At 47.0% G+C, this 72089-nt stretch overlaps 1 protein-coding gene across 1 annotated transcript; it reads right to left on the bottom strand.

The window, feature by feature from the left end:
- Nucleotides 1-41707: 41707 nt before the first annotated feature.
- LOC119975576 lies at nt 41708-69288 on the bottom strand. Its single transcript, XM_038815365.1, has 2 exons — nt 69154-69288; nt 41708-45489 (listed from the first exon to the last, which is right to left on the bottom strand). Exons 1-2 carry the CDS (start codon nt 69251-69253, stop codon nt 41708-41710), a joined length of 3882 nt encoding a protein of 1293 aa, XP_038671293.1. The 5' UTR covers nt 69254-69288.
- Between the last annotated feature and the right edge of the window lie 2801 nt (nt 69289-72089).

Below are 72089 nucleotides of genomic sequence, written 5' to 3'. Positions count from 1 at the left end.
TGACTGGTTTCAAGAAATGGTATCGTGCCTCAGAGAAGGGAGATTCCCATGGAGAACATAGATTCTGAAAATACATTGGCTTTGATTTTCACTGAGTCGTGTTGACTTGGCAGTGCTTTAGAAATGGTGGTCGGGTCCAATTCAGGCAATTCCGGTAATGAGACCACAATTGGCACTCCTGACCTCGTCAGAGCCACTGTGGCGATAGGCGTACCCTACTCCTCTGCACTTTTCATGGAACCTGTCCTGGTTCCTACAGAATTGTGGTTCACAGCCCATTAGAGTGTTCACTGGTTTAGGCAGTAGGTCTTTGGGCATGGAAGTGTCATAGTCTGGCATGATGTGGACATCCGGAGTCAAGTGGGTGGGGTGGAAGAGCAGAGTCTGGCATGGGGCAAAGGGGCCATGGAATGGATGAGGGGCGTTTGAGATAGCATAGATCAGGCACAGAAGGGTTTGAAGGATGAGGAGGGGTGAGGGCTGGAGGACCTTGTCTTTTTATTTCAACTGGGATAAAGCCCCAGATGTGCCTAGCAGTCCACCTCTGCAACTGGCAGCCCCTATGGCTGCCTCCTCACTTCCTCCTGGGTAAGGTGGCCCGCCTGCAGCCCACACCTGGTACCCCCACAATGAAGATCCCTATTTTATGGGCACTTTCTCTCACGTCAGGTGGACTGAGATGGGAATTTTTGCGACTCCAGCTACCCACCCAGCTACCAGGCCTTTGAATCTCTGGGAGCAGGGATGGAGTTGGGGGGTGGTGGGCAGGATGGGAGTGGTTGGCCAGGTGCAGGGGCAGCTGGATTGCAGAATTTTTCACAGGAGAATTTTAGCTGTTAAAGAATCTCTAAGGTCTCCGAGATGAGGTGAAACACCAGATTACATCACCATTAATGCAAATGCCACCCTTGTGAAAGTGTTTCAATACAGACAGGAATATAGAAATGTTTCAGTGGGCTTGGTTTTAGTGTCTGAAACCTGGCTGGCTCTAATTCTTGTTGTTCTGAAACAGACACCAGAAGCCCGCTTTCTCACTCATCCATCTGTCAGTCACACACTAACACCCAATGGGGAGTCGGTCCTCAGTGCGAGTCACTCGGTGTCAGGTAGAGAATGTTCTGTAAGGTTACAGCTTCCTCAAACCCTGTGTGATAGCCAGGCCACTGGCACCATCTGCAGGAGACAGATCCCTCTGCAGTTTAACCAGCCCCTCGGACAGAGCTCTGATTCTGGGTGTTGTCTCTGGTTGCTCTGCAGATGTGCTTCAGGATATGTCAGATTTCTTTGTTTCCTGGGACTTTCCGAAAGAAAATGAGCCGAAGGTTTCATCAGGATCACACACAGACACACTCACACACGGACACACTCACACACAGCTTTCCAAAGCAATGGGATTCTGCTTCTTTGTTTCACTTGGAGACAAAACTATCTCCCAAGTGTTATCTGAAAATCAAATGAAATGAAAATCGCTTAATGTCACAAGTAGGCTTCAAATGAAGTTACTGTGAAAAGCCCCTAGTCGCCACATTCCGGCACCTATTCGGGGAGGCTAATACAGGAATCTACAAATAATGACAGGATTAACATGACAATGGGCAAGATTTTCCCAGAAATCGGCAAAGTCGGATGGCAGGTGGAAACCGGCGTTTAGCCCACCAACAGCAATGGCGGCTTTACCTGTTATATTGTCCGGCACTGAGGGTCAGAATCTTTCTGCCATGGGTTCCACGCTGTATCGCCAGCCTATAAGGACACCAACCCGGTATGGGAGGAGGTGGCACTGCTGGTCAGAGCTAACACCCTGCAGAGGAGGCTACGCATCCAGTGCCAGAAAAGGATGAATGATTCTCTCTATTCTGCCATGGCAAGTCCCTCTTATCACTCTCAATTCATACTCTCACACTCATCACATATGCACAGGTATCCCACTCACTGCCAGCTCAAGGGACACCACTTAGTCTCCCACACACACACCTCACTGCTCCCACTCACCATCCACACACACCAGGCATCCTTACCATCTGCAATCCAAGGATTGCTGGAAACAAGGAATGCACTGAGGCCCAATCAGGTGACTTGCCTCTGGACCCAGTCATGCCTCGGTTGCTGGAGCTCCAAAGGCAAAGTCGGGTACATCAGGAAGGAATTACAGCTACACTCCTCATATAAAGAAACAGAATGTAGTCCTACTGCCTTCTGTCCGAGGTGATTGTGCCAGCACCACAACTCAATGAGGTCAACACAGCAAGGGTGGCACCACCATGGGTTACCTTGGTGCAAGACGTCTGTCCTGCTTTGCTACAGGACATGCACTCCATGGTGCAGGCACTTGTGGGAGGATCCAGGGGCATTCCAGCCAGGTGACTCCAGGAGTGTCCTGCACATCAAATCCTGTCTTCCTGCGACCACTTCTTCAGAGGCGGACTTTCAATGAAACACACAGCGCTGCAGGGCCGACCTCAGCCAGGGCCCCATACTGAGAGATAACTGCTGTGTGGGCACACCAATCAGAGCCTGGTGGCTCTCGATTTGCTGATAGACTGAGTCCATCAGCAGGCAATACAGAACAACATCAGGCTCTGATTAGCCGACTTCCTTTTCGAGTGGGAAAACAGTTTTCCAGACATTGAGAGGTGGTGGAAACTTAGAGCAGTTCAGACATGGGTCTCCTGAATGGGTGTGAATGTCAGAACTTTCATTGAGTAAAGGTGCAAAGGAGCAACCAGGTTTTTGGCATTCGGCCTGGTGGGCAGACTGAGGCAAAAGTTAGGTCGCCGGCCTGACATTGGGGTGCAATGCTTTCAATGAGGCGAGGAGGATGTGCTGGCCAATGGCTGAGGAGGGGAGAGTGGGCAATGTTCAACCTCCAAGCCAGGGCTGAGGAGGGCGGGAAGGCGAGTGAGCAACCAACCAAACAAACAAAGAACAGAGACCAGGCAGATAGCCAGCAGCAGTGGCCAGGCAGCCAGCCAGGAGCACACCTGGCTGGATGACCCCTGGCTCCTCCCACAAGTGCCTGCACCATGGAGTGCATTGCGGTCATTGAGACTCAAGGCCCGGCCACCAGAGTGAGTGGTTTCAGGGAGCAGTGGGCAACGGGAGCGGGGCAACTCGATGAGAACCAGAGGCCAGCCAGGGCTGAGAGTGAGAGGACTGAGATATCCTTGACCATCGACATCACAGCTTTCCAACTAGTATTGCAGTTACTCTGGTAGAATTTCAGTGAACACCGCCTCATCATCACATTCAATTCTCTTCAGAATTTCCGGAGACTTACCAACTCTCTCATGAGCTTTGTATAAGATTGTCATTGCTTGAGGGGCACGATGATGCAGTGGTTAGCACTGCTGCCTCATGACGCTGAGGACCCAGGTTTGATTCTGGCCCTGGGTCATTGCCTGTGTGGAGTTTGCATATTCTCCCCGTGTCTGCTTGGGTCTCACCCCCATAACCCAAAGATGTGCAGGGTTGGTGGATTGGCCATGCTAAATTGCCCCTTAATTGGAAAAAAAGGAATTGGGTAGATTAAATTTTTAAAAAAGATTGTCACTGCTGAGTAGCTTAGACAATCGGCGACTTTTGCTTAAGGAGGCTTCACTCAACAGAAGGTTCTGAAGACTTATTTGTGAATCATTGAAATCCAGACAGATCATCCCTGGTCAAGTAACACTATGAATCTAGCAGTCCAAAAATGCAGAAATTTGAAGGTGAGGCAAGAAGACAAAGTTGGGAAAAAAGACAGTTGGGCGCTTTACTTTAAAAGGTTCAAAGTGTTGAGCAGTTCCCAAGCTGCACAATCATCCTCACAACAACACCCATTAAAAGTTTTAGTGACTTGACTGATGACTTCGACCTGCTGATTTCCAGAGACAACACATTGCTTGAAAACCTTGAACAAGAAGAAATAGACTTTGAAACGGGAATGGACCTACTGCTCAAGCTCATTCTGCTGCTGCTGAAGTGAGGGAAGAAACCTACCCTGAAGACATTGCCTTATGTCCAAAATCAGTTTCACTGGGTATGATTGAATATTTCATAATAAATAGATCAGAGAACACAGGTAGCATGGAAAATTTGAGAAACAAGTTTAAGTTTGATGCCAAAAGCAGTTTAGAAGTCTTCATGAGTCCCATTTTTTGAGGGTGAAGAGAAATGGCACGATGAAAGAAGAAATTGGTTGAATTTGTGAATTATTCCCTGACCCTAGTAAAGGGAAGCAGTCATTGAACAATGGGTACTCTAACTGGAGAAAAGTTGGAAGAGATATTGCTGATCATGAAACTTACATAAGTCATATTAAGGCTACGTGTGCATTAATTCAAAGATGTAAATTATCTGGAAGAATTGATTCTGGGGTATTGATTCAGTTTGAAAAGGATTGTTCTTATTGGAGGAAAGTGCCAAAATGTGTTGTTGTCACAGTCAAACTGCTGTCTTCCTTGGGACTACCTCTCAGAGGGCATGGTGAGTCATCAGTGTCAAAGAGGTAATTTTTTAGCCAGACTTGAATATCTCAGTGAATTTGATGATCTTCTCAAAGAACCTTTGAAAAATTATCAATATGGCGGCTCAGGGAAGATCAACTTTTTAACACCCAGAACCTACGATGACTACATTAATGTAATGGAAAACTGGCACAGAAAATAATTCACTAATGAAGTAAAAGATGGCAAATACTATGCCATAATAGTCGATTCAACACCAGATGTGAGTAAGGTGAACCAATTGACACTAATTTTAAGATATGTGATCAGCAATCCTGAAATTGTCAAATGATTTCTATGTTTTTTTCCAGCTACAATCTACATTGGAGTGCCTTTCAAATTTAGGTTTGGACATCAAAAATTGTCCTGGACAGGACTTTCATAATGCCACAGATATGGCAGGAAAATATTTAGGTCTACAAGCAAGACTGAACAATTCAAGCTCCTGTGCATTGCTCATCCCATGTTCCAGTCACCCCTTGAATTTAATCTGCAATGCAGCAGCTGAATCATGTGAGGCAGCTGTACATTTTTCTGATTTTGTTCAAAACCTGTCTGCTTTCATTTTGGTTTCCACACATTGGTGGAATATACTGCAATCATGCTTGGAGCAGGCACATAGAAAACATTTGATAGACAAAAGGATGTGTGACACCAGATGGTCCGCTCGTGCAGATGCTGTTCAGGCTGTGTTGATATAACAGAATGCTTATCAGACACAGCCACATAAAATTCAGAAAAATTACATGTGGAAGTTGAAGTAAAATCCTTAACAGAGAAATTGAAAGTATGAAATTACAGTTTCACTGTTTTGTGAAACCATTTACTTCAGAGAAACAATGCTGTCAGAAAAATGCTGCAAAATGTTGATACAATTTCACCTAATGCTTCACAATTGCTAGCCTTAGACTTTTGTCATGGAAGTTCAAAATGACTATACCTCACTGGAAGCAGAGGTACTAACATTAACAAAGAATACAGGTCCCTCTGATAATAGGAAGCATACAATACACAGGAAGTACCGGCCTCCCCGAACAGGCACCGGAATGTGGCAACTGGGGGCTTTTCACAATAACTTAATTTGAAGCTTAATTTGTGACAATAAGCGATTTTCATTTCAAGTTATTTTTTGATGAACCTAGAGACAATGAGATAACTATAAAAGGGAAAGAGAAGATCATTGTTGAGAATGTTAATATTATTTATGACACAATAATGGTGTAATTGCAGAGTAGAAGTTAATCTCTGAAGAAGACCTTTGAATTATTTGCGTGCTTTTTGGCAGACTTTTGGATGAGAATACTAAGAGTTGCTGTAGTATTGAATTCTACCGGGAGGGCATAGTCACAAATCTTTTTGAAGATGAAGTGAAACAATTCATTCATTGAATCAAAAATGATGAGCTCAGAGCTTTGAAATCACCAGCTGATTTGTCCAAATTTGTAGTTGGTGGTTTTCAGTCAACCTTTCCAAATCTGGAAACCATTCTGAAGATCTTTTTAACAATACCTGTCACAAATGCTTCTGGTGGATGTTCTTTGCCTATTGAACTAAGTGACAAATTATCTGCAAAGCACAATCATAGAATTTACAGTGCAGAAGGAGGCCATTCGGCCCATCAAGTCTGCACCGGCTCTTGGAAAGAGCACCCGACCCAAGTTCAACACCTCCACCCTAACCCCACAACCCAGTAACCCCACCCAACACTAAGGGCAATTTTGGACACTAAGCGCAATTTAGCATGGCCAATCCACCTAACCTGCACATCTTTGGACTGTGGGAGGAAACCGGAGCACCTGGAGGAAACCCACGCACACACGGGGAGAACGTGCAGACTCCGCACAGACAGTGACCCGAGCCGGAATCGAACCTGGGACCCTGGAGCTGTGAAGCAATTGTGCTATCCACAATGCTACTGTGCTGCCCCTATGATCTAGAAAATTTGACAAGTTCAGCAATACTGATAATTGAAGATGCATCTTTATAAGATTTTACCTATGATGATTTCATGAAGAAAAAGTGCTGAAGAAAAGCTAAGTTGCCATGGATTGCAAATAACTGATGAAGTAAAAAAAATCTAAATAATCTGGCCCTCTACCATGTTCTCCAGTCTAAATTCTGTTCTTTAAGAGAGAACATATGCTGGCCTGATATAATGGCTGATGGTCACAATAAGTGGTGAGTAACTGCCATCCCCCATCGCTCTCAATACTGGCCTTCAGAAAGCCTCTTCTATTCTGCACAAAAACTGAATCCTGCTGACAGCTGCCAGCTGATATTGGACTGGACTGGACACTCCACTTCATGGGAGTATTTGCTCCTGCACTGGACATTTTCTGGATAATTCTGTACTGAACTGTCCTGTGCTGCAGTCATATCATTGGTTAATTTCTCCATCCTATTGTTCATCAGCCAGTTCATGTTTGCTCGTCCCAAGGCACACAGATTGCAAATATTGACCATCTCTACCAGGTCGGCTTGGATTTCAATTTATCAATTGCAGTGCAGGTTTGTTGTTGTCATAAGTTAAAGAGCACTACAGCAGTCAAGCAGTGATTTTGTGTTTCTGTGTCTTGCATTGTGTGAGCTGAGAGTGGGTGGGGTCAGAAGGGCATCGATGTAATTGGGGGTGGGGCTTGATATCAATGGGAGCAGAGCTTGATGTCATTGGGCAGGGCTCGATGGCATTCGGTGTGGGGTTGACGTCATTGGGAGCGGGCCACCACATCACCAGGGAGTGGGGTATGGTGTAAGGACACCAGGCTCTCTCTCTTTGCAAGGTCCCCGACCTCATGACCTTCCCCCTGGTGTTACTGTACCACAGATACAGTTCACTTCTGTAGATGAATTCTTATTGCTTGCACCCTTTCTATGGCTCCTCGTTCTGATGAGCTGTGTTGCTGTAGTCGCCGCCTGAAAACTGGATTCCTGCACCAGGAAAAGGCAGCGTGTTTATTCCAGGACTCCCTCCATGTACTTTGTGCAAGGTTGTAGGCACATTGGTGGCATCCTTACAAAGTGACTGAACACATCAATCATGCGTGTTTCTCGTAGGGAATAAGGATGTTTCCCACAATGTACGGTACTATCGGTATTCATTTCAGCCATTGTCTATGTGTGCTTGCTACACTTTTTGAGCTGTGGCTGCCCCTATACCCATTTATCTCAGCTTCCAGTGACATTGTACCTCAAGGGTAGAGGTCACCAATGATGCCCTTAGAACAGGAGAAGTGAAACATTCCCTGCTGTGGTGCTATGACATGACGCTAGTCATTGAGAGTAAGCAAGTTGCCATCAGCCAGGCAGGATTCAGACATTCACAGGAGCTCTTTAAGCATCTATGCACTTTCTCCACTGCAAGTCACCATCATCTTCCTGAAATGTAGGGACTATGGGCAACTACTTTTCCCATGACCCACCCTTATCACAGAGGCTGTGCGTTGCCTTCAGTCAGATAGGAGATTAATGCTCACAGAAGAATTATGAAGACGATGGGATGTCTTCACTGGATCTCTTCAACACTCTCCATGAATCTGGCGACATGAGCATGTTGTGAGCTTGTCTGCCTCACCTGACCATCGCTATCCAGGAACCTTCCCCAGGTATCCTGAGACTTTCCCCAGTATCCTGGAGCCATCCCCCAGGTATCCTGGAGCCTTCCTCCAGCTATCCTGGAGCCATCCCCCAGGTATCCTGGAGCCATCCCCCAGGTATCCTGGAGCCATCCCCCAGGTATCCTGGAGCCATCCCCCAGGTATCCTGGAGCCATCCCCCAGGTATCCTGGAGCCATCCCCCAGGTATCCTGGAGCCATCCCCCAGGTATCCTGGAACCTTCCCCCAGATATCCTGGAACCTTCCCCCAGGTATCCTGGAACCTTCCCCCAGGTATCCTGGAACCATCCCCCAGGTATCCTGGAGCCATCCCCCAGGTATCCTGGAGCCATCCCCCAGGTATCCTGGAACCTTCCCCCAAGTATCCTGGAACCTTCCCCAGGTATCCTGAAACTTTCCCCAGTATCCTGGAGCCATCCCCCAGGTATCCTGGAGCCTTCCCCCAGGTATCCTGGAGCCATCCCCCAGGTACCCTGGAGCCATCCCCCAGGTATCATAAGAACATAAGAACATAAGAACTAGGAGCAGAAGTAGGCCATCTGGCCCCTCGAGCCTGCTCCGCCATTCAATTAGATCATGGCTGATCTTTTGTGGACTCAGCTCCACTTTCCGGCCCGAACACCATAACCCTTAATCCCTTTATTCTTCAAAAAACTATCTATCTTTACCTTAAAAACATGTAATGAAGGAGCCTCAACTGCTTCACTGGGCAAGGAATTCCATAGATTCACAACCCTTTGGGTGAAGAAGTTCCTCCTAAACTCAGTCCTAAATCTACTTCCCCTTATTTTGAGGCTATGTCCCCTAGTTCTGCTGTCACCCGCCAGTGGAAACAACCTGCCCGCATCTATCCTATCTATTCCCTTCATAATTTTAAATGTTTCTATAAGATCCCCCCTCATCCTTCTAAATTCCAACGAGTACAGCCCCAGTCTACTCAACCTCTCCTCATAATCCAACCCCTTCAGCTCTGGGATTAACCTAGTGAATCTCCTCTGCACACCCTCCAGCGCCAGTACGTCCTTTCTCAAGTAAGGAGACCAAAACTGAACACAATACTCCAGGTGTGGCCGCACTAACACCTTATACAATTGCAACATAACCTCCCTAGTCTTAAACTCCATCCCTCTAGCAATGAAAGACAAAATTCCATTTGCCTTCTTAATCACCTGTTGCACTTGTAAACCAACCTTCTGTGACTCATGCACTAGCACACCCAAGTCTCTCTGAACAGCGTTTTTTTATCGTTTAAATAATAATCCCGTTTGCTGTTATTCCTACCAAAATGGATAACCTCACATTTGTCAACATTGTATTCCATCTGCCAGACCCTAGCCCATTCACTTAAACTATCCAAATCCCTCTGCAGACTTCCAGTATCCTCTGCCCTTTTCGCTTTACCACTCATCTTAGTGTCATCTGCAAACTTGGACACATTGCCCTTGGTCCCCAACTCCAAATCATCTATGTAAATTGTGAACAATTGTGGGCCCAACACGGATCCCTGAGGGACACCACTAGCTACTGATTGCCAACCAGAGAAACACCCATTTATCCCAACTCTTTGCTTTCTATTAATTAACCAATCCTCTATCCATGCTACTACTTTACCCTTAATGCCATGCATCTTTATCTTATGCAGCAACCTTTTGTGTGGCACCTTGTCAAAGGCTTTCTGGAAATCCAGATATACCACATATCCACTGCTTGCTGAAATCTAGGTCTGAGGCGTTCAAGTCAGGCGACCTTGACCTCCACAAGAAAGCCAGATATGATCTAAAATATCCATCAAAGATGCCAAAAGACAGTACCGGACCAAACTCGAGTCCCAGGCTAGCCACACGGATCCCCACCGTCTATGGCAAGGTCTGCAAGACATAACGGACTACAAGATAAAGGCATGTAAAATCGTCGGCCCCAACGCACCCCTCCCTGATGAGCTCAACGCATTCTATGCACACTTTGAGCAAGAGCGAACCCTCCACCCCAGAAGCCGTGGGTGAACTTGTATCTGAGATCACCACTGCAGATGTCAGAGCAGCCTTCTCGAAGGTCAACCCATGGAAAGCCACTGGCCCGGATGGGGTACCTGGACGAGCACTCAGGTCTTGCGCGGATCAGCTGACGGGGTTATTTGCAGACATCTTTTTACAACAATCTGAGGTCCCTATCTGCTTCAAGAAGACGACCATCATCCCTGTACCAAAAAAATGTCAAGCAGCGTGCCTTAATGACTATCGTCCAGTGGCTCTGACATCCATCATCATGAAGTGCTTCGAAAGGTTAGTCATTGCACGAATAAACTCCAGCTTCCCGGATTGCCTTGATCCACTACAGTTCGCCTACCGCTGCAACAGGTCCACAGCAGACGCCATCTCCATGGCCCTGCATGCTACCCTGGAACACCTAGATAACAAAGACACCTATGTCAGACTCCTATTTATCAACTACAGCTCAGCCTTCAACACCATCATTCCTATGAAACTCATCTCCAAACTCCATGGCCTTGGCCTCGGCTCCTCCCTCTGCGATTGGATCCTGAACTTTCTAACCCACAGGCCACAATCAGTGAAGATAGGCAACAACACCTCCTCCACGATCATCCTCAACACCGGTGCCCCACAAGGCTGTGTCCTCAGCCCCCTACTATACTCCTTATACACCTATGACTGTGTGGCCAAATTCCCCTCCAACACGATTTTCAAATTTGCTGATGACACCACCGTAATGGTATACCTCCTGTAGCTGGAAGCAGAGTGGCTGCAGCTCAGGCGAGCACACATATTTGTACGCTGCCGGCTGGGCGGAGCCAGCAGGCAGGGATTTACCAACGTACCTCTAATATATGGGCAGTGCCGTAATACAAATACACTAGTGGTGTGCACCACATTCACCCCTTGTTAAAAAAGGGTCCGGCGGGGGTGGTGGAAACATTACAAATTAAGTCTGTCAGGGGCCGTGGCCCTCCTCCGCGATTGCCTCAGTCCTGGTGGTGATGTGGGCATCGACGTGGTGACCTGAGACTCCGGGAGTGTGTTGTCCTCGTCTTCATCGCCCCTGAGTGGATCCAGTGGGGGACGGATCCTGCTGGGGTGGGGACTGCGGTGAGGTTCCCTGGAAGGAGAGTGAGTGGTGCAGGGGTGAATGCGGAACCGGGTGGGTGGGGTGGGGCGGTGTCAGGTCGGGGGTCGTGGGTGGGGATCCAACGAGTGCCAGGTCCCAGAGGGAGACTGTGTCTTGGCGCCTGTCAGGATGTGCCACGTAGGCGTACTGCAGGTTAGCATTTAAGAGGTGGACTTTTTCGACCAAGGGGTCCGACTTATGGGTCTGCACATGCTTCCGGAGGAGGACGGGTCCAGGAACTGTCAGTCATGTTGGGAGCGAGACCCCGGAGGTGGACTTCCTGGGGAAGGTAAACACATGTTTGTGAGGGGTCTCGTTAGTCGGGGTGCAGAGGAGCAACCGGATGGAGTGGAGTACGTTGGGGAGGACCTCCTGCCAGCGGGAGACCGGGAGATTTTTAGACCGCAGGGCCAGCAGGACGGCCTTCCAGACCTTCCCGTTCTCCCTCTCCACCTGCCCATTTCCCCGGGGGGTGTAGTTGGTCGTCCTGCTCAAGGCGATGCCCTTGCTGAGCAGGAACTGACGCAGCTCATCGCTCATGAAAGATGATCCCCAATTGCTGTGAATGTAGGTGGGGAAACCGAACAGCTTGAAGATGCTGTGCAGGGCTTTGATTACCGTGGCAGAAGTCATATCGGGGCATGGGATGGCAAAAGGGAACCGGGAGTACTCGTCAACCACATTCAGGAAGTACATGTTGTGGTCGGTGGAGGGGAGGGGCCCTTTGAAGTCCATGCTGAGGCGCTCAAAGGGGTGGGAGGTGCGCTCTAGCGAGCACACTCATTTATATGCCGCCTGCTGGGCAGAGCCAACAGGCAGGGATTTACCAACGTCCCTCTCATAAATGGGCAGTGCCGTAATACATATAATATACCACTAGTGGTTTTCACCACAATGCCCCTGTCTACATCAATGGGAACGAAGTAGAAAGGGTCGAGAGTGTCAAGTTTTTATGTGTCCAGATCACCAACAGCCTGTCCTGGTCCCCCCATGCCGACACTATAGTTAAGAAAGCCCACCAACGACTCTACTTTCTCAGAAGACAAAGGAAATTTGGCATGTCAGCTACAACACTCACCAACTTCTACAGATGCACCATAGAAAGCATTCTTTCTGGTTGTATCGCAGTTTGGTATGGAGCCTGCTCTGCCCATGACCATAGGAAACTACAAAAGGTTGTGAATGTAGCCCAGTCCATCACGCAAACCAGCCTCCCATCCATTGACTCTACAATTCCCGCTGCCTCAGAAAGACAGCCAGCAGAATTAAGGACCCCACGCACCCCGGACATACTCTCTTCCACCTTCTCCCATCAGGAAAAAGATACCAAAGTTTGAGGTCACGTACCAACCTACTCAAGAACAGCTTCTTCCCGACTGCCATCAGACTTTTGAATGGACCTACCTCGTATTAAGTTGATCTTTTCTCTTCACCTTGCTATAACTGTAACATTATATTCTGCAGTCTCTCCTTCCTTCCTTATGTACGGTATGCATTGTTTGTACAGTATGCAAGAAACAATACTTTTCACTGTATACTAATACATGTGACAATAATAAATCAAATCAAATCAAATTAAAAAAAATAGATTTCACCAAACCATTTCAATTGCAGTGGCAAGACGTACTTCAGAACCTTTGCCATATTAAGGCAACCCAGACAACACAGCCATCCAGTCAATCACAATTTATTATTATTTATATAAAAGCCCTTTTGGGCTTTTTTATATCAGCGAATTTAATCTCATACCTTCTTATATTTTTCGTTCTCTGCTATTCAACAACAGCTGGTATTCATATGAAGCCTTTAACAATATTAAAATATCGCAGGAGCATTTTACATAGATACATAGAAGATAGGAGAGGAGGAGGCCTTTTGGCCCTTCGAGCCTGCTCCGCCATTCATCACGATCATGGCTGATCACCTAACTCTATAGCCTAATCCTACTTTTTTCCCATAGCCTTTGATCCCATTCTCCCCACATTTATGGAATGTACACAGAGCTACATTTGGAGATCAAAAGAGAAAATGCTGGAAAATCTCAGCAGGTCTGGCAGCATCTGTAAGGAGAGAAAAGAGCAAACATTTCAAGTCCAGATGACCCTTTGTCAAAGTCATCTGGACTCGAAACGTTAGCTCTTTTCTCTCCTTACAGATGCTGCCAGACCTGCTGAGATTTTCCAGCATTTTCTCTTTTGGTTTCAGATTTCAGCATCCGCAGTAATTTGCTTTTTTTACATTTGGAGATATTCTATTCGGCTTGGTGTGGACAGTGGAGATGGACAAATACCCAGGGATCTCTTGTTTTCCATGTCAAGGTAATACATAATGGAAGTGAGGAAATTATAAATGATTACTCATGATTTTCCCGAACATACTTGATTCAGGACTTATCCTTTGGATCGGAAAATTTGGAATTATGCTCCGTTTTAAAAACGTTTTATTCTTTTCTCAGTAACAAAGCCAATGTGCAGAGTGAACGCCAACACCCTGAATCCATCTCCTTGCTTTCTCCAAAAACCAATTGAAATTCAAATTGAATCCAATTCATGGTCCCCACAAAAGATACATACCAGATCCCAGCTGACAAGAACAGAAATAGCACCTGACCTCACGCTTGATCCTACCCTTGATCTCAGCCAAAGAGCCGATTTTCCCCAGACATACTTGATTCAGGAATTATTCCTTAGATTGGGAAATTTGCAATGACACTCCATCATCTCTGAAAGGTGGCAGATATCAACTAGGAAATCATAGATTTGTTAATTTAATGTCAATTGTAGAGAAATTACTAGAAATTAGGGGCAGGCTGACTGAGTATTTGGATAAATATGAGTTAATCGAAGAGAGCCAGCATGACTTTCGGAAGTTTACATCATCCCTGAATAACCTAGTGACATTTGTGGAGCTGTTTATGGATATTATTTGTATCAGCTTCCAGAAGGCATTCAAAAACAGCAGAGGTTGCCAAGCTTAGATTGAATGGAATTGGAAGGAACCCGTTGGCTTGGATGTTTATTAGAAAAGAAACATAAAATTCTGTAGGAGGGCCATATAGACTCAATATATTAACTCTGTTTCGCTTGCCACAGATGCTGTCGGACCTGCAGACAAAGTGTTTTGTTTTCCTTTTACATTTACAACATTTGTCATATTTTCTGATTTAATTAAATGTTGGAACAGAATCAAATAGCTGGATGGTTTGCTCCTGTTCCTGTGTGGTGGACTGTTGTTTTTCCATTAATTCTCATCAAGAACACTGATGCCTCCACCATTTAAATACATCCACAATCAGATGATTAGCCAACAAAGACAATGATGCAACAGGATGCTATATGGTTCAATTTGAGTTCAAAGGTCAGTGATCTTTACAATGCCATTCGTTCAAAGGTGAGTGATTTCAATCGCAAACAGTGCTATTTAAATATGGACGATGATTTTAGGTGTCGGCAGTTGGCCTGTATCCCAATCATGGAGCAGTAACTCCAAGATTTGACTCCATTCATTATATATGTATGTGTGCTTGGACAGCTTTATACATGAAATTGTCACCATTCAGTTATTCAGTCAATGGCTCTGATATTGTAGTAACCTTATTATTATCAAACAGTGGTTCACGGTGAACAATGTTCCACTAGATTGGATAGTGAACATCTACTACCACTTTGAAAACAGCTGGATAGAGTTATTTAGTGAAGTAGAATTAGAGATTAGATGATCAACTGAGGTAAACATCTCATTTTCATTTTGAAAACTGTTGGTTGGAAATAGTTAAATCAGCAGAGTAGCATTAAGGATTAAATTATCAACTAAGTAAAATCTATCCTCCATATTGTATTTTTATGAATTATTTTTTATTTGTCCCTATATTTCAGGAAATAACATCATTGCTATGTCTAGCCTTGAGTGGAGCCAAACACAGAGACTGATACTAAAATTATGAAGCACTTTATTCAATTATCAAACAACAATAAGCAATAAACTCTAAAAGCTGTTCACAACGATGGAATATTGTTCAGAATGTGATTGACCCAATCATCTTGTTCTAAAGGAGAGAAGGTCTTTGACCATCTGCCTAAATGATCCACCTTGTCTTCATCTCCTGCTCCTCTTCATTGTTACTCCTTGTTTCCTGGTGTATTCCATTGGTTCTCCTGAGAATAATGAGTTCATTCTCCTTTGTACGCACTTGTGACATAACCTTCTTAAATTTGGTAATTTGGTGCAGTGAGGTAAATCAGGGAAGGTAAGTGGAAAATCTAATTCTGCCGTTTTTCAGGTAAAAGTGCAGTGTGTAGCTTAGTGTCTGATTGGTTGAAGCTGCCCCCACCCTAATTGCTGAGAGGCAGTTATCTGTCAATCACCTGAGGCCTGTTTAGGGGCACATTGTATTCTTCTCTTTGAAGTTAAGGTTTTTTTGAGTCATCGATTAGCTGAGGTCTGTATAAAAGACAGACAGAGAGCGCACTCAGTAAGCTAGCGCTTTTCCAGGAGACACATCCGGAGTGAGACTCATCCAGAGTGGGGATTGCAACGTGGTAATTTGGTGCAGTGAGGTAATTCGGTGCAGAGTGAGAGAAGGTGCTTTTTCAGAGGTGCTTTTTAACACTGGTAAGTGACTGGTAAGTAGTTTTTCTTTTCATTCTTTTCATTGTCTAATTTATTTATTTTTTACTTTGAAATTGTTGTTGTATAAGTTTACCTAAGGTTTAAGACATGGCAGGAGATCCCAGCCCCGTGTCATGCTCCTCATGTGCGATGTGGGAGCTCAGGGACACGTTCACTGTCCATGGCTCTTTCACGTGCAAGAAGTGTGTTCAGTTGCAGCTCTTGTTAGACTGCTTGACGGCTCTGGAGCTGCGGATGGACTCACTTTAGAGCATCCGCGATGCTGAGGAGGTCGTGGATAGCACGTTTAGCGAGTTGGTCACACCGCAGGTGAAAACTAACGAGGGAGATAGAAAATGGGTGACCAAAAGAAAGAGCAAGAGTTGGAAGGCAGTGCAGGTGTCCCCTGCGGTCATCTACCTACAAAACAGATATACCGCTTTGGATACTGTTGAGGGAGATGGCTCACCAGGGGAAGGCAGCAGAGGCCAGGTTCATGGCACCGTGGCTGGCTCTGCTGCACAGCAGGGCAGGAAGAAAAATGGCACGGCTATAGTGATAGGGGACTCGATCGTAAGGGGAATAGATAGGCGGTTCTGTGGACGCAATCGAGACTCCAGGATGGTATGTTGCCTCCCTGGTGCAAGGGTCAAGGATGTCTCGGAGTGGCTGCAGGACATTCTGGGGGGGGGGGGAGGGTGAACAGCCAGCTGTCGTGGTGCACATAGGCACCAACGATATAGGTAAAAAACGGGATGAGGTCCTACAAGCGGAATTCAGGGAGTTAGGAGTTAAACTAAAAAGTAGGACCTCAAAGGTAGTAATCTCAGGATTGCTACCAGTGCCACGAGCTAGTCAGAGTAGGAATGTCAGGATAGATAGGATGAATGCGTGGCTCGAGAGATGGTGCAAGAGGGAGGGATTCAAATTCCTGGGGCATTGGGACCGGTTCTGGGGGAGGTGGGACCAATACAAACTGGACGGTCTGCACCTGGGCAGGATTGGAACCGATGTCCGAGGGGGGGTGTTTTCTAGAGCTGTTGGGGAGGGTTTAAACTAATGTGGCAGGGGGATGGGAACCGATGCAGGAAGTTGGAAGGTAGTAAAACAGGGACAGAAGCAAAAGGAAGTAAGGGGAAAAGTGCAAGGCAGAGAAGACATAGTCAAAAATCTAAAAGGGCGACAGTACAAGGTACAGTGACTGAGGGGAGCTCAGTGAATAGGCCCAGTAATAACAAAAGGAATAAAACTGGAGATGTTAAGATTCAAAACATAGGTAAAAAAACCAACATAAGTGTACTTTACCTGAATGCTCGTAGTATTCGGAATAAAGTAAATGAGTTGATGGCACAAATCATCGTAAATGACTATGATTTAGTGGCCATTACTGAAACATGGTTAAAGGATGGTCATGACTGGGAGTTAAATATCCGAGGGTATCAAACTATTCGGAAGGACAGAGTGGATGGTAAGGGAGGTGGTGTTGCTCTGTTATTTAAGGATGACATCCGGGCAATAGTAAGGGATGACATCGGTGCTATGGAGGATAAGGTTGAATCCATTTGGGTGGAAATCAGGAATAGTAAGGCGAAAAAGTCACTGATAGGAGTAGTCTATCGGCCACCAAATAGTAACGTTATGGTGGGGCAGGCAATAAACAAAGAAATAACTGATGCATGTAGAAATGGTACAGCAGTTATCATGGGGGATTTTAATCTATATGTCGATTGGTTTAACCAGGTCGGTCAAGGCAACCTTGAGGAGGAGTTTATAGAATGTATCCGCGATAGTTTCCTAGAACAGTATGTAATGGAACCTACGAGGGAACAAGCGGTCCTACATCTTGTCCTGTGTAATGAGACAGGATTGATTCATGATCTCATAGTTAGGGATCCTCTCGGAAGGAGCGATCACAATATGGTGGAATTTAAAATACAGATGGAGGGTGAGAAAGTAAAATCAAATACTAGTGTTTTGTGTTTAAACAAAGGAGATTACAAGGGGATGAGAGAAGAACTAGCTAAGGTAGACTGGGAGCTAAGACTTTATGGTGGAACAGTTGGGGAACAGTGGAGAACCTTCCAAGCGATTTTTCACAGTGCTCAGCAAAGGTTTATACCAACAAAAAGGAAGGACGGTAGAAAGAGGGAAAATCGACCGTGGATATCTAAGGAAATAAGGGAGAGTATCAAATTGAACGAGAAAGCATATAAAGTGGCAAAGATTGCTGGGAGATTAGAGGACTAGGAAATCTTTAGGGGGCAACAGAAAGCTACTAAAAAAGCTATAAAGAAGAGTAAGATAGAGTATGAGAGTAAACTTGCTCAGAATATAAAAACAGACAGTAAAAGTTTTTACAAATATATAAAACAAAAAAGAGTGGCTAAGGTAAATATTGGTCCTTTAGAGGATGAGAAGGGAGTTTTAATAATGGGAAATGAGGAAATGGCTGAGGAACTGAACAGGTTTTTTGGGTCGGTCTTCACAGTGGAAGACACAAATAACATGCCAGCGACTGATAGAAATGAGGCTATGACAGGTGAGGACCTTGAGAGGATTGTTATCACTAAGGAGGTAGTGATGGGCAAGCTAATGGGGCTAAAGGTAGACAAATCTCCTGGCCCTGATGGAATGCATCCCAGAGTGCTAACAGAGATGGCTAGGGAAATTGCAGATGCACTAGTGATAATTTACCAAAATTCACTAGACTCTGGGGTGGTCCCGGTGGATTGGAAATTAGCAAACTTGACACCACTGTTTAAAAAAGGAGGTAGGCAGAAAGCAGGAAATTATAGGCCAGTGAGCTTAACTTCGGTAGTAGGGAAGATGCTGGAATCTATCATCAAGGAAGAAATAGCGAGGCATCTGGATAGAAATTGTCCAATTGGGCAGACGCAGCATGGGTTCATAAAGGGCAGGTCATGCCTAACTAATTTAGTGGAATTTTTTGAGGACATTACCAGTGCAGTAGATAACGGGGATCCAATGGATGTGATATATCTGGATTTCCAGAAAGCCTTTGACAAGGTGCCACACAAAAGGTTGCTGCATAAGATAAAGATGCATGGCATTAAGGGTAAAGTAGTAGCATGGATAGAGGATTGGTTAATTAATAGAAAGCAAAGAGTGGGGATTAATGGGTGTTTCTCTGGTTGGCAATCAGTAGCTAGTGGTGTCCCTCAGGGATCCGTGTTGGGCCCACAATTGTTCACAATTTACATAGATGATTTGGAGTTGGGGACCAAGGGCAATGTGTCCAAGTTTGCAGATGACACTAAGATGAGTGGTAAAGTGAAAAGTGCAGAGGATACTGGAAGTCTGCAGAGGGATTTGGATAGGTTAAGTGAATGGGCTAGGGTCTGGCAGTTGGAATACAATGTTGACAAATGTAAGGTTATCCATTTTGGTTAGAATAACAGCAAACGGGATTATTATTTAAACGATAAAATATTAAAGCATACCGCTGTGCAGAGAGACTTGGGTGTGCTAGTGCATGAGTGTAGAAGTCAGGTATTTTAAATACACTTAATATAGGTAAAAAGCTGTTTAAAGCATAAATATTAATTCCCAGTTTTAAAATGAAAGAAACATACAATTTCCAAACTCAGTCATGAGTTTGGAAAACACAGAACCACTGATAAGAACATTACATTTTTCCAAGGACAAGGGTTGAATCCATGGCAACGAGGAATAAGAATGGACGATTACGTGATTCTCACGCCATTTGAGATTAGGGTTTACATTCCATTATATACAAGCCAAAACATTTTAGACTGTGTTGCCTTGTTTTTAATAAATGGACAGTAAAACATCGAATCAAATATAATATATATATATATTTGATTCCAACATTCTCATTGAAACAATCTTATAAAAGATAGTTTGAATTATATTTTCGGAATTATGCCTCGCATAGTATGATGAGATAACATAAGGTCTCCATTGTTGCAGACAAGCAACAATTGGAAGTAATGTTACATCGTGAAGATGGACGGCTTGTTATCAAATCAAATGTGTTTGAGTCTAACTCAAACCAATTAGGATTATATTGGGGTGTGATCGGATCGCTTAAGACAGATATGAAATAGTATATCCATAGATGATTTGGCCACCATTTTAGAGTGAGTGAGTAAGTAGAAAGAAAGACAGAGACAAAGAAAGAAAGAGGAGAGAAGGAGAAGAAAGAAAGAGAAGAGAGGTAGAGAGAAAGACAGAAAGCCAGAGCGAGAGACAGAGAGAGCCAGAAAGTAAAGGAAGAGAATTAGAAAAGAGTTCTGTATTCATATTTCATTTTCATACTTTGACTTCAGACTTTGACTTTTAAAGTTGTGTTCAGGCTATTGTCTCAGAAGATAATTACTGTGATTCTTTGAAGAAAATCAAATTGTCTACAAACTACCTTTTAAATGATTTTCAAGTTGTAACCAATGAACTCCAAATAAAACAATTCTTATTTGCACCTGACAAGTTTTTAAACTTGAATTTCTACTGAGTTTCAGCAATGTCTCAAGAACAACCGGTAACCTTAAATTGAATAAACTTCACAATCCTAAGATCCTTCAATGAGTCACAGAAGGTTGGTTTACAGGTGCAACAGGTGATTAAGAAGGCAAATGGAATTTTGTCCTTCATTGCTAGAGGGATGGAGTTTAAGACTAGGGAGGTTATGTTGCAATTGTATAAGGTGTTAGTGAGGCCACACCTGGAGTATTGTGTTCAGTTTTGGTCTCCTTACTTGAGAAAGGACGTACTGGCACTGGAGGGTGTGCAGAGGAGATTCACTAGGTTAATCCTAGACCTGAAGGGGTTGGATTATGAGGAGAGGTTGAGTAGACTGGGACTGTACTCGTGGAATTTAGAAGGATGAGGGGGATCTTATAGAAACATTTAAAATTATGAAGGGAATAGATAGGATAGATGCGGGCAGATTGTTTCCACTGGCGGGTGAAAGCAGAACTAGGGGACATAGCCTCAAAATAAGGGGAAGTAGATTTAGGACTGAGTTTAGGAGGAACTTCTTCACCCAAAGGGTTGTGAATCTATGGAATTCCTTGCCCAGTGAAGCAGTTGAGGCTCCTTCATTACATGTTTTTAAGGTAAAGATAGATAGTTTTTTGAAGAATAAAGGGATTAAGGGTTATGGTGTTTGGGCCGGAAAGTGGAGCTGAGTCCACAAAAGATCAGTCATGATCTCATTGAATGGCGGAACAGGCTCGAGGGGCCAGATGGCCTACTCCTGCTCCTAGTTCTTATGTTCTTATTATGTTCTTATGTTCTTATGTTACTGATGAGGCTTTCTTTTTTGTAGCCTGGTAACCACTGACGACCATAAAAATAAAGTTGGATTTTTCTACTGTCACCTTACTCAGTTCAAGATCGCAGTTGTATTATTTCTGTTTGTTGGGTTTTTTATTCACAGACAGAAGTCAGTGGTTTGCAGCCGTCTGAATAACGGCTTTGTCTGTTTTTCTTTCCATTAATAATATCTCAAAATTTCAAAGTGACCAATTTAACAATTTCCAGATATCCAGAACCCAGCAGTCCCTCCTCTTGTAGTCCAAAAAGGTTGGATGGTGGTTACTGGGATTGGGTGGAGGTGTGGGCTTAAGTAGGGTGCTCTTTCAAGTGCCGGTGCAAACTCGATGGGCCGAATGGCCTCCTTCTGCACTGTAAATTGTATGATTCTACGATATGAATCTCAAAGATGTAGCTGCTGATGATTCCTGATGTTTTCTTACTCGTAGACAGACACTTATTGCTTCTCCCAGAACAAGGTTCCCGATCTTGAAAAAAATGTGAACCTGCGCTCCTGTTTATTTCAGCAATCATCTTATGTACAGAAGCATTTGATGATGAAATGATCTTCTGAAATTAAACTAAGATTGACATGCATAGAAATATTCCATTGTATAATGAGTCTATCAAATCTTTGATTTATAGGTTTCAACACATAACAGCAAATAGAATAATGTTAAAAAGATTAATTTATGGAATGTGGGTGTCATTGTCTCAGCAAGCACTTATTGCCCATTCCTAATTGCCCTTGAGAAGGTGGAGGTGAGCTGCCACTGCAGTCTCTGTGGTGTAAGCACACCTACAGTGCTGTTAGGGAGGGAGTTCCAGAGGTTTAAATGAACAACAGTGAAGGAACAATGATACCTTTCTAAGTCAGGTTGGTGAATGACTTGGAGGGGAACTTCCAGGTAGTGGGGTTCCCATGTATTAGCTGCCCTTGTCCTTCTAGATGGTAGTGGTCGTGGGTTTGGAAGGTGCTGTCTAAGGAACCTTGGTGAGTTCCTGTAGTGCATCTTGTAGATGGTACACACGGCTGCCACTGTTTGTCGATGGTGGAGGGAGAGGGTGTTTGCAGAAGGGGTGCCAAGATAGAGGGCTGCCATGTCCCGGATAGTGTCAAGCTTTGTGAATGTTGCTGCAACTGCACTCTTGCAGGCAAGTAGACAGTATTCCTTGACACTCCTGACTTGTGCCTTGTAGATGGTGAACAGGCTTTAGGGAGTCAGGTGGTGAGTTACTTGCAGCAGGAGTCCAGCCTCTGATCTGTTCTTGTAGCCACAGTATTTATATGGCTCGGTGCAGTTCAGTCTGGTCAATGGTAACCCCCAGGATGTTGATCGTGGGGGATTCTGCAATGATAATGTCATTGAATGTTAAAGAGTGACAGATATAGTCATTACCTGCCACTTGTGTGGCATGAATATTACTTGCCATTTGTCAGCCCAAGCCTGATTTTTTTTCCAGGTCTTACTGCATTTGGACATGGGCTGCTTCATTATCTGAGGAGTCGCAAATTATGCTGAACATTGTGCAGTGATCTGCGAACATCCCCACTTCTGACCTTAGGAAGGATGGAAGGTCATTGGTGAAGCAGCTAAAGATGGTTGGACCCAGGACACTCCCCTGAGAAATCCCTGCAGTGATGTCCTGGAACTGAGATGGTTTACTTCTGACAGCTACAACCTTCGTCCTTTATATTAGGAATGATATAACCAGCAGAGTATTTTCTCCCTGATTCCCATTGATTCCAGTTTTGCCAGGACACCTGATGCCACACTTGGTGAAAAGTTGCCTTAATGTCAGGGGCAGTCACTCTCACCTCACCTCTGGAGTTCAATATAATCAAACAATAATAACAATGATCTCTCAAATTATCACTAAATATTGAAAAAAATGGTTAATAATTGGTTTATGTTGTTTTTCACTGTCTCCATATTATTGGAAATAATAATGAGATGTTTATCCTTCTGTTCCATTAGACTGATCAAATTTAGGATCTAATTATTCAGGTACAATTTTGATCTAAACTTGTTCATCAGGAAAGTGATGACTAGATCAGAGGCAAAGCTGGCTTCGTATCATGTTCGCCCTCTCTCCAATTTCACTCTCCATTGAAGTTGAGAGACAGTAACAATGACCAGGGTGTTCCACTTGGTCCCATGTCTTTCCAGTTTGAAAACTTTAAGTTTAAAATTTCCCTGCATGAAGTCTGGAATATCTGATGTTGGATTAAATATACTGGAACAGGGTTAATAACCTGAGACTCAACAATCGGAAGATAGTTGGTGAGGGATAAAACAAGCATTCAGGTCAGTCAATCATGTTAAATTCTGATATTAACGTTCTGTTCATTGGTCACCACACAATAGTGACCATCAATATTTTGTTACCTTAGTCCTACTTCCCTTCCAATTTGTTAACTTTACTAGACGATTTGTAGAATTATCATGGATGTTCCTGACGATTCCTGACCAGATAATTCAAAAATATCACATGGCAGAGATATCAGTTACCATGGTTGAAATAACAACCCAAATTGGACACCTCCCATGATGCAGTTTTCTCGTCAGATACCAATAACTTATACAGATTTGCTCCTTGCATTAACACATCTCCCCATAAATATACCACAGGCTATACTTCTGCCAATATGCAAAATACTTGTGCCATATAATCCCTGACAAGAACAAGTTTTATTCTTATCCTGAACTTGACCCATTGGATAGATAATGATATTCCTCCTGGATCCTATTGGCTGGGGACAATTGGTTATCCCATGTTGCTTGGGGAATATGAGCTCCCTCAATGAGGGGGGGAGAGTGGGTGGAGCAATTACTAGCAGTGTAGTTGTATAAATAGAGCGGGCCAGTGTGGTACTGGCCAGAGAGGGAACCAATGGTGAACTGCTGCTGTGTACATTTTGTTGTAAATAAAGTTACTTTCTGTTTGACTCTACAAATTTGTGCTGGGTTCTTTGTGGCCTTCTTATTTGTATCCCAATTTTGAGTGCAATTCCATGTATGGGTCATATTCAGTTCATCTCTGTGAAATTTCAACTTGCATCAAAACCCAGTATTAGATTAACAGATGGAAGCACATATGCCCTCAGCTTTTATGCAATGGGGTCATTCAAGGGTGAGATATGTGGCATCTCTCAGTCATCCACACAAAAGTGCATCTGTGAGGTCACGGACGCACTCTGTTCAAAGGCTTCAAACGTTATTAATTTTAACCTGGACTAGGCCCAGCAAGATGAGAGGGTTATGGGACTGGGCATCATAGCTGGTCAGCCACAGGCGGAGGGGGAGGCAGTGGTGTTGTGGTAATGTCACTGGACTAGTAATCCTTTCATAAACCAGAGACCCAAAGTAAACCTCTGGGGACCCGGATTTGAATCCCACCGTGCATCCTTGGGCAATCACAAATCCCTGGAATTTTCTAGGGTCACTCCAGCTGCAGGGAAGGCTTGTAGGGGACAAGGGATAACCCCTGACCTTGGCTGATGATGCCAGTACAGAGGCCAGAGACCGGAGCAGAGCATGGTACACCAAGGCTCACAGTGCAACCCGGTCTGTGATAGAGTGGTACATTGGCCTCTTCAAGACTCATTTCCGCTGCCTCAACTGGTCCGGAGGGGCCCTCTAGTACAGCCCGCACAGAGTCTCCCACATTGTGGTGGTCTCCTGTGCCATACATGACCTGCCTCAGCAGCAAGGCGACAACCTTCATGGGAACACCTGAAGGAGCGACACGTGGCATCGGAAGAGGAGAACGTCCAGGAGGGAGTTGATGAAGAGGCCGATGAGGAGCTAGACGATGAAGGCCAGGCAAGGACGAGGCAGGAGGATCAGAGATGCCCTCATCGCTTCCTGCTTCATGCAGTATGACCTGCAGGTTGTCCAACAGTGCAACAAGCCCCTTCCCCCCTCAGTCTGTCATGACCCCTCCGCGACCATGGGATGAAGGTTGTAGAAACTTTACTTAACAAGGTGTTGGGGCTGGGGGATCTTTGAGTGCTTGCTGCCCAGTTGCCCAGTCAGCGCAGCAGGGTGATGACAACTCGCCGTGAGGAATGGTGTGAGATGTTCCTGAGCTATTGCTTCTCTCTGACTCCTGTCTGTTTGTGGCCATCTGGCTTACTCCCTGGCTCATGTCTGAGTGAGGTTCAGCCCTAACTTCCTTTGTCCCTCAGCACAAAGAGGGGGAATTAGAGGTGTCTGGAGATCACTGATTCATGCCTATTCGTATCATAACAAATGAAACGTTTATGATGAGTGGACCCAACCCAATTGAAGGTCAGTAAGAAGAGCTGTGTCCAGATGGGGAGAAAGACTATGCACTGGGAGGAGGGTTGAAGAATGTGAGGCCTGAAGGTGAAGAACAATAATATTCACAACAATGACATGTGCAGATGTGACAAGATATGATAACAATCCCCAACTAGCTGTGCCTAGCTTCACCCGTGCCCACGCTGTGCCCTTACAATTCTTTACACTTGGGTACCCTCCCACGATTTCTAGTTGTATTCCCAGGATGCTGAGGTGGAGGTGGCCTGCTGCCTTCCACGCCCTGTTGCTTGTGATACCTTTGGTGGGCATCCTCTGAAGGGTTGGGGCCTGGAGGTCCCCGGTCTACTTTCGGGAGGTGGCAGTTGTTGGGTGAAAATATTCACAAGCAGACCTTTGAATGAGTAAAGAAGAAGTTTATTATATCAGAGCTCTGGGAGAAAGGCCATTAGACTCCGCAGTCTTTGTCAGCGCACTTTCTCGCTTGAGCTAAGGTTCACATTGGGTTAATATACAGATTCAAAGGGCGGAGTTAGCTCGTACTCGCATTTACATACAACCAATCAACTTTATTCATGTCACAATTCATTATATATGCAGTCAATCAATTTTCTTAGTATCCCAGTTTGGGCCATATATGGTTAAAGTGGGTTTGTGTCTTACCCCTAACTTCATGCAGAAGTCACTCAAAACTAACATAAAGTTATGTCTCCTGCCTGCATCTGGAGACCTTGAGCCATTGAGGATACATTGTGCTCATTGTCCTGTGGAGCTGTTATCAGTGGCTGTTAATACTCCCTAGAAATACCCACATCTGGGTCCCATTCAAAGAGGTTGTTTATACAGTTTGTAACTTAACCCAGCTAATGATTGTTCAGGAATGTGGCGAGTTCAGCTAACAGCCATTTTGTGTTCTTTCTGATATTAGTAATTCTTGGGTTACATAATCACAAGCATTGTGTATACACTATCTATTCCTACAAATTGCCTCTTATACAGGCATATAAGCCAATGAGTACCTTTTGTCTAAAAGCCTTCTTTCTAAATCTGACTTCAACTACTGTTTTGCACAAAGAGCTACAAAACACAAAATGTTCCCACAACATCAGTATTGCCGTGTCGCCCTGTTCTGTCTGCTGAACTGGTCTCAGGAAAGGGGGATTCAGATTGGGTGGACACTCCCAGGCTTTCCTGGGATATGCTCCAGCAGATCCTCCTCCCTCGGGGTGCTCATAGGCCGCTGAGTTACTCCAGGGGATGGAGGGGAAGCTGGAGTGAGCTCAATGTCATCTGGGGCTGATAATCCTGCAGGTCATGCTGATCTGTACCATGCAGTTAAACCCCTCAGCCAGGATCCTCAGGGACTGAGCCATGCTTCGACGTTCTCCCATCATGGATCTGATCTGTTGCCCCAGGCTTTCCACTGCGGATGTCACCCTTGCAGTGGTGGCCTGAATTGCCAGCAACATTTCGTGTCACAAAAGGCTTTCGGATTCCTCCATTTGGCATGGCGTATTTCACATGGGGGAAAACAAATTCAAGTGTCTGAAAATTGCAGTCTGACTCGTGTTGCTGAAGACAGTGGGAATCGCACCGATTTTCTTGCTGAAAATGACACTCCTGGCGAGATTTTCTGGCCTCCCTGTGGCGTGTTTGCCAGTGAATTTCCCATTGAATCCACCCCACTCCACCAGGAAATCCATTGGAAGAGGTGCGCCGTCGACAGGACCAGAAGCATGAATAGCTGGCAAAGGAAGATCGCGCCCTTTGTCATTCTTTAGGAAAATTCCACCCTTTGTTTTTAGTTTCTCATTAATCTCCCTGATCCAGCTCATTGCAGTGATCAGTAACCAGACGATCCTCCACTGCTTTATTTTTGTAACCATTTTTCTCCTTTTCACTCCAAACTCACTGCGTTACAATTGAAAACTGGGACAACACTGACATGGACTGCATCGGTCTCAAGGGAAATTGAGGGTGGACAATGAATTCTGGTCCAGCCAGTGACACCCACATCCTGCATATTCCGGCTGCTTTTTTTCTCCATATATCATCCAGCAGAGGGCAGCAGAGCAGAGCTACTGATCGGCTGTTCTGGGGGAATTTGCATACGTGCAGTGCGGTCAGCCTAAGTTGAAGGTGAACCGGCGAAGGAGACCCAAGGAGTTTGAGTGAAGACAAGCATCCAGCAGAGGGCAGCAGAGCAGAGCTACTGATCGGCTGTTCTGGGGGAATTTGCATACGTGCAGTGCGGTTAGCCTAAGTTGAAGGTGAACCGGCGAAGGAGACCCAAGGAGTTTGAGTGAAGACAAGCATCCAGCAGAGGGCAGCAGAGCAGAGCTACTGATCGGCTGTTCTGGGGGAATTTGCATACGTGCAGTGCGGTCAGCCTAAGTTGAAGGTGAACCGGCGAAGGAGACCCAAGGAGTTTGAGTGAAGACAAGCATCCAGCAGAGGGCAGCAGAGCAGAGCTACTGATCGGCTGTTCTGGGGGAATTTGCATACGTGCAGTGCGGTCAGCCTAAGTTGAAGGTGAACCGGCGAAGGAGACCCAAGGAGTTTGAGTGAAGACAAGCATCCAGCAGAGGGCAGCAGAGCAGAGCTACTGATCGGCTGTTCTGGGGGAATTTGCATACGTGCAGTGCGGTTAGCCTAAGTTGAAGGTGAACCGGCGAAGGAGACCCAAGGAGTTTGAGTGAAGACAAGCATCCAGCAGAGGGCAGCAGAGCAGAGCTACTGATCGGCTGTTCTGGGGGAATTTGCATACGTGCAGTGCGGTCAGCCTAAGTTGAAGGTGAACCGGCGAAGGAGACCCAAGGAGTTTGAGTGAAGACAAGCATCCAGCAGAGGGCAGCAGAGCAGAGCTACTGATCGGCTGTTCTGGGGGAATTTGCATACGTGCAGTGCGGTCAGCCTAAGTTGAAGGTGAACCGGCGAAGGAGACCCAAGGAGTTTGAGTGAAGACAAGCATCCAGCAGAGGGCAGCAGAGCAGAGCTACTGATCGGCTGTTCTGGGGGAATTTGCATACGTGCAGTGCGGTCAGCCTAAGTTGAAGGTGAACCGGCGAAGGAGACCCAAGGAGTTTGAGTGAAGACAAGCATCCAGCAGAGGGCAGCAGAGCAGAGCTACTGATCGGCTGTTCTGGGGGAATTTGCATACGTGCAGTGCGGTCAGCCTAAGTTGAAGGTGAACCGGCGAAGGAGACCCAAGGAGTTTGAGTGAAGACAAGCATCCAGCAGAGGGCAGCAGAGCAGAGCTACTGATCGGCTGTTCTGGGGGAATTTGCATACGTGCAGTGCGGTCAGCCTAAGTTGAAGGTGAACCGGCGAAGGAGACCCAAGGAGTTTGAGTGAAGACAAGCATCCAGCAGAGGGCAGCAGAGCAGAGCTACTGATCGGCTGTTCTGGGGGAATTTGCATACGTGCAGTGCGGTCAGCCTAAGTTGAAGGTGAACCGGCGAAGGAGACCCAAGGAGTTTGAGTGAAGACAAGCATCCAGCAGAGGGCAGCAGAGCAGAGCTACTGATCGGCTGTTCTGGGGGAATTTGCATACGTGCAGTGCGGTCAGCCTAAGTTGAAGGTGAACCGGCGAAGGAGACCCAAGGAGTTTGAGTGAAGACAAGCATCCAGCAGAGGGCAGCAGAGCAGAGCTACTGATCGGCTGTTCTGGGGGAATTTGCATACGTGCAGTGCGGTTAGCCTAAGTTGAAGGTGAACCGGCGAAGGAGACCCAAGGAGTTTGAGTGAAGACAAGCATCCAGCAGAGGGCAGCAGAGCAGAGCTACTGATCGGCTGTTCTGGGGGAATTTGCATACGTGCAGTGCGGTCAGCCTAAGTTGAAGGTGAACCGGCGAAGGAGACCCAAGGAGTTTGAGTGAAGACAAGCATCCAGCAGAGGGCAGCAGAGCAGAGCTACTGATCGGCTGTTCTGGGGGAATTTGCATACGTGCAGTGCGGTCAGCCTAAGTTGAAGGTGAACCGGCGAAGGAGACCCAAGGAGTTTGAGTGAAGACAAGCATCCAGCAGAGGGCAGCAGAGCAGAGCTACTGATCGGCTGTTCTGGGGGAATTTGCATACGTGCAGTGCGGTTAGCCTAAGTTGAAGGTGAACCGGCGAAGGAGACCCAAGGAGTTTGAGTGAAGACAAGCATCCAGCAGAGGGCAGCAGAGCAGAGCTACTGATCGGCTGTTCTGGGGGAATTTGCATACGTGCAGTGCGGTCAGCCTAAGTTGAAGGTGAACCGGCGAAGGAGACCCAAGGAGTTTGAGTGAAGACAAGCATCCAGCAGAGGGCAGCAGAGCAGAGCTACTGATCGGCTGTTCTGGGGGAATTTGCATACGTGCAGTGCGGTCAGCCTAAGTTGAAGGTGAACCGGCGAAGGAGACCCAAGGAGTTTGAGTGAAGACAAGCATCCAGCAGAGGGCAGCAGAGCAGAGCTACTGATCGGCTGTTCTGGGGGAATTTGCATACGTGCAGTGCGGTCAGCCTAAGTTGAAGGTGAACCGGCGAAGGAGACCCAAGGAGTTTGAGTGAAGACAAGCATCCAGCAGAGGGCAGCAGAGCAGAGCTACTGATCGGCTGTTCTGGGGGAATTTGCATACGTGCAGTGCGGTCAGCCTAAGTTGAAGGTGAACCGGCGAAGGAGACCCAAGGAGTTTGAGTGAAGACAAGCATCCAGCAGAGGGCAGCAGAGCAGAGCTACTGATCGGCTGTTCTGGGGGAATTTGCATACGTGCAGTGCGGTCAGCCTAAGTTGAAGGTGAACCGGCGAAGGAGACCCAAGGAGTTTGAGTGAAGACAAGCATCCAGCAGAGGGCAGCAGAGCAGAGCTACTGATCGGCTGTTCTGGGGGAATTTGCATACGTGCAGTGCGGTCAGCCTAAGTTGAAGGTGAACCGGCGAAGGAGACCCAAGGAGTTTGAGTGAAGACAAGCATCCAGCAGAGGGCAGCAGAGCAGAGCTACTGATCGGCTGTTCTGGGGGAATTTGCATACGTGCAGTGCGGTCAGCCTAAGTTGAAGGTGAACCGGCGAAGGAGACCCAAGGAGTTTGAGTGAAGACAAGCATCCAGCAGAGGGCAGCAGAGCAGAGCTACTGATCGGCTGTTCTGGGGGAATTTGCATACGTGCAGTGCGGTCAGCCTAAGTTGAAGGTGAACCGGCGAAGGAGACCCAAGGAGTTTGAGTGAAGACAAGCATCCAGCAGAGGGCAGCAGAGCAGAGCTACTGATCGGCTGTTCTGGGGGAATTTGCATACGTGCAGTGCGGTCAGCCTAAGTTGAAGGTGAACCGGCGAAGGAGACCCAAGGAGTTTGAGTGAAGACAAGCATCCAGCAGAGGGCAGCAGAGCAGAGCTACTGATCGGCTGTTCTGGGGGAATTTGCATACGTGCAGTGCGGTCAGCCTAAGTTGAAGGTGAACCGGCGAAGGAGACCCAAGGAGTTTGAGTGAAGACAAGCATCCAGCAGAGGGCAGCAGAGCAGAGCTACTGATCGGCTGTTCTGGGGGAATTTGCATACGTGCAGTGCGGTCAGCCTAAGTTGAAGGTGAACCGGCGAAGGAGACCCAAGGAGTTTGAGTGAAGACAAGCATCCAGCAGAGGGCAGCAGAGCAGAGCTACTGATCGGCTGTTCTGGGGGAATTTGCATACGTGCAGTGCGGTCAGCCTAAGTTGAAGGTGAACCGGCGAAGGAGACCCAAGGAGTTTGAGTGAAGACAAGCATCCAGCAGAGGGCAGCAGAGCAGAGCTACTGATCGGCTGTTCTGGGGGAATTTGCATACGTGCAGTGCGGTCAGCCTAAGTTGAAGGTGATTTGTGGAGGGGCTGTTGGCAAGTGACAGTTAAACCCGAAACACTTCGTGAGTGTTTCCCACCCTACCTCCTCCTCTAACCAACCCCCCCACCCCACGGTGGTTGGAAAGCGGGAGCAGGGGCCTGTCGTGAAGGTGAGTGAGTGCCTTTAAATTTGCATAACTTTCAGCGGGAGCAGGGTTTGAGGTAATATCAGGTAAGCTCTTCCTTTCTTTTTCTTTTTCTTGTTTTTTTTTTTAAATCTAGAGGTGATGTCAGGGAAGGCAGTACAATGCTCCTCCTGCAGAATGTTTGAGGTGAGGGACGCCGTCAGTGTCCCTGCTGATTTCATCTGTGGGAAGTGCACCCAACTCCAGCTCCTCAAAAACCGTGTTAGGGACCTGGAGCTTGAGCTGGATGAACTTCGGATCATTCGGGAGGCAGAGGGGGTCATAGATAGGAGCTTCAGGGAAGTAGTTACACCAAAGACTGGAGATAGATGGGTAACTGTAAGAGGGACTGGGAAGAAGCAGTCAGTGCAGGGACCCCCTGCGGTCGTTCCCCTGAGTAACAAGTATACCGTTTTGGATACTTGTGGGGGGGACGACTTACCAGGGGTAAGCCATGGGGTACGGGCCTCTGGCACGGAGTCTGTCCCTGTTGCTCAGAAGGGAAGGGGGGAAAGGAGTAGAACATTAGTAATTGGGGACTCAATAGTCAGGGGCACAGATAGGAGATTTTGTGGGAGCGAGAGAGACTCACGTTTGGTATGTTGCCTCCCAGGTGCAAGGGTAAGTGATGTCTCGGATCGTGTTTTCCGGGTCCTTAAGGGGGAGGGAGAGCAGCTCCAAGTCGTAGTCCACATTGGCACTAACGACATAGGTAGGAAAGGGGATAAGGATGTCAGGCAGGCCTTTAGGGAGCTAGGATGGAAGCTCAGAGCGAGAACAAACAGAGTTGTTATCTCTGGGTTGTTGCCCGTGCCACGTGATAGTGAGATGAGGAATAGGGAGAGAGAGCAATTAAACACGTGGCTACAGGGATGGTGCAGGCGGGAGGGATTCAGATTTCTGGACAACTGGGGCTCTTTCTGGGGAAGGTGGGACCTCTATAGACAGGATGGTCTACATCTGAACCTGAGGGGCACCAATATCCTGGGGGGGAGATTTGTTAGTGCTCTTTGGGGGGGTTTAAACTAATTCAGCAGGGGCATGGGAACCTGGATTGTAGTTTTGGGGTACGGGAGATTGAGAGTATAGAGGTCAGGAGCACAGATTTGACTTCGCAGGAGGGTGCCAGTGTTCAGGTAGGTGGTTTGAAGTGTGTCTACTTCAATGCCAGGAGTATACGAAATAAGGTAGGGGAATTGGCAGCATGGGTTGGTACCTGGGACTTCGACGTTGTGGCCATTTCAGAGACATGGATAGAGCAGGGACAGGAATGGTTGTTGCAGGTTCCGGGGTTTAGGTGTTTTAGTAAGCTCAGAGAAGGGGGCAAAAGAGGGGGAGGTGTGGCACTGCTAGTCAAGGACAGTATTACGGTGGCGGAAAGGATGCTAGATGGGGACTCTTCTTCTGAGGTAGTATGGGCTGAGGTTAGAAACAGGAAAGGAGAGGTCACCCTGTTGGGAGTTTTCTATAGGCCACCTAATAGTTCTAGGGATGTAGAGGAAAGGATGGCGAAGATGATTCTGGAAAAGAGCGAAAGTAACAGGGTAGTTGTTATGGGAGACTTTAACTTTCCAAATATTGACTGGAAAAGATATAGTTCGAGTACATTAGATGGGTCGTTCTTTGTACAATGTGTGCAGGAGGGTTTCCTGACACAATATGTTGACAGGCCAACAAGAGGCGAGGCCACATTGGATTTGGTTTTGGGTAATGAACCAGGCCAGGTGTTAGATCTGGAGGTAGGTGAGCACTTTGGAAACAGTGACCACAATTCGGTGACCTTTACTTTAGTGATGGAAAGGGATAAGTATACCCCGCAGGGCAAGAGTTATAGCTGGGGGAAGGGCAATTATGATGCCATTAGACATGACTTAGGATGTGTAGGTTGGAGAAGTAGGCTGCAAGGGTTGGGCACACTGGATATGTGGAGCTTGTTCAAGGAACAGCTATTGCGTGTTCTTGATAAGTACGTTCCAGTCAGGCAGGGAGGAAGGGGTAGAGCGAGGGAACCGTGGTTTACCAAAGAAGTGGAATCTCTTGTTAAGAGGAAGAAGGAGGCCTATGTGAAGATGAGGCGTGAAGTTTCAGTTGGGGCGCGAGATAGTTACAAGGAAGCGAGGAAGGATCTAAAGAGAGAGCTAAGACGAGCAAGGAGGGGACATGAGAAGTCTTTGGCAGGTAGGATCAAGGAAAACCCAAAAGCTTTCTATCGGTATGTCAGGAATAAAAGAATGACTAGGGTAAGAGTAGGGCCAGTCAAGGACAGTGGTGGGAAGTTGTGTGTGGAGGCTGAGGAGATAAGCGAGATACTAAATGAATACTTTTCGTCAGTATTCACTCACGAAAAAGATAATGTTGTGGAGGAGAATGCTGAGACCCAGGCTATTAGAATAGATGGCATTGAGGTGCGCAGGGAGGAGGTGTTGGCAATTCTGGACAAGATGAAAATAGATAAGTCCCCGGGGCCTGATGGGATTTATCCTAGGATTCTCTGGGAAGCCAGGGAAGAGATTGCTGAGCCTTTGGCTTTGATTTTTATGTCATCATTGGCTACAGGAATAGTGCCAGAGGACTGGAGGATAGCAAATGTGGTCCCTTTGTTCAAGAAGGGCAGTAGAGATAACCCCGGTAACTATAGGCCGGTGAGCCTCACGTCTGTTGTGGGTAAAGTCTTGGAGAGGATTATAAGAGATACGATTTATAATCATCTAGATAGGAATAACATGATTAGGGATAGTCAGCATGGTTTTGTGAAGGGTAGGTCATGCCTCACAAACCTTATTGAGTACTTTGAGAAGGTGACTGAACAGGTAGACGAGGGTAGAGCAGTTGATGTGGTGTATATGGATTTCAGTAAAGCGTTTGATAAGGTTCCCCACGGTCGGCTATTGCAGAAAATACGGAGGCTGGGGATTGAGGGTGATTTAGAGATGTGGATCAGAAATTGGCTAGTTGAAAGAAGACAGAGGGTGGTGGTTGATGGTAAATGTTCAGAATGGAGTTCAGTTACGAGTGGCGTACCACAAGGATCTGTTCTGGGGCCGTTGCTGTTTTATATTTTTATAAATGACCTAGAGGAGGGCACAGAAGGTTGGGTGAGTAAATTTGCAGACGACACTAAAGTTGGTGGAGTTGTAGACAGTGTGGAAGGATATTGCAGGTTACAGAGGGACATAGATAAGCTGCAGAGCTGGGCTGAGAGGTGGCAAATGGAGTTTAATGTAGAGAAGTGTGAGGTGATTCACTTTGGAAAGAATAACAGGGAATGCGGAATATTTGGCTAATGGTAAAATTCTTGGTAGTGTGGATGAGCAGAGGGATCTCGGTGTCCATGTACATAGATCCCTGAAAGTTGCCACCCAGGTTGATAGGGTTGTGAAGAAGGCTTATGGTGTGTTGGCCTTTATTGGTAGAGGGATTGAGTTCCGGAGCCATGAGGTCATGTTGCAGCTGTACAAAACTCTGGTACGGCCGCATTTGGAGTATTGCGTACAGTTCTGGTCGCCTCATTATAGGAAAGACGTGGAAGCTTTGGAACGGGTGCATAGGAGATTTACCAGGATGTTGCCTGGTATGGAGGGAAAATCTTATGAGGAAAGGCTGATGGACTTGAGGTTGTTTTCGTTAGAGAGAAGAAGGCTAAGAGGTGACTTAATAGAGGCATACAAAATGATCAGAGGGTTAGATAGGGTGGACAGTGAGAGCCTTCTCCCGCGGATGGAGGTGGCTAGCACGAGGGGACATAGCCTTAAATTGAGGGGTAATAGATATAGGGCAGACGTCAGAGGTAGGTTTTTTACGCAAAGAGTGGTGAGGCCGTGGAATGCCCTACCTGCAACAGTAGTGAACTCGCCAACATTGAGGGCATTTAAAAATTTATTGGATAAGCATATGGATGATAATGGCATAGTGTAGGTTCGATGGCCTTTAGTTTTTGACTTCCCATGTCGGTGCAACATCGTGAGCCGAAGGGCCTGTACTGCGCTGTATCGTTCTATGTTCTATGTTCTATGTTCTATGTAAGGGGAGCACTGGCTGTGCTGTTGTGGAGGGAGCGCTGGCAGTGCTGGCTGTGGGAGGGCACTGGCAGTGCTGCTGTGGAGGGAGCACGCACTGCTGGCTGTGGGTGAATCACTGGCAGTGCTCGCTGTGTGGGGAGCACTGGCAGTGATTGCTGTGGATGGGGGACATTGGCAGGGCTTGCTGTGGGACGAGCACTGGCATTGCTGGCTGTTGGGGGAGCAATGTCAGTGCTGGCTGTGGGGAGGGAGCCCTGGCAATGCTGGCTGTGAGGGGAGCATTAGCAGTGCTGGCCGTGGGGGGCACTGGCAATGCTGGCTATGGTGGGGGGAATGGCAGTGCTGCTGTGAAGGGAGAACTGGCAGTGCTGGCTGTGGGAGGGTAATTACCAACTTAGTACCGTAATACCCCTAATACCGACTACCACACACTCTGGGCGCGATTCTCCCGATTACGAAAAATCGGGAAGCTGTCGTAAAAAACGGGCGGGTTTGACGACGGTCGGGAAGGGTCCATTTCCGGGAAATTGGCTAGGAACGCGGCCGCGTCAATTACGTACGCCATTACGATGGAACGCGGTGACGACACGAACACGACCCACGTGACGCCGCCCGACGCCGTAAAAAGGCGCGGGCGAGCACAGAACCTGTCGGCCATGATGTCGGATCACAGGAGAGCTGCCCCTCGATTTGTTGAGGCTGATGTGGAGGCGCTGCTCGATGCCGTCGAGCAGAGGAGGGGCATCATCTGCCCGCGTAGAGGGCATCGCCAACCTGCCAGCGCTGTGCGCCAGGCCTGGCGTGAGGTGGCTGCTGCCGTCAGTGCTGTGGGGCAGACCCCTCGCTCTGCAGAGCAATGCAGGAAAAAGCTGCACGACCTCACCAGGGCTGCCAGGGTAAGTGCCAAGAGGGTGCCCCGTGGTCACAACCATCCCTCCCCCCTTAACTTAATCACCCACCTGCCCCCCTGGCACGGGGGGGGTGGAGGGGGATTGGGGCAGAGTTATTTGATGGTGGTTCACAAAGTTGTCACAGACCCAGCGCTCTGGCCTCCGTGGAGAGATGCAATGGTCTCCTGACAACTTCACCCCCAAATTGTGCCAGTATCTGAACGGACTGCTGATACCTGCCGTATTGTAATTATCTACCCATGTCCCCTCCCCCAACAGGCCAAGTCCGCTCACAACACGTGAGCGGCACAAGACTGGAGGTGGTTCTCCCAACCTGCACCCCCTCACCACTTTTGAGATGAGGGCACTGGACCTTGTGGAGGGGTCTGGCACCCGGGATGTCGCGCTTTGCGAGGTTGGCGGATCTGCAGCAAGTGAGACAACCCTCCTTGACAAACACCCACCCCTCCCCATCCTCTGTCCCTTCACACACCCTGCCCACTGGGACGTCCCCCATCCTCTGTCCCTTCACACACCCTGCCCACTGGGACTGTCCAGCGGCCGGCCTAGCGAATCTAAATAACCCGTTTCATTCTCTTCCCTAGGACGTGATGACGAATGACCAGGGCCGTCTGCCTCCAGGCGGAGCCAGGCATCTGCCCCCACATCAACCAGGGCCGCACGACAGAGGGTGCCCGATCAGCGGGGAGTCCCATCCTCCGCAACCCAATCTGCGGAGCAGGACGGCCAGAGGGTGGCGACACCAGAAGCCACCGAGATGGCCATCGAACACCATGCGGACTCTCAGCGGCCCCATACCATAGGGGAGTCGTCAAATGCAGACGACCTCGAGCTTGCGGCACTGCTATCTCCCACAACATCCACCATCCCAGAGACACTCATCCCGGCTGGCCTATTTAGTGATGAGGCTCCTGGGTCACAGTCTGGTTCGCACATCACAGCTGAGCAGATACAGCAGGTGGAGGTCGGAGCAGCCGAGGGCCCGGACTGGCGGAGGCCAGGCCAGGCCCAGCATGCAGCTGGCTCCCAGACGTTTTCCGAGTTCCTGGACTTTCTCAACCCACCCGCACAGCCGATGCCTCAAGAAACCCAGGGACACAATGACGGGATGAGGGCTGTCTTCCAGACTCTGCAGACGCATTTAGAGGAGTCGAACCACGTCCACGAGCAGGGAATGGTGCCACTCATGGCAGCAACCCAGGCCGACACCACACGGGTGGCATCCGCGGTGGAGGCAATGGGTGAAACGCTTTCGGCCATGGGACAGGTTATGCAAGGCGTCGGGGTTAATGTGCACGCGTCATCCTCGGCCCTGGACAGGGATGCCCTCTCACAGGCAGCAATGTGCCAGAGCCAACACGACATTGCCGGCGCGCTGCGGGCCTTGGCCGAGTCTCACCAGGTCATGGCCCAGTCGCATCACGCCATGGCACAGTCACAGCAGTCAGTCGCGGAGAACATCAACCGCCTGACACATGTGCTGGATGGCGTCGTGCACTCACAGGTTGAGATCGCACAGTCCCTGGCGGGAATGTCTAACTCCCTGGACTCCGTCTCTGCAAACCTTCGGATCCTGGTCGATACCGTCGCAGGCCTCCAGGACTGGCAGCGCCAGGTGTCGGTGGCGCGACGGGGCATCTCCCCGCTCGCACCTTTGTCCCAAAGTGAGGCCAGGGGGCCACCGGGCTCCCCGAGGGAGGAGGAGGTTTCGGGGCCCGTCCCATTAAGTCCATCACGGGACGTCCCGGAATTCTCGGCCTCCCCCCGTCCCATCCCTGGTGCATCAGGTGGGCAGCAGGCAGAGCAGGGTGGCACAACATCACCCGAGACACCCGCAGAGCAGCCTGGCCCATCAGGGCCGGGTCGCCCCAGGAAACGCTTGGCCAAGGAGAAACGAGTCGAAGGGGGCAATTCGCAGCAGTCCTCCTCCACTCCTGCTGTATCATCTGGGGAATCACGTAGACGTAGTGTTAGGGCCCGTAAGGCAACAAAGTGAGACACAGAGTAAGTTGGCACGGGTGAAGGGCACAGTTTAGTTGTAGGGGCTAGGGCACCTGTAAATGTTTGTTCACATTAAACGCACTGTTCCACCTTACTTGTAATACCGTGTGATTGTTCCACAGCCACAGGAATTGTGATGGTGACCTAGTGTCGCTGGGGTTGACGAACGGTGAAACGTCGGTGCCGGGTGTGCAGTCCCTGCCCCTCCCCCCACCCCCTCCCACAGCTAGCCCACGCGGGCACGTGATGGAGTGTCCATGACGAACTCAGCGGCCACCAAGGTCGATGGTTCAGCTATTGCCATGGGTCAGACTCTCTCTAACGATTCTGAGCTCACAGCTCTTCGCAGAGCGGGCTGTCATCATTCCACATGGCACTGATCACACCCGCTGACACAGCCATCAATGTTGTGCCATACCGTCTGGACCCAGTGGTTAGGGTGATGTCGAAGTGGAGCACTGTACACTGAGAGGGAGTGGGGGGGGCTGTGGTGGTGGCAGTGATATGTTGACCCTCTGCACGACTAGCGATGCAGGTGGTGGTTTGGTGTTCAGCGGGGACGTCACATGCGACGCGTGAACCGTGCTGCCACCAAGGCGTCGCGTGCCCGCCGTCCTCGCCGGGTCTGTCGTGCCACCTCCTGGGCATCACCAGCACCTGGGTCGTGTCTGCATGCTGCGCCCGCCACTCCGCCAGCCTCCTCCTCCTCCTCCTCCTCTGTGCTGGCACCACTGCCACTGGTTTCTCCCTCCGCCTCCTGCAGCAGGTCATCTCCCCTCTGCATCGCGATGTTGTGCAGCGCACAGCAGACCACAACAATGCGAGCGACCCTTTCAGCCTGGTACTGCAGGGCCCCTCCGGAGCGGTCCAGGCACCTGAATCTCATCTTCAGGAGGCCAAGGCAGCGCTCCACCACACCCCTGGTTGCTGCATGGGCCTCGTTGTATCGGGTTTCCGCATTGGCCTGAGGCCTCCGTATAGGCGTCATCAGCCAAGACCTCAGCGAATAACCCCTGTCGCCTAGCAACCAGCCCCTCAGCCGGGGGGGACGTCCCTCAAACATCGCAGGGATGAACGACTGCGCCAGTATGTAGGAATCATGCACACTCCCTGGGAACCTTGCAGAGACATTCATGATCCTCATGTCGGGGTCGCATATCACCTGGATATTCATGGAGTATGTCCCCCTTCTGTTTGTGAACACGTCCCTGTCCCCTGCAGGCGGGCGCATGGGGACGTGAACACAATCGATTGCCCCCTGCACCTTCGGTATCCCAGCCACTCTGGCAAATCCATGAGTGCGTGAGTCTTGACTTGCTCGGTCCTCGGGAAAGGTGATGTAGCGGTCCGCGATGGCATAGAGGGCGTCGGTCACATCCCGGATGCACCTGTGCACCGATGACTGGGAGATCCCGGAGACGTCCCCGCTCGGAGACTGGAAGGAGCCCGTCGCATAGAAGTTAAGAGCGACCGTCACCTTGATGGCAACCGGGATCGCGTGTCCTCCCCCCGTTCCACGTGGGGCGAGGTGCGCCACGAGGTGACAGATATGTATCACCGTCCGCCTACTCAGCCGGAGTCTCCTCCTGCAGGTGATGTCCGTCATTGTTAGGAAAGAGACCCGGACACGGTACACCCTTGGCCTTGGTCGTCGCCTCTGCCGCCGTGGCTGCACCCTCACTCTCTCCTCTTCCTCCTCCTCCTCCTCCTCCCCATGCTGTTCGACGACTGGCAACTCCTCGACCCTTCCCTCTGCTGCAGCAGCTGGCCCTGCAGCCACTGCGTGTTGTGGGTGTGGATGCTGCTGCATCGCCAAATGCAGTGCAGCGGCCCCAACCACTGCGCAGAACATAGCCGTTCTGTTCACAGACATTGTGCTAACCTACAGAATGGTGGTGGGGGGGCAGAGAAACGGGACATGTTAGACGGAGGGTAGTCGACACCTCGGCAGCCGCCAGCCACGGGATACCTGTGTGTCCCGGTGGCCTGGTCTCGCTGCTGACACGCGGGCAGCCTAACCCCTGGTCACTTCGTGCATCAAACGTGCAGTTAACTACGTCCTCCTCACCGATGCGTCAGTGGCCTGTGGCCGTAAGCCACAGGGTAAACAGCGGCCGTGTACTCGTGACCGGCACGCCATGGCACGCTGGCAGACATTTTGTTACGAGGTTGAACGGCTCACTCGCTCACTCTCTCCCTAACACCCCCCACCACTCCCAACCCCCCTTCATCTCCCCCCTCCGTATCCCCCACTCCCCCCTCCATCTCCCCCACTCCCCCCTCCATCTCCCCCACTCCCCCCTCCATCTCCCCCACTCCCCCCTCCATCTCCTCCACTCCCCCCTCTGTCTCCTCCACTCCCCCCCGCTCTGGACCCCCCTCCCGTTCTCAGGGATGCCTTCCCCGTTGTGGCCAGACTCGAGCGGTGCGCTGAGTGGTGCGCTGAGCGGTGCGCTAAGCGGTTCGCTCACTTCCTGGAAGCTGTCGTCAGCCAGCACGACTGGTTGACGAACTTAAAAAGCAGGTGTGTTTTACGACGTGCAAACAGAGCGCGATGACGTCGGGACTTCGGCCCATCCGGGCCGGAGAATAGCGGGGGGGCCAGAATCTACCTATTCTATCTATTCTGGTCGTGTCGGGGGCGCGTTAGAGGCGTTTGGCGGGAATGGCGATTTTTCGTTTGTGCGGGGTTCGGAGACTAGCGGGAGGGCGTCGGACCAGCGTCGCCGTAAAAATTTACGCCGCCCGCTATTCTCCGAATTTTCGTAAGGTGGGAGAATCGCGCCCTTTCTTTCTCTGGATTATTCCCTCACTGTCATCTTCTGCCTATGATGTCGCTTTATCCAGAGAATTGCTGCTCTTCTCCTGAAAATAGATCTCTTTGTTTTTCTTTTGATTTGGAAAATGAAGATTTTCCATGACTCACCCTTCTGGCAACCAAAAATAAGCTTTTCTTCTCTTTGGCTTCTGATGGCAGTTTATTGGAGTTTTCTCGTACCAGCAGACAAAAAGGTCTCTGGTATGTGATCATTTGAACACATTGTCAATTTGGCAATTTACAGGGTGGGTTTTTCCATTTAGCCAACAAGTTCAAAGAATCGTAATTCTTCCACGTCAGTCATGCTGAAGTTTACAACAATAAAAAAAGATTCTGTACCCTACAGAGTTATTTAGATCAGCGATGTAGAATTGATTTGATCAACCGAGAGAACGGAGTTCTCCAGCTTGGAACCTCTGGATATAGTTAGGTTAATTAATGAGCGAAGCAGCTGTTCTCCATGTAGGAGAAAGCTGGATAGAGTTAGTCCAATCAGTAAAGTTAAAGCATAAAAATCAACTGGGTGAAACATCAGCGTCCCAACTTTGAAACAGTTGTATGATATTAAGATTTATCAACAACCTGCAAGTTAATTGGTTTTCTGAGTGAACCATTGGCACACAGCAGACACCATTCCTTTCAATCCTTTTCTTTCCTTTTGCCTTTTCTTTACAGCTTGATATTCTTTCCATTCCTCTGGAAACAGCTCCTCTTTCCCAGAAACTTTTGCTATTAACTGAGCCTGTTTCTTGACTTCATTCAGGGACTGGATTCTCTCCATGAACCCAGTTTTAGCCTCCTCTTTCTCAGATTGAATCAGCAGATCGATGTAAGCTGGGGTTGATAATGGGTTTGGTCGGAGAGCGATTTCTTCAAGTCTTAAAATGCTTTGTGATGATTTTTCAATCAGTTCCAACACTGCATCCTGAACCTCATCCAATTCCTGCTGAAGTTTCTCCATGATGTTCTGCTGTGTCATCTTTTCACCAGATGCCTTTTCATACTTTTCCTTCAGCTCACTGTATGTCCTCTTCTCCTTTCTGGTTTCATAAATAAATCTGTACTTTTGGTTGAAATGAACATTCCACTTACATTTACCGGGACAGACTTTGCAGCAACCATTTCTGCCCATTGCTTTACATTTCTTTTTACCATTATCCTTAGGGATTTTACAGGGATAGTGACAGGTGAAGTGACATTTCTGACAGTTGGTTACATAAACACCTCTCCTATTGATGTCTATCTGGACTGGAACTGTGATTTCAACGTCATATTCAAAATCTCTATTTGCATCCAGATCGACCTGGTGTTGGTTCAAAGCTTGTTGGGTCTTCCTGATCTCCTCCAGTTTTGTCAGACCCGCATTAATCTGAGGCTGTAATCCCGCGATCGCAGCCTCCAGCTGCTGACGCTCCTCAAGGACCTCCTTTGTTAAGAGTAAACTCTTTGTTTCCATTTGGTTTAGAGCTCTAAAGAATTTTGTCATACTGTTTGATCCCATCTTCCAGAACATTGCATCAAAGTTATTGTTCTCTTCCTCGTCATCGCTCCCATCAGAGCTCCTTTTGTTGGCAGAGTTTCCAGAAGCTGAACTTTGAGCAAATATGGCTGAATTGTTGAATTTGAAGTGAACTGGAAAACCTTTTTTATCTTTGGGACACGGTACCTCAGCAACATTGATGGCCTCCAGAATGGGGGGATCCTGCCCATCTGCAAATGTCACCAGGATTTGGATATTCTCAGCAATATCTTTACCAAAAATGGAAAGAATTGAATCAAAGACATATTTCTGTGTATGAGTCAGACGAGCCAATGAGGCTTGAGCAACAAAACACACGGTATCGATGTGATCAACACCATCTGGGGAAGTAAAGAACTCTCGGATCTGATCAGTGATCAGTTTATCTCGGGTTATCCCCGTGGTATCTCCGAATCCCGGTGTGTCAATGATAGTGAGAGAGTAATCAATCTGGAATCCTTCTCGATGGTGGAGTTCATAGGCAGTGATTGAGGATGTCTGACTTTCAGCCTGGGATCTTCCTGTTCCTTCATCTATTAATTTATATCTGAAATTGTCCTCCCATTCTACACCCAGGATGTAGTTGATCATTCCATTGATGAGGGTTGTTTTTCCTGCTCCTGTTGCTCCAAGAACCATTATTGTCCTGACACTGTGTGTTGTGGTGGGTTTTCCGAAGGAGTATCTTACATGGTGTCCATCCTTGCCAAGTTTCTTCTTCTTTAAGGGGAGGGTGTAAATGGAAGGGTTCCCATTGGCTGTTAATGTACTTTTTCTGCGAAGTTTCTCAGCCAGTCTCGTTGGTTCATTTTCTATTTTTATTAAAACCTCACCACTTGGTTCACTGGAACCTCCTTCTCCACAGATAGCCGACACTCGCACTCTGTAGGATGTCTTGGGTTTCAATCCCTCTAAAGTATAACGACATTTACTATCTGTTGTCTTTATTTCCTCCCATAATCCATTCTCTGTGCTGGAAGTAACTGTCTTTTCTTCTCTATATTCTATCCTGTACTGAACTATCTCAACACCAGCTCCAATCTCAGTCGGCTTGTTCCACGTGAATGTTGCATTATACCCGTAAACCTGGAATGTTAAAGGTTTACCAGGTGGACTTGTAGGAAGTGTGGTGACACTGTAACTCTCACTGACCATGATGACCCCTGCCTTGGTCACTGCTCTGTATTGGAATTGATATTCCTGGTGTGGCTGTAACCTGGATATTGTGAAGGATGTGGATGTATCGGATGTATCCACAGTTTTCCATTCCTCCTGTTGGGTAGCTCGGTACGCCACCCTGTACCCAACAATCTCACCAGCTCCGTATCTCGGTGGCTGGAATTGGAGGGTCACACTGTCATGTGTTGTTCCACTAACCACAGGTCTCTCCGGCTGCGATGGGGGTTCGAAGCAGTGACTGACCACAAAACCTCTCTCATACAGGTAAATTGATGCTCCCACATTACTGTCATCCTGCACAGAAGCAACAATGAACTTTGTTTTCCCTCGCGCTCTGTTGGCTGTGGAAAAATCCAGGAATAAACGGGAGCATTCCCTCATCTTCTGGGATACAGACGCTGAGTTAAACCACTGCTGGGTGTGATGTTCTGCACTAACCCGGTCAGCAGGATTTGGGATCTGCATTTTCTCAGCTGTGTGAGATTGTAGGTACCTGTTTGCTTCTGACAGATAGAAATCCTCTTGATGCAGTGATGTGAATGTGAAACAGACCACATACTCTGTCTGTGAATCCAACACTTCTCTATCCAACTCACTCCTTGACTTCACAACGTGTATATCTTTCAATATTGAGAGATAAGATTTCACCACATTCATTTCCCGCTCCTGGTCATCCAGCCATTTGATCAGTGACTGGTGTTTGAATGGTGACTGTTCCTTGTTCTTCAGAATATCCACCAGCAACCCTTCCTCCTCCCCACCTCCACGGATAGATGGTAAAACTCTGGCTAAAGTCTTCTGGAAAACCAGTTTGTGCTCCAGACACATCTCACGGAATTTCATTATCCTGTTCCCAATCTCTGGAAATTGAGCAGTGACACTGTCTCTCATCATATCATTGCATCTCATCACTGCCTCATTGAGCTGCTCCAGCACAGACTGGGAGCGATTGACCAGTCCGACACTGATGTCTCGTACCAGCTGAGCAGCTTTGGAGTCCAGTTTGTTGAGTGGGTAGAGCCAGACTCTCATGGGCACTGTGTGTTCTCCATCCCGTCCCAGTAACTTTGGGAGGGTTCTGTAGATGTTAATGGCATCTTGGAATGTAGTAGGATTGTTTTCCAGGGAGAAATCCCCATAAAAGGTGCAGTTGAATTTCTGGGAATTGGATTTTTGTTCATCTGTCATTTTTAGGGAGGCCTGACCCTCAATTGCGATCCCAGGAATAATTTTAACTATAACTTCCAGGTTACCCTGAATATCCTGTAGGTTCTCTGTTGAAGAAACCTCTTGATCAAATACAAAGAAGGCCTGAGCCCCATACAGCACTGCTGTAACCACGTGAGTTGCTGTTCCCTGATCAAACACATACGGGTGGGTTACATTCTGCCTCCCTAAGTGACTCATTGTCAGCTGCTCAAACCTGGTTGTTGTTTGATATTGAAGGGTCACTCGGGCCTGTTGCTTTGATCTCTTTGTGTCACTGAGATATTTTGCAGATCCTTTCACCTGGATCAATCCACCTAAGAAACTTGCTCTCAATGATCCGTTCACATTCAGTGCAGATGCTTTTGTTTCAATAGAGTCAGAAGCGATGATGTGAAACTCAGTATTAGGCTGAGATTGAACATTCAGGTCAGTCTGCAGTGCCTTCAATTCCCACAGTGTTAAACCTACAAGAGAAAAATATATAACAAGGACGTTATAACCTTGTAGTTAGATAGGCTTGCAGGCACGGATGAGCCTGCCTGAATTGGGCAACGGAACAGGATAACTCAGTTTAAATTCATGATTGAATAAAGTGGCCCAGGATCATTTCGCCAAATAAACAATAATCGCAAGGATCATTAACTGCCAATAGTGTTAGAGATAGGTAATACGTTAGATACAACCTCTGATAGTGGAAGCGCGCTTCAAACCTTGTGTGAACAATATCCGGAATATTCCAAGCAACTGAGACAATTGTCAGGAGAATTGCATAAAAATTTAGGAGAAGAAAATGGCCACTGGGGGGAAAACTAATGCATTAAAATTGGGTATAAAATTGACAGAGAAAGGAATAGTTAAAACAGCCAAGGTCTTAAAAAAAAGAGGAATGCGCATATGGGAAAAGATCCAAGTCATTAGGCTATCCGCCTTGAATCTGTATATTAATCCATGTGAGTTTAAGCTTAAGTGGGATAAGGTGCTGTCAGGGACTTCAGAGTTCCCAAATCTTATCTCCCAGAATTCTGACATAATAAACTGCTTTGTTACTGATATTCAGGCCTTCGTGTGAATATTTTCACCCCTAACATTTAGTGTAAGTCTGGAAGGATTTGCTGAGCTGGACGCCGCTCGAGCCGGTGGACAAGGCGAGTAGTCAAACTTTTGACCGCCAAAACTTAGAATCACTTGGCAAGGCGGACAGACGGTGAGGTAACATCCAATAAATCTGGTATCAAGGCCAAATGAGTAAAAAAGTCAGTTTAAAAAATTTTCTTTGGTTTTTGAAGAGCAAAATACTCTTTAAAAAAAACAATGATCAAAGTTGGGTGTGATTTCTGTGGAACAGAGAAAAATGGTGAGATACACAGAAGTAAAGATAAGACAAATAAAGTTAGAAGCACAAATGACATAAATTAAACCTTCACACCATTTGGAAGACAGGCTGGTTTAAAGGAATTGAGCTCTAACTCCTTTAAGCATAGCAATAAAGTGGGTAAAGGTAGCGTAAAGACATCACAAAACTGCCAACAATTACGGCTAACGACTGTCCCGGAATGTCTCAAGGAGAAAAAAAATCAAATTAAGTGAAGTCCAAAAGATCAGAAAGGGGCTAAAACACTCAATTAGTTTTGTTCAGGAATATCTGAGGATGACTAACCCCCCCCCTCCCAAAACGAAAAATGGGGAGGAAAATCATACAAGATTACGGTTACAAACTTAACAATGGATACATGTCGAGAATAACTTCAGATCGTTTCAAGCCGTCCAGATAAATTCAGCAGTAATTCAACTCATTTGAAATAAAAGAAAAATAAACATCCAGTAATGTCTCTTTCCAAAAACCGGTTAAATAACGAACATTGAAAATTGAAAGAAAGGATGGATAATGTCTAAGGTCACATAGCGGATGGAGATGGCACCATGCCAAGTTCTCCACCACTTTCGATTCTGTACAAAAATGTAACCATTTCAGCAAGCAGGTCATCTGCACAAAGAAATATACATCTCTAAGAATAGCTAATGCCTCTAAAATTAATCAGTGGAAATTGACTTAAATGGAATGACACAGATAAAGTTTTCGAAGGACAATGAAAAATTTTGTTCAGTATTTTAATTGAGCTCCATTTTAGAGAAAGAGTGAGAGGGTTAGAGAGAGAGAGAGCCAGAGACAGAGAGAGGGACTGATAGAGACAGCGAAAGTTGAGAGAGCGAAAGAGAGCGAGTCAGGGAGAGACAGAGACGGGGAGGGGTAGTTAGATAAAGAGAAAGAGCGACAAGAGTTACAGAAACAGACAGAGTTATGTAGAGATAGACAGAGAGAGAGAGAGTTTTAGGCATCTAAACTTTGTTCTGAACTATTCACTGTCTCTGTATTCATGTTTCATTTTGCGACTTTGAGTTCAGACTTTGACTTTTAAAAGTTTTGTTACGAGCTGTGATTATTTGAAAGCTTCAAATTATCTACGCATTGCCTTTAAAGATTATAGTTTGAGTACAGTTAACAATTTTTTCTTTTCAAAGGCTATCATTGGCATTTCCAGGGTAATTTTGATACACAAGGAATTTTAATCAGGGTGCAAAATCACGTATGTAAAAATAAGAAAATATTAGTTTTATGGTGTTCAGTGGAGGTTAGGATAGTTGAAATTCATATGACAAATATGATCAAGCCGGTGTTTCATTAGTTCAGGGTTAAAACTTCCCTGACACAAATAATCATCAGTAGGGTGAAACTAACCTGTCTCACAACGCAGATGTTTTAATTATGAGATTGCAGAATTACTTATAAACAACAGATGGGTAAATGAAATATATCCATGATCAATGCAAAATTGGTTCACTCAAGAGTTTCAATAACATATTGTGTTCCCTGAAAGACTTGATAACGGGAATTTGGCAGCACTCCAACTTTTACTCCCAGTCCATTTGAGTGAAAAATATAAAAAAAAGTTTAGAGATGCGAATGGCATCATTCCAATTTATCCACCTACTATACGCCCCTTTTTGTCTCTGCAAGAAAATTAACCCTTTCAACAAGCTTTTGTGTGTAATCCAGAAGATGTCTTGACACTCCCATGCTGGGTTTGCCTGTGAGCTTTTAATTCCCTTTTAATTCTGATAAAGTAATGAACAGCTGAAGATGCATTTTTATTGGAACTTACAAATCTTAAGGTTTTGAATTTTCACCCTCTTAACGACCCAGACCTGACCATGTTCACAGATGGAAGAGCTTCCATCGGTGAAAGGGGGGAGCGGTTATCAGGATATGCTATAATCAACCAGGGTGGGGAGACAGTAGAATCAGCAGCATTTGAAACTCCATTCTCGGCCCAGCAAGCAGAATTGTTCGCACTAATACGCGCATGCGCACTAGGAGCAGGCAAAAAAGTCAATATTTATACAGACTCCAGATATGCCTTTGGAGTCGTACATGATTTTGGACAATTATGGAAGAACAGAGGATTCTTAACATCCGCTGGCACCCCAATTTCCCATCAGCAGCTGGTGACCCAGTTACTCCAAGCTCTTATGCTCCCAGAAAAGGTAGCAGTGATAAAGTGTACTGCCCATACGAAAGGAAAAACTCCAGTAGGTGAAGGAAATAGGCAGGCCGACCACCAAGCAAAAGAAGCCTCAAAGTCAAAGGCCATGGTAGTGCCTAAAATGATGAGCCAGACTAAAAGCTCAAAAGACAAGTCCCCCTCTGAAAAACCTACGCCGACCATTACTGACGTAATCCAGCTACAGGAGGACGCTCCTGCTAGCGATAAAAAGTTATGGGAAGAATTAGGATGTATATATGATGACGAAAGTAAGCTGTGGGTCACCCCAGCAGGGCAGATATGTATGCCCGATGCTTTGGCAGCCTGGGTGACCGAATGTGTACACTTTGCAACTCACTGTGGTGCACGTGCTACAGATGATATACTGCTGAAAACCTGGTGGCATCCTAGGTTGCAGGAGCTAGCCCAACGAATTAGCAGTCACTACTTGACATATCAGCAGTATAGCCCTGGTAAGGCAGTGCCCTGTGAGCCGGGGAAAACACCATTGCCCGAGGGTCCCTTTGAGACCCTGCAACTGGACTACATTGAGTTGGAAAGATGCCAGTGTTATAAGCATGTATTAGTGATTGTTGATGTGCTTAGTAAATGGATAGAGGCCTATCCTACTGTAGATAATAAGGCTTCAACTGTAGTAAAAGTTCTTATGCATGAAATTGAATCATGGGGGGGACTTCAACTGTGTACAGGATCCAAAGACGGACAGATCAAACCCCAAAACGGGGAAAACCTCAAACTTGGCAAGGGAACTCGGTCACTTTATGGAGCAGATGGGAGCTGGGGACCCCTGGAGGTTTGCCCACCCGGGGGAGAAAGAATTCTCCTTCTTCTCCCCAGTACACAACGTGTACACCAGAATTGACTTCTTTGTGGTGGGGAAAGCGGTGCTTCCAGGGATAGACAAAGTGGAATACTCCGCAATTTTGATATCAGAACACGCCCCACACTACATGGACGTGCGGCTGGAGACGGGAAGGGCCCAGTGCCCCACATGGAGCCTTACTAACTGACAAGGCCTTCAGCGAAAGGATAGCACGGGCCATAGCGGAGTACACGGAGCACAACCAAAACGAGGAGGTATCATCCTCCACGTTCTGGGAAGCGCCTAAGGCCGTACTAAGAGGGGAACTCATTGCCTTCAAAGCGCAAAGAGATAGGGAGGAAAGGGTGGCTAGGCAGAAGCTGGTCGACTCCATACTGGAGGTAGACCGTAAATACTCCGAGGCCCCGACCGTAGAGCTCCTGCCGGAGAGAAAAGAACTACAAAGGAACTTTGACCTGCTCTCCACCAGGAAAGCAGTGCACCAACTCCGCCAGGCGCGCGGGACCCTGTATGAACACGGAGACAAAGCCAGCCGCCTGTTGGCACACCAGCTGAGAAAGCAGGCAGCCACCAGAGAAATTGCGCAAATCAGGGGTACCAGAGGCACGTTGGAAACAGAACCAGAGAGGATTAACAAAACCTTCAAGGCCTTCTACCAAGAGCTGTACACCTCAGAGCCCCCAACGGGGAAGGCTGGGAGGAGCCGGTTCCTTGATGGACTGGACATACCAGTCGTGGGAGAGGGAAGGAAACGGGACCTGGAAGCACCACTAGCACTGGGAGAGATCATGGACAGCATTAGCTCCATGCAGACGGGGAAGGTGCCGGGGCCGGACGGATTCCTGGCGGACTTCTACAAAAAATTTGCGACAGCGCTGGCCCCGCACCTGCGGGAGATGTTCACAGACTTGCTAGCTCGGGGCACACTGCCACCCACGTTAGCACAGGCCTCAGTCTCGCTGATACCTAAGAAAGACAAAGACCCAACGGAATGTGTGTCATACAGACCCATATCTCTGCTGAACGCAGACGCCAAAATACTGGCCAAAATCCTAGCCAAAAGGCTAGAAGACTGTGTACCTGAGGTGGTCACAGAGGACCAGACGGGCTTCGTCAAAGGTAGACAGCTCACCTCAAACATCAGGCGCCTGCTGAATGTGATAATGACCCCCTCTGGGGAGAGAACACAAGAGGTGATCATCTCCCTGGACGCAGAAAAGGCCTTCGACAGAGTCGAATGGAAATACCTCATAGAGGTACTGGAGCGGTTCGGGCTTGGAACAGGGTTCACCGCTTGGGTAAAGCTCCTATACAACGCTCCCATGGCGAGTGTACGGACCAACAATACCAACTCCCAATACTTCCAGCTGCACAGGGGCACCAGACAAGGATGCCCACTGTCCCCGCTGCTGTTCGCACTAGCAATCGAACCGCTAGCAATCGCGCTCAGGGCAGCAAAAAATTGGAGGGGGATCCGAAGGGGAGGCAGAGAGCACAGAGTCTCACTCTATGCAGATGATCTGCTCCTCTACATCTCGGACCCACAAAGCAGCATGGACGGAATCATCGCGCTTCTGAAAGAGTTTGGAGCCTCCTCGGGCTACAAACTCAACATGAGCAAAAGCGAGATCTTCCCAGTACACCAGCAGGGGGGGGGGCAGCACTAAAGGGGCTGCCGTTCAAACAAGCCCGACATAAATTCCGCTACCTGGGGATCCAAATAGCCCATGACTGGAAAGGGATCCACAAATGGAACCTCACCAGCCTGATGGAGGAAGTTAAAAAGGACCTGCAAAGATGGAACACACTCCCGCTCTCCCTCGCGGGGAGAGTCCAGACGATCAAAATGAACGTACTGCCCAGGTTCCTCTTCCTGTTTAGATCCATTCCGATCTACATCCCCAAGGCCTTTTTCAAAGTGCTGGACAAACTTATCATGGCGTTCGTATGGGGGGGTAAAAATGCTAGGATCCCAAAGAAGGTCCTACAAAAAACAAAATCCAGGGGGGGGCTAGCCCTCCCGAACCTACAATTCTACCACTGGGCGGCAACAGCCGAGCGAGTAAGGGGATGGATCCAGGAGCCAGAAGCCGAGTGGGTGCGTGCGGAGGAGGCCTCCTGCATGGGGACCACCCTCCGGGCCCTCGCCACGGCAGCACTCCCATCCCCACCCAAAAAACACTCCAGCAGCCCAGTGGTGACAGCCACCCTCCAATCCTGGAACCAACTGCGGCAGCAATTTGGCCTGACCAAAATGTCGGACAAGGCTCCCATCTGCAACAACCATAGGTTCACACCAGCACTGACTGACGCCACCTTCAAAAGGTGGAGGCAGGACGGGGGGGACACTGACAGTCAGGGACCTATACACGGACGACAGGATCGCAACACTGGACGAACTGACAGAGAAATTTCAGCTAGCTGGGGGGAACGAGCTGCGGTACCTCCAGCTCAAAAACTTCCTACGAAAGGAGACAAGGACGTACCCACAACCGCCACAACAGACACTACTGGAAGACCTACTGGACGCAAGTATCCTAGAGAAAGGGAACTGTAGCGACTTGTATGACCGACTGGTAGAAAGGGACAACACCGTACTGGACGCAACAAGAAGGAAATGGGAGGACGACCTGGGGATGGAGTTAGGGTGGGGACTCTGGAGCGAAGCACTGCATCGGGTCAACTCCACCTCCACGTGCGCAAGGCTCAGCCTGACGCAACTAAAAGTGGTACATAGAGCCCACTTAACGAGAAACCGTATGAGTAGGTTCTTCCCGGAGGTGGAGGACAGATGCGAACGGTGCCAAAGAGGCCCGGCCAACCACGCCCACATGTTCTGGTCTTGCCCCAGACTTGTGGAGTACTGGATAGCCTTCTTCGAGGCTATGTCCAAAGTGGTGGGAGTGAGGGTGGAGCCATGCCCGATAGTGGCGGTCTTCGGGGTTTCAGAACAGCCAGATCTATTCCTGGGGAGGAGGGCGGACGCCCTTGCCTTTGCCTCCCTGATCGCCCGCCGTAGAATCCTGTTTGGCTGGCGGTCAGCAGCACCGCCCAGAGCTGCAGACTGGCTGTCCGACCTCTCGGAGTCTCTCCAAATGGAGAAAATCAAATTCGCCATCCGAGGGTCGGACGACGGCTTCCACAGAACGTGGGAGCCATTCATGCAATTGTTCCGGGACCTGTTTGTGGCCAACGTACAAGAGGAAGAATAGTCAGGTGGCCAAGAATCAGGGGAAAATGGATGGGAATCGGGGGAAGGTTGTTGGGGGGGGGGGGGGGGGGGGGGGCACGGGTTCGTTATGGGGGTTTGATGGCTAGCTAAGGCCCAAAACCAAACTGTAAATAAATGCCAATAAACATGTGCCTCGGCCATATTGGGGAATGTAAAATATGTATGCCGGCTAAAGGGGGGAGGCCACAGTTATTATTACGAAGATGCTTACCTGTAAATATATATGTTAACTGTTGCGTGTTCTTTTTTTTTTGCTTCCTCTCTCTCTAACAATTTGTAATTTGTTCAATATAAAACATGAAAACTGAATAAAAAACATTTATAAAAAAAAAATGCATGAAATTGTACCAAGATTTGGAATCCCCTATCGTTTAAGCTCTGATAATGGACCTCACTTTGTGGGACAGATCAATAAAGAATTCTGCACTCAACTGGGAATTAAACAGCAGTCACACTGCGCCTACAGACCCCAGGCAGCTGGGATAGTGGAAAGAGCTAACCAGACTCTGAAAACCAAACTTGCTAAGCTACAAGCAGAGACCGGAGCCACCTGGCTCAAACTTTTACCTATTTCACTTTTCCAGATCAGAACCACCCCTGCGGGAAAGACTCGATTGAGCACCGCTGAAATCTTGTACGGAAGACCCCTTCGCACCCCCTGGGACTGTCATACATCCCGAGACATCCAGTTCCACCACATGACTACAGAAATGGCTAATTATATAATTGCCCTCACTAAAGTATTAAAGAGTCTCCATTTAAGAGTACGTGCCACGCAAGAGGAAGTGCCACCCTTAGCTAGCTCCGATATTGTGCAACCAGGAGATCATGTGATGATCCGCAATTGGACACGGAAGGGGTTGGAACCACGTTGGGAAGGACCGTTCCAAGTTCTCCTAACCACCCCCACGGCAGTCAAAGTTGAAGGACGCAATGCGTGGATTCACACCCACCACTGTAAGCTAGTGAAGTTTTCGTGATTATTAACTCTCGTTTTTAAGTTTTAGGTACATACGACCTTACTCGGACTAGGGGCAGGACCCCACGATGAAGCTGCTCTTTTTACTAGTGATCCTTGCCAGCGCCATCCAGTTTACATTCACTAGCGACCGGCGATGTAGACCCGGTGGAAGAATTCTGCACCTTTGGTGTGAGGACACCTTTAGCTGTGCCAACAGCACCACAGATGAGACCTTGTGGACAGCGACCCCGGTAGATACCTGCATCACCATCATTCATCAAGACGAGCAGAAGCCTCGGTTCCTGACTACCCGCGCGCGGATCCCTGACCTGCGATCGCTACGCTTGCCGGTGGGACTACCGGTGTACGAGGAAAGGCAAGCCACGAGTTCCTGAATGTGAGACTATCCATACTCACCTGCCTACCAGGAGGAAGCGGGCAACGCACCATGTGACTGCAAATTCATTCCTGTTTATGTCTTATACTTATGCAAAGAAATTGAATGTCTCCTTTTGTTGGGTATTTACGCATGTTCCTAGCCATGCCCATGGGGGTATTCCCTTGGTCCCTAATTCCTATTTGATCGAGGAGGTCGCAGAATGGGCTTTGCGACGTAATCACACCGATTCTGATAATGATACACAAGATATGATAAATTGGCGATCGGCCGGGTTCAATATGAACAGATTTAAAGGATGGTGGTGGCCAAAATTTACTGTAACCCGTCAGCCGCCCTACCTGATCCTCCCCAAGTATGCTAAATTTCCAAAAGGCAGTATATGTTTTAAAAAGGATCATGCCAATGGGACCCACCCGGTAGGTACCAGCCAATGTAACCAGACCTTAATTTGGCAACCACCCATAACTAATCTTACACAAAAAGGCTTGTTCACCTTTAATTGGTCAGCAATAGAAAACCATACCAGTGGCGGCCCCTGGAGGGGGGAGCCGACTAGAATCATGATGACGGATGCCAAGGGGAACTTGACCTCGTACAATGATACCTATTTTATATCCGGACATAAAGCATATGAAAATTGCAGGAAAATTGGTCGGGTTCTTGCGATATGGGCTTTGTAGTCCCTGGCATCACCCATTATACAGATCTATCCAAACATCCCCATGCCCAAACCACTAGGTCCCTTGTGCCTTGGGAGGTGATAGCTACTGTCCTTTGCCCGCAGTTTGGCAGTATTAGATCTCTCCAAAAAGTCACCAAGCTCCGGGATATATTGGAGCAGGTGGCTAATGATACCGCGGAAGGACTCAGTGAGCTCAGCGCAGAGTTAGTAGCTGTTCGGACGGTTGCCTCACAGAACCGCATGGCTCTAGACTACCTCCTCGCCAATGAGAGAGGTACATGTGCTGTAGTGGGTTCTGAGTACTTATATCCCTGATAGCTCGGAGAACATTACTCACCTAGTGGACCACATTAGGGATGGGGTAAAGAGACTCCGCCAGACCTCCTCGGATGACTGGTGGGGATGGCTGTGGTCTAGCTCCTGGACCACCTATCTGTTTCATGGATTTATTATCTTTATCGCTATTTGCATTTTGCTGTGTATTATTGTAACCTGTGTTAAATGCTTTTGTAATTGTTTCGGCACCTCTGTGATGCCACAGATGCTGCAGTGGCTTTCCCAGTTAGACAAGCAGGACTTAGTAAAGTGACGAAAATGTGTATGAGGACGTAGGACCAAAGGATGATTTCCCAGAGGAATTCCTCAGACTCTCAAGGATAAGCCCCTTTCAGAGGGAGACTGCTGTGTGATCAGGGAATGATCAAAGGGGGGAATGAGGAGGTGAAGAAAGGGTTAATAGCTAGGAAGAGCCAGAATGACCGGGATACATTAGTGGAAAATCACAAAGTAGAGGAAGGTGTTATTGAAGCCATTGAAGGAGAATGAACTTGCTTAGATAAGGGAGTGATATTTGAAGTCGTGAGCCGACTCATGACTATAAGCCAAACAGCCTTGAGAAACAAGGCGCATGGCCGGATGACAGGATATGAAATGTGGGAGCCGTTTGCAACTATAGCTAACACTTGTTAATTAAGCTAAGACTGCTACATACTCATGTGCCAATAGATAACTTCAAAGTCTGTAAAATCATGTACTGGAACTATTGCAATAACAAATCTATGCTTTGTAATGTGGGCAAGCTCAAGAGAATGTAAGAGACAGCCCCTTAAAGAAACATATAAAAAAGGGATGCTTTGAGCAAGACTTTGGCACTCTCAGAGGTGTTTCTTTGGAATACCTAGAGAGCGGCCCCGATCGCAATAAAGAATATTCTGAAGTACGGACGTGTTCGAGATCGTTTCTGAGTACGGACTGAGAGACAAGTGAGTTAGACACGCATTCACATAACGAGAGTGGGATCAATGGAGTTGAATTGCAAAAGGGATCCAAGTATGAGAACAAAATCACTCAAGTGGGAAACAAGTAAAATAGGCATTTAAAAGAAAGATAATAACCAGAGAGATTATTATTTCTAGAGCAATGAAATTAAAGACATTTATTAAAAATATGAATTCTGACAGTAATATTTAAAATATTCAAGGATGATGATCACCAGATTTTATAGAAATTAAGAAAAATAAATATGATCTAGTGGATCACACAGAATGAACAGAGATTAATATAGAATCTGACAGAGGATCACACGGCTCTTACTGAGATTAATATAGAGTCTGACAGAGGATCACACGGTTCTTACTGAGATTAATATAGAATCTGACAGAGGATCACACGAACGGGGGAGTGGCGATTCTGGTGGGGAAAAATGTGTTGTTTGAAGCATCGGAGGTGGTGGCGGATAAGGGGGGTAGGTATGTTATGGTTAGGGGCAGGCTACAAGGAGAGAAGGTGGTACTTGCTAGTGTGTATGCCCCAAATTGGGACGATGCGGGCTTTATGAGGCGTATGTTGGGACGGGTCCCAGATCTGGAAGCGGGAGGTCTGATCATGGGGGGGGGGGACTTCAATACGGTGTTGGATCCTTCACTGGATCGGTCCAGCTCTAGGACGGGTAGGAGGCCGGCGGCGGCCAAGGTACTGAGAAGGTTTATGGACCAGATGGGTGGGGTGGATCCATGGAGGTTTGTGAGGCCGAGGGCACGCAAGTACTCTTTCTTCTCCCACGTACATAGGGTCTACTCTCGGATAGACTTCTTCGTGGTGAGTAGGGGACTGATTCCGAGAGTGGAGGAGGCCGAGTATTCGGCCATTGCAATCTCAGACCATGCTCCGCATTGGATAGAGTTGGAGAAGGGGGAGGTGCGGGACCAGAGCCCGTTGTGGCGGTTGGATGTGGAGTTGTTGGCGGAGGAGGAGGTGTGTAGGAGGGTCCGGGCAAGTATTGAGGGGTACCTCGAGGTGAATGATACGGGGGAGGTTCAGGTGCGGATGGTCTGGGAAGCCCTGAAGGCAGTGATTCGTGGGGAGCTGATATCCATCCGGGCACACAGGGAGGGGAGCGAGAGGAGTGAGAGGGATAGACTGGTGGGAAAGATGCTGGAGGTAGACAGGAGGTATGCAGAGGCACCAGAGGAGGGACTGTTGGGGGAGAGGCGCAGCCTGCAGGCTAAATTTGATTTGCTGACCACTAGAAAGGCAGAGGCACAGTGGAGGAAGGCACAAGGGGCAGTGTACGAACATAGTGAAAAGGCGAGTAGGATGCTGGCTCATCAGCTCCGCAAGTGGGATGCGGCTAAGGAAATTGCTGGAGTGAGAGACAAGAGTGGGAATGTGGTGCGGAAGGGGGTAGAGGTGAATGAGGTCTTCAAGGACTTTTACGGGGAACTGTACCGGTCGGAGCCAACAGGGGAGAGGAGGGGAATGGAGAGGTTCCTCGACGGGCTTTCTTTCCCGAAGGTGCAGGAGGAGCATGTGGAGGGGTAGGGTGCGCCGATTGAGCTGGAGGAGCTAGTTAAGGGGATCGGGCAGATGCAGTCAGGGAAGGCACCGGGGCCGGATGGGTTCCCGGTGGAATTTTATAAGAAGTTTGTGGACCTAGTGGGCCCCTTGCTGGTGCGGACACTCAATGAAGCGTGGGAAGGGGGGACTTTGCCCCCGAAAATGTCGCGGGCGCTGATCTCGTTAATTTTAAAGAGGGACAAGGACCCCCAGCAGTGTGGTTCATACAGGCCCATATCTCTCCTCAACGTAGATGCCAAGGTGAAGAGGTGGAGAGGTTTGGTGCGAGGTGGGGAGGAACATGTCGTTGTATGCCGATGACCTGTTACTGTATGTGGCGGACCCGGTGGGAGGGATGCCGGGGGTGATGGAGCTACTAGCTGAGTTTGGGACCTTTTCAGCTTATAAATTAAATTTAGGCAAGAGTGAGGTGTTTGTGGTGCACCCTGGAGACCAGGAGGAAGGAATTGGTAGGCTCCCGCTTAGGTGGACAGGGGAGAGCTTTAGGTACCTGGGGGTGCAGGTGGCCAGGGACTGGGGGACTCTTCACAAACATAATTTCACCAGACTTGTAGATCAGATGGAGGAGGAGTTCAAGAGGTGGGACATGCTGCCATTGTCGTTGGCGGGGAGGGTACAGTCCGTCAAAATGACGGTGCTTCCGAGGTTCTTGTTCCTCTTTCAGTGCCTGCCCATCTTTATCCCCAGGGCCTTCTTTAGGAGAGTGACTAGCAGTATTTTGAGCTTTGTGTGGGCACATGGGACTCCGAGAGTGAAGAGGGTGTTCCTGGAGAGAGGGAGTGTTAGAGGCGGGCTGGCGCTGCCCAACCTTCTGGGGTACTATGGGGCGACCAATGTGTCAATGGTGCGTAAATGGGTGATGGAGGGGGGAGGGGTGTCATGGAAAAGAATGGAGATGGCGTCATGTAGAGGTACAAGCTTGGGTGCCATGGTAACGGTGCCGTTGCCGCTCTCCACTAAGAGGTTTACCACGAGCCCGGTGGTGGCGGCGACCCTAAGAATCTGGGGACAGTGGAGACGGTATCGGGGGGAAACAGGGGGCCCGATGGAGGCTCCACTGGGTGGCAATCATCGGCTCATCCCGGGGAACAAGGATGGGGGATTTAGGGGGTGGCAAAGGGCGGGCATCAGTAAATTAAGGGACCTGTTTATTGGCGGGAGGTTTGCAGGCCTGGGGGAACTGGAAGATAAATTTGGGCTTCCCCAGGGGAACATGTTCAGATACTTGCATGTAAAGGCGTTTGGTAGGCGACAGGTAGAGGGATTCCCTTTGCTGCCCTCGCGGGGGACGATGGACAGAGTGCTTTCGGGGGTGTGGGTCGGAGAGGAGAATGTGTCTGACATCTATAAGGTAATGCAGGAGGTGGAGGAGTCGTCAGTGGAGGAGCTGAAGGCTAAATGGGAGGAGGAACTCGGGGAGCAGATAGACGACGGGACTTGGGCGGATGCCTTGGAGAGAGTCAACTCTTCCTCCTCATGTGCGAGGCTTAGTCTCATCCAATTTAAGGTGTTGCACCGGGCCCACATCTCCGGGACAAGGATGAGTAGGTTCTTTGGGGGTGAGGACAGGTGCACCAGATGTTCGGGGAGTCCAGCGAACCACGCCTATATGTTCTGGGCATGCCCAGCACTGGAAGAATTCTAGAAGGGGGTGGCGGGGACGGTGTCGAGGGTGGTTGGATCCAGGGTCAAACCAGGGTGGGGACTCGCGATTTTTGGAGTTGCGGTAGAGCCAGGAGTGCAGGAAGCGAAAGAGGCCGGTGTCCTGGCCTTTGTGTTCCTAGTAGCCCGACGAAGGATCTTGCTACAGTGGAAGGATGCAAGGCCCCCAAGTGTGGAGACCTGGGTCAGTGACATGGCGGGATTTATAAAATTGGAAAGGGTCAAATTTGCCCTTAGAGGATCAGTACAAGGGTTCTATAAACGATGGCAGCCTTTTCTGGACTTCCTGGCTCAAAGATAGGTGTCTTGGTCAATAGCAGCAGCAACCCGGGCGCGGGGGGGGGGGGGGGGGGGGGGGGTGTTCCTTTTTGTAGTTTCTATTCTGTAACTTTATATTCTGTTGATTTGTGTTGTTGTTAAAATGCTGTGTTGTTCATTGAGGTGGGGCGAATGTTTATGATTGTTACTATTATTGTTATTTTTGGTATTTTACTCTGGTGCGTTGTTGTTGTATAAATTCAAAATTTTTCAATAAAAATTATTTTAAAAAAATATATAGAATCTGACAGAGGATCACACGGCTCTCACTGAGATTAATATAGAATCTGACAGAGACAATCACACGGCTCTTACTGAGATTAATATAGAATATGAAAGAGAGAATCACACGGTTCTTACTGAGATTAATATAGAATCTGACAGTGAGGATCACACGGTTCTTACTGAGATTAATATAGAATCTGACAGAGAGGATCACACGGCTCTTACTGAGATTAATATAGAATCTGACAGAGAGGATCACACGGCTCTTACTGAGATTAATATAGAATCTGACAGAGAGGATCACACGGCTCTTACTGAGATTAATATAGAATCTGACAGAGAGGATCACACGGCTCTTACTGAGATTAATATAGAATCTGACAGAGAGGATCACACGGCTCTTACTGAGATTAATATAGAATCTGACAGAGAGGATCACACGGCTCTTACTGAGATTAATATAGAATCTGACAGAGAGGATCACACGGCTCTTACTGAGATTAATATAGAATCTGACAGAGAGGATCACACGGCTCTTACTGAGATTAATATAGAATCTGACAGAGAGGATCACACGGCTCTTACTGAGATTAATATAGAATCTGACAGAGAGGATCACACGGCTCTTACTGAGATTAATATAGAATCTGACAGAGAGGATCACACGGCTCTTACTGAGATTAATATAGAATCTGACAGAGAGGATCACACGGCTCTTACTGAGATTAATATAGAATCTGACAGAGAGGATCACACGGCTCTTACTGAGATTAATATAGAATCTGACAGAGAGGATCACACGGCTCTTACTGAGATTAATATAGAATCTGACAGAGAGGATCACACGGCTCTTACTGAGATTAATATAGAATCTGACAGAGAGGATCACACGGCTCTTACTGAGATTAATATAGAATCTGACAGAGGATCACACGGCTCTTACTGAGATTAATATAGAATCTGACAGAGAGGATCACACGGCTCTTACTGAGATTAATATAGAATCTGACAGAGAGGATCACACGGCTCTTACTGAGATTAATATAGAATCTGACAGAGAGGATCACACGGCTCTTACTGAGATTAATATAGAATCTGACAGAGTAGGATCACACGGCTCTTACTGAGATTAATATAGAATCTGACAGAGAGGATCACACGGCTCTTACTGAGATTAATATAGAATCTGACAGAGAGGATCACACGGCTCTTACTGAGATTAATATAGAATCTGACAGAGAGGATCACACGGCTCTTACTGAGATTAATATAGAATCTGACAATGAGGATCACACGGTTCTTACTGAGATTAGTATAGAATCTGACAGAGAGGATCACACGGCTCTTACTGAGATTAATATAGAATCTGACAGAGGATCACACGGCTCTTACTGAGATTAATATAGAATCTGACAGAGAGGATCACACGGTTCTTACTGAGATTAATATAGAATCTGACAGACAGGATCACACAGCTCTTACTGAGATTAATATAGAATCTGACAGAGAGGATCACACGGCTCTTACTGAGATTAATATAGAATCTGACAGAGAGGATCACACGGCTCTTACTGAGATAATATAGAATCTGACAGAGAGGATCACACGGCTCTTACTGAGATTAATATAGAATCTGACAGAGAGGATCACACGGCTCTTACTGAGATTAATATAGAATCTGACAGAGAGGATCACACGGCTCTTACTGAGATTAATATAGACTGAGATTAGATAATCTGAGCAGAGAGGATCACACGGCTCCTTACTGAGATTAATATAGAACTGACATGAGAGGATCACACAGCCTTCATACTGAGATTAATATAGAATCGACAGAGAGGATCACACGGACCTTTACTGAAGATTGATATAGAATCTGACAGAAGAGGATGACAAGGTTGCTCTACTGAAGGTTTAATATAGAATCTGACAGAGAGATCACACCGTTCTTACTGAGAGATTAATATAGAATCTGACAGAGCAGGATTCACAACGGTCTCAATACTGAGATTAATATAGAAGCTGACAGAGAGGATCACACGGCTCTTACTGAGATTAATATAGAATCTGACAGAGAGGATCACACGGCTCTTACTGAGATTAATATAGAATCTGACAGAGAGGATCACACGGCTCTTACTGAGATTAATATAGAATCTGACAGAGAGGATCACACGGCTCTTACTGAGATTAATATAGAATCTGACAGAGAGGATCACACGGCTCTTACTGAGATTAATATAGAATCTGACAGAGAGGATCACACGGCTCTTACTGAGATTAATATAGAATCTGACAGAGAGGATCACACGGTTCTTACTGAGATTAATATAGAATCTGACAGAGAGGATCACACGGCTCTTACTGAGATTAATATAGAATCTGACAGAGAGGATCACACGGCTCTTACTGAGATTAATATAGAATCTGACAGAGAGGATCACACGGCTCTTACTGAGATTAATATAGAATCTGACAGAGAGGATCACACGGCTCTTACTGAGATTAATATAGAATCTGACAGAGAGGATCACACGGCTTCTTACTGAGATTAATATAGAATCTGACAGAGAGGATCACACGGCTCTTACTGAGATTAATATAGAATCTGACAGAGAGGATCACACGGCTCTTACTGAGATTAATATAGAATCTGACAGAGAGGATCACACGGCTCTTACTGAGATTAATATAGAATCTGACAGAGAGGATCACACGGCTCTTACTGAGATTAATATAGAATCTGACAGAGTGGATCACACGGCTCTTACTGTGATTAATATAGAATCTGACAGAGAGGATCACATGGCCCTTACTGAGATTAATATAGAATCTGACAGAGTGGATCACACGGCTCTTATTAAGATTAATATAGAATCTGACAGACAGGATCACACGGCTCTTACTGAGATTAATATAGAATCTGACAGGGACAATCACACGGCTCTTACTGAGATTAATATAGAATCTGACAGACAGGATCACACGGCTCTTACTGAGATTAATATAGAATCTGACAGAGAGGATCACACGGCTCTTACTGAGATTAATATAGAATCTGACAGAGTGGATCACACGGCTCTTACTGAGATTAATATAGAATCTGACAGACAGGATCACACGGCTCTTACTGAGATTAATATAGAATCTGACAGACAGGATCACACGGCTCTTACTGAGATTAATATAGAATCTGACAGAGAGGATCCCACGGATCTTTCTGAGATTAATATAGAATCTGACAGAGAGGATCACACGGCTCTTACTGAGATTAATATAGAATCTGACAGAGAGGATCACACGGATCTTACTGAGATTAATATAGAATCTGACAGAGAGGATCACACGGCTCTTACTGAGATTAATATAGAATCTGACAGAGAGGATCACACGGTTCTTACTGAGATTAATATAGAATCTGACAGAGAGGATCACACGGCTCTTACTGAGATTAATATAGAATCTGACAGAGAGGATCACACGGCTCTTACTGAGATTAATATAGAATCTGACAGAGAGGATCACACTGCTCTTACTGAGATTAATATAGAATCTGACAGAGAGGATCACACGGCTCTTACTGAGATTAATATAGAATCTGACAGAGAGGATCACACGGCTCTTACTGAGATTAATATAGAATCTGACAGGAGGATCACACGGCTCTTACTGAGATTAATATAGAATCTGACGAGAGGATCACACGGCTCTTACTGAGATTAATATAGAATCTGACAGAGAGGATCACACGGCTCTTACTGAGATTAATATAGAATCTGACAGAGAGGATCACACGGCTCTTACTGAGATTAATATAGAATCTGACAGAGAGGATCACACGGCTCTTACTGAGATTAATATAGAATCTGACAGAGAGGATCACACGGCTCTTACTGAGATTAATATAGAATCTGACAGAGAGGATCACACGGCTCTTACTGAGATTAATATAGAATCTGACAGAGAGGATCACACGGTTCTTACTGAGATTAATATAGAATCTGACAGAGAGGATCACACGGCTCTTACTGAGATTAATATAGAATCTGACAGAGAGGATCACACGGCTCTTACTGAGATTAATATAGAATCTGACAGAGAGGATCACACGGCTCTTACTGAGATTAATATAGAATCTGACAGAGAGGATGACATGGCTCTTACTGAGGTTAATATAGAATCTGACAGAGAGGATCACACGGTTCTTACTGAGAATAATATAGAATCTGACAGAGAGGATCACACGGCTCTTACTGAGATTAATATAGAATCTGACAGAGAGGATCACATGGCTCTTACTGAGATTAATATAGAATCTGACAGAGAGGATCACACGGCTCTTACTGAGATTAATATAGAATCTGACAGAGAGGATCACACGGCTCTTACTGAGATTAATATAGAATCTGACAGAGAGGATCACACGGCTCTTACTGAGATTAATATAGAATCTGACAGAGAGGATCACACGGCTCTTACTGAGATTAATATAGAATCTGACAGAGAGGATCACACGGCTCTTACTGAGATTAATATAGAATCTGACAGAGAGGATCACACGGCTCTTACTGAGATTAATATAGAATCTGACAGAGAGGATCACACGGCTCTTACTGAGATTAATATAGAATCTGACAGAGAGGATCACACGGCTCTTACTGAGATTAATATAGAATCTGACAGAGAGGATCACACGGCTCTTACTGAGATTAATATAGAATCTGACAGACAGGATCACACGGCTCTTACTGAGATTAATATAGAATCTGACAGAGAGGATCACACGGCTCTTACTGAGATTAATATAGAATCTGACAGAGAGGATCACACGGCTCTTACTGAGATTAATATAGAATCTGACAGAGAGGATCACACGGATCTTACTGAGATTAATATAGAATCTGACAGAGGATCACACGGCTCTTACTGAGATTAATATAGAATCTGACAGAGAGGATCACACGGCTCTTACTGAGATTAATATAGAATCTGACAGAGAGGATCACACGGCTCTTACTGAGATTAATATAGAATCTGACAGAGAGGATCACACGGCTCTTACTGAGATTAATATAGAATCTGACAGAGAGGATCACACGGCTCTTACTGAGATTAATATAGAATCTGACAGAGAGGATCACACGGCTCTTACTGAGATTAATATAGAATCTGACAGAGAGGATCACACGGCTCTTACTGAGATTAATATAGAATCTGACAGAGAGGATCACACAGGCTCTTACTGAGATTAATATAGAATCTGACAGAGAGGATCACACGGCTCTTACTGAGATTAATATAGAATCTGACAGAGAGGATCACACGGCTCTTACTGAGATTAATATAGAATCTGACAGAGAGGATCACACGGCTCTTACTGAGATTAATATAGAATCTGACAGAGAGGATCACACGGCTCTTACTGAGATTAATATAGAATCTGACAGAGAGGATCACACGGCTCTTACTGAGATTAATATAGAATCTGACAGAGAGGATCACACGGCTCTTACTGAGATTAATATAGAATCTGACAGAGAGGATCACACGGTTCTTACTGAGATTAATATAGAATCTGACAGAGAGGATCACACGGCTCTTACTGAGATTAATATAGAATCTGACAGAGAGGATCACACGGCTCTTACTGAGATTAATATAGAATCTGACAGAGAGGATCACACGGCTCTTACTGAGATTAATATAGAATCTGACAGAGAGGATCACACGGCTCTTACTGAGAGTAATATAGAATCTGACAGAGAGGATCACACGGCTCTTACTGAGATTAATATAGAATCTGACAGAGAGGATCACACGGTTCTTACTGAGATTAATATAGAATCTGACAGAGAGGATCACATAGCTCTGACTGAGATTAATATAGAATCTGACAGAGAGGATCACACAGCTCTTACTGAGATTAATATAGAATCTGACAGAGAGGATCACACGGATCTTACTGAGATTAATATAGAATCTGACAGAGAGGATCACACGGTTCTTACTGAGATTAATATAGAATCTGACAGAGAGGATCACACGGCTCTTCCTGAGATTAATATAGAATCTGACAGAGAGGATCACACGGCTCTTACTGAGATTAATATAGAATCTGACAGAGAGGATCACACTGCTCTTACTGAGATTAATATAGAATCTGACAGAGAGGATCACACGGCTCTTACTGAGATTAATATAGAATCTGACAGAGAGGATCACACGGCTCTTACTGAGATTAATATAGAATCTGACAGAGAGGATCACACAGGCTCTTACTGAGATTAATATAGAATCTGACAGAGAGGATCACACGGCTCTTACTGAGATTAATATAGAATCTGACAGAGAGGATCACACGGCTCTTACTGAGATTAATATAGAATCTGACAGAGAGGATCACACGGCTCTTACTGAGATTAATATAGAATCTGACAGAGAGGATCACACGACTCTTACTGAGATTAATATAGAATCTGACAGAGAGGATCACACGGCTCTTACTGAGATTAATATAGAATCTGACAGAGAGGATCACACGGCTCTTACTGAGATTAATATAGAATCTGACAGAGAGGATCACACGGTTCTTACTGAGATTAATATAGAATCTGACAGAGAGGATCACACGGCTCTTACTGAGATTAATATAGAATCTGACAGAGAGGATCACACGGCTCTTACTGAGATTAATATAGAATCTGACAGAGAGGATCACACGGCTCTTACTGAGATTAATATAGAATCTGACAGAGAGGATCACACGGCTCTTACTGAGATTAATATAGAATCTGACAGAGAGGATCACACGGCTCTTACTGAGATTAATATAGAATCTGACAGAGAGGATCACACGGTTCTTACTGAGATTAATATAGAATCTGACAGAGAGGATCACATGGCTCTGACTGAGATTAATATAGAATCTGACAGAGAGGATCACACAGCTCTTACTGAGATTAATGTAGAATCTGACAGAGAGGATCACACGGATCTTACTGAGATTAATATAGAATCTGACAGAGAGGATCAGACGTCTATTACTGAGATTAATATAGAATCTGACAGAGAGGATGACACGGATCTTACTGAGATTAATATAGAATCTGACAGAGGATCAGACGGCTCTTACTGAGATTAATATAGAATCTGACAGAGAGGATCACACGGTTCTTACTGAGATTAATATAGAATCTGACAGAGAGGATCACACGGCTCTTACTGAGATTAATATAGAATCTGACAGAGAGGATCACACGGCTCTTACTGAGATTAATATAGAATCTGACAGAGAGGATCACACGGCTCTTACTGAGATTAATATAGAATCTGACAGAGAGGATCACACGGCTCTTACTGAGATTAATATAGAATCTGACAGAGAGGATCACACAGCTCTTACTGAGATTAATATAGAATCTGACGGAAAGGATCACACGGCTCTTACTGAGATTAATATAGAATCTGACAGAGAGGATTCCACGGCTCTTACTGAGATTAATATAGAATCTGACAGAGAGGATCACACGGCTCTTACTGAGATTAATATAGAATCTGACAGAGAGGATCACACGGCATCTTACTGAGATTAATATAGAATCTGACAGAGAGGATCACACGGCTCTTACTGAGATTAATATAGAATCTGACAGAGAGGATCACACGGCTCTTACTGAGATTAATATAGAATCTGACAGAGAGGATCACACGGTTCTTACTGAGATTAATATAGAATCTGACAGAGAGGATCACACGGCTCTTACTGAGATTAATATAGAATCTGACAGAGAGGATCACACGGCTCTTACTGAGATTAATATAGAATCTGACAGAGAGGATCACACGGCTCTTACTGAGATTAATATAGAATCTGACAGAGAGGATCACACGGTTCTTACGGAGATTAATATAGAATCTGACAGAGAGGATCACATGGCTCTGACTGAGATTAATATAGAATCTGACAGAGAGGATCACATGGCTCTGACTGAGATTAATTTAGAATCTGACAGAGAGGATCACACGGCTCTTACTGAGATTAATATAGAATCTGACAGAGAGGATCACACGGCTCGTACTGAGATTATTATAGAATCTGACAGAGAGATTCACACGGCTCTTACTGAGATTAATATAGAATCTGACAGATAGGATCACACGGATCTTACTGAGATTATTATAGAATCTGACAGAGAGGATCACACGGCTCTTTCTGAGATTAATATAGAATCTGACAGAGAGGATCAGACGGCTATTACTGAGACTAATATAGAATCTGACAGAGAGGATCACACGGCTCATACTGAGATTAATATAGAATCTGACAGAGTGGATCACACGGCTCTTACTGATATTAATATAGAATCTGACAGAGAGGATCACACGGCTCTTACTGAGATTAATATAGAATCTGACAGAGAGGATCACACGGATCTTACTGAGATTATTATAGAATCTGACAGAGAGATTCACACGGCTCGTACTGAGATTAATATAGAATCTGACAGGGAGATTCACACGGCTCTTACTGAGATTAATATAGAATCTCACAGAGAGGATCACACGGATCTTACTGAGATTATTATAGAATCTGACAGAGAGGATCACACGGCTCTTACTGAGATTAATATAGAATCTGACAGAGAGGATCACATGGCTCTTACTGAGATTAATATAGAATCTGACAGAGGGGATCACATGGCTCTTACTGAGATTAATATAGAATCTGACAGTGAGTTTCACACGGCTCTTACTGAGATTAATATAGAATCTGACAGAGAGGATCACACGGCTCTTACTGAGATTAATATAGAATCTGACAGAGAGATTCACACGGCTCTTACTGAGATTAATATAGAATCTCACAGAGAGGATCACACGGATCTTACTGAGATTAATATAGAATCTGACAGAGAGGATCACACGGCACTTACTGAGATTAATATAGAATCTGACAGAGAGGATCACACGGCTCTTACTGAGATTAATATAGAATCTGACAGAGAGAATCACACGGATCTTACTGAGATTAATATAGAATCTGACAGAGAGGATCACACGGCTCTTACTGAGATTAATATAGAATCTGACAGAGAGGATCACACGGCTCTTACTGAGATTAATATAGAATCTGACAGAGAGGATCACACGGCTCTTACTGAGATTAATATCGAGTCTGACAGAGAGGATTACACGGCTCTTACTGAGATTAATATAGAATCTGTCAGAGAGGATGACACGGCTCTTACTGAGATTAATATAGAATCTTATGGAGTGGATTACATGGCTCTTACAAAGATTAATATAGTTTCTGATAGTGAGTATCATAAGGTTCTGACAGGGATTATTCAAATATCTGATGGAGAGGAGCAGGCGTTTCTGAGACAAATTAATGTTAGTATATTACCTGGGATCAGCGAGTCGGATCGGCAGTCATACAGCATTCCCAGCTGGAATGGGAGGCCCAGAGCAGCCAGTTCTATTGTCACTCTCTCTCTGTGAGTCATTGTTCAAACCTCAGAAAATTCCGAGTGTGTTACCTGTAATCAAAATTTAAGGCTTATTGCACTTAAGGAACCGACTAACATGGTCTTACTGTGTGTCCATCAGTGTGTTTGTGTCTGCACCATGATATACTGGTGTATATTATGACATCCCACCATTTATTAAATAAATGAAAATTTGTGGCAATAAATAATTTGTGGCAATAATGTTCCTAACTACGTGTGGGGTGCGAAGACATTTTTACAGGACTATTTACATGAGAACTAAGCTATTTACAAGGGAAGGTGCCTGGTGCAGAGAAGCTGTATGCAACAAGAGTAACGAGATTAACATTATATACAAACCAGGGAAATGATCAAACAAAGCAACGAAACAATTCAGAGAGTCCATAAATTCGAAACGTTCATAAGTTTAGTCTCTGAGGTGGGCGACGAATTCTGGTTGACCGCCTCATGGGTGGGTCGAGAGCAGCCTGTTCAGGAACGGGCTGGACTGTATCACAGTCAGGGGGAGGCAGAGTGACAGGGAGCTCTGCATAGTCCATGGCAGGGTCAGCAGGAGGGCGAGGCGACTCTGGAGGATCATGTGGCGAGCGTGGAATGAGACGCAGGGCACGTCGATTGCGGCGCAGAATAGAGCCATCCGGTAGATGAACCAGGAACGAGCGGGGGGCCACCTGCCGAAGGCCAACAGCGGTTGCAGACCAGCCACCATTCGGAAGATGGACGCGGACGTTGTCATCTGGAGCCAGAGCAGGGAGATCAGCTGCATGGGAGTCAATGAGCTGCCTTGTGCTGTGCACGAGACAGCTGCATCTGGCGAAGGACCGGAACGTGGTCGAGGTCTGGGACATGGATGGACAGCACCATCGTCCTCAGGGTGCGATTCATGAGTAATTGGGCTGGCGACAGGCCAGTGGACAGTGGAGCGGAGCGATAGGCCAGCAAGGCAAGGTAGAAATCAGACCCAGCCTTGCATAGGAGCCGTTTGACAATATGTAGTCCCTTCTCTGCTTTGCCATTGGATTGGGGGTACAGGGGACTGGACATTATATGGGCAAAATTGTACTGCCTGGCAAAGTTGGACCATTCTTGGCTGGCAAAGCATTGTCCGACATAACCGTGAGTGGGATGCCGTGTCGAGCAAAGGTCAAAATTTTGGTTTCCTTTGCTGGATCAAAGAAGGCTAAGACTGGGGCCGTGGTCAGTTTTGCCTTGAGTCCCCTCCATTCGCGCTCGTGGGCAGGGAGCCATTGGAAGTCTGTCGTCTTCCTGACCAGGTTCCTGAGAGCCGTGGTATGAGAGGCGAGGTTAGGGATGAATTTCCCTAAAAAATTGACCGCCTTCTTGTCCTCTGGTGTTTTCATAGCTGTGATGGCAGCTACCTTGTCCGCAACCAGGCTGCACACCCAATTGGGAGATGTGGTCTCCGAGGAACTTGATATCTGTCTGACCAAAAGAGCATTTGGCCCTGTTGAGGCGGAGGCCATGCTCATGTATACGTCTGAATTTGCGCTGGAGGCGACTAACATGCTCCTGCGGGATGGTCGACCAGATGATTATGTCATCGACATAGACGCGAACATCTTCAATACCTTCCATCATCTGTTCCATAACCCTATGGAACATGTCTAATGCAGAGATGATCCGAAAGGGCATCCTGTTGTAGCAATATCTTCCAAAGTGGGTATTAAACCTGCAGGGTTTCCTGCTGGATTCATCGAGCTGGATCTGCCAGAATCCTTTTGAGGAGTCGAGTTTGGTAAAGAACTTGGCGCGAGCCATTTCACATGTGAGCTCTTTGCGCTTGAGAATTGGATAGTGCTCTCTCATAATATTGCAATTGAGATCCTTGGGATCAATGGAAATTCTCAGTTCGCCGGAAGGCTTTTTTACACATACCATGGAACTGACCCAGTCGGTCGGTTCCGTGACTCTGGAAATTACTCCTTGGACCTGGAGGTCCTGCAGCTGCTGCTTGAGGTGGTCCTTGAGGGGCGCTGGGACCCTGCGAGGTGCGTGCACCACAGGCATGGCATTCGGTTTCAATAAAATCTTGTAGGTGTACGGGAGCGTGTCCATGCCCTCGAAGATGTCATGGTACTGATTGATAATGGCATCGAGCTGCACCCTGAAGTCAGTGTCCTGAAAGGCAGACACGTCAGCAGGAGAGAGGGAGTGCCCCCTTTGAACTAGGTTCAACAGCTCGCATGCCTGCGTGCCAAGCAGGGAGGCTTTCGAGGAACCCACGATTTCAAAGGGAAGGATGGCTTTGCGTGACCTGTGCGTCACTTCAAGTTGGCATGAGCCGCTGGCAGCAATGGCATTGCCATTATAATCTAATAGCTGGCAAGCTGATGGCAGGATGGCTGGTTTGACACGAAGGCTTTGGAGGTCAGACTGCGTAATGAGATTGGCCAAGGCACCGGTGTCCAAGCGGAAACGTATTTGGGACTGGTTGACCGTAAGGCACACCACTTATCGCCCGGATCGATGCTGTGTACCGGTAGAGGCTGGATTCGGGGACACCCTGTTTTTTGTAATGATACCGACTCGAAAAGGCGCCTTCGGGTCCTCGGCGTCAATAGCGGGAAGCAGGTCCGAATCGGGCTCGGTGACCGTGGGTTGAATGGCCCAGACATCCCTGCGAGGCTGGCTGGAACGACGAGAGTTGGCAGGCTGAGCTGACCTGTATAAAGCAGCATAGTGGCCAAGTTGCCACATTGCAGGCATCGTTGGGATTTGGCAGGACATTGCTGCTTTAAATGGGCGGAGCCACAGTTGCCGCACATTGTAGCGTCAGTACGCTCGCTGTGCCACCGCTCAGGCACGCCTGCGT

Source organism: Scyliorhinus canicula, chromosome 13 (assembly GCF_902713615.1).
Source record: "Scyliorhinus canicula chromosome 13, sScyCan1.1, whole genome shotgun sequence".
NCBI classification, from domain to species: domain Eukaryota; kingdom Metazoa; phylum Chordata; class Chondrichthyes; order Carcharhiniformes; family Scyliorhinidae; genus Scyliorhinus; species Scyliorhinus canicula.
This window is presented reverse-complemented; position numbering and strand designations above follow the sequence as displayed.

Bases quoted from the DNA above. Each gene is read 5' to 3' on its own strand.
- LOC119975576 (XM_038815365.1), bottom strand. From the start codon at position 69,253: ATGACTCACAGAGAGAGAGTGACAATAGAACTGGCTGCTCTGGGCCTC. The intron at 45,490-69,153 runs GTAATATACTAA...TTTCTCTTGTAG, and splicing joins ATCCGACTCGCTGATCCCAG to GTTTAACACTGTGGGAATTG.